Source organism: Lissotriton vulgaris, chromosome 3_1 (assembly GCF_964263255.1).
Source record: "Lissotriton vulgaris chromosome 3_1, aLisVul1.2, whole genome shotgun sequence".
Lineage (NCBI taxonomy): Eukaryota > Metazoa > Chordata > Amphibia > Caudata > Salamandridae > Lissotriton > Lissotriton vulgaris.
Window position 1 is genome coordinate 1,971,397,846 of NC_141689.1, and position 72,089 is coordinate 1,971,469,934.

The window sequence follows — 72,089 nt, forward strand, 5'->3', positions numbered from 1 at the left end:
CTGATAGAGTAGGGGTAAAAATTACTTTTCCCACTCCAGTGAGTACAACATGAGGGAAAGCGTTGGATAACGTAGGGGTAAAAATACCTATTCCCACTCCAATGAGTACAACAGTAGGGAAAGCGTTGGATAGCGGGAGGGTAACATTTACTATTCCCACTCCAGAGAGTGCAACAGTAGGGAATGCGTTGGATAGCTTAGGAGTAAAATTTACTATTCCCACTCCAGAGAGTGCAACAGTAGGGAAAGTGTTGGATAGCGTAGGAGTAAAAATTACTATTCCCACTCCAGTGAGTGTAACAGTAGGGAAAGCATTGGATAGCGTAGGGGTAAAAATTACTATTCCCACTCCAGTGAGTGCAACAGTAGGGAAAGCGTTGGATAGCGTAGGGGTGAAAATTACTATTCCCACTCCAGTGAGTGCAACAGTAGGGAAAGCGTTGGATAGCATAGAGGTACAAATTACTATTCCCACTCCAGTGAGTGCAACAGTAGGGAAAGCGTTGGATAGCGTAGGAGTAAAAAATACTATATCCCACTCCAGTGAGTGCAACAGTAGGGAAAGTGTTGGATAGCTTAGGGGTAAAAGTTACTATTCCCACTCCAGTGAGTGCAACAGTAGGGAAACTGTTGGATAGCATAGGGGTAAAAATTACTATTCCCACTCCAGTGACTGCAACAGTAGGGAAAGCGTTGGATAGCATAGGAGTAAAAATTACTATTCCCACTCCAGTGAGTGCAACAGTAGGGAAAGCATTGGATAGAGTAGGAGTAAAAATTACTATTCCCACTCCAGTGATTGCAACAGTAGGGAAAGTGTTGGATAGCGTAGGAGTAAAAATTACTATTCCCACTCCAGTGAGTGCAACATGAGGGAAAGCATTGGATAACGTAGGGGTAAAAATTACTACTCCCACTCCAGTGAGTGCAACAGTAGGAAAAGCGTTGGATAGCGTAGGAGTAAAATATACTATTCCCACTCCAGTGAGTGCAACAGTAGGGAAAGCATTGGATAGCAGAGGGGTAAAAATTACTATTCCCACGCCCGTGAGTGCAACAGTAGGGAAAGCGTTGGATAGCGTAGGGGTAAAAATTACTTTTCTCACTCCAGTAAGTGCAACATGAGGGAAAGCGTTGGATAACGTAGGGGTAAAAATTACTATTCCTACTCCAGGGAGTGCAACAGTAGGGAAAGTGTTGGATAGCGTAGGAGTAAAAATTACTATTCCCACTCCAGTGAGTGCAACATTAGGGAAAGCATTGGATAGCGTAGGGGTAAAATTACTATTCCCACTCCAGTGCGTGCAACAGTAGGGAAAGCGTTGGATAGCATAGGGGTAAAATTACTATTTCCACTCCAGTGAGTGCAACAGTAGGGAAACCGTTGGATAGCATAGGAGTAAAAATTACTATTCCCACTCCAGTGAGTGCAACAGTAGGGAAAGCATTTGATGGCGTAGGGTTAAAAATTACTATTCCCACTCCAGTGATTGCAACAGTAGGGAAAGCGTTGGATAGCGTAGGAGTAAAAATTACTATTCCCACTCCAGTGAGTGCAACATGAGGAAAAGCGTTGGATAACGTAGGGGTAAAAATTACTATTCCCACTCCAGTGAGTGCAACAGTAGGGAGAGCGTTGGATAGTGTAGGGGTAAAAATTACTATTCCCACTCCAGTGAGTGCAACAGTAGGGAAAGCGTTGGATAGCGTAGGGGTAAAAGTTTACTATTACCACTCCAGTGAGTGCAACAGTAGGGAAAGCGTTGGATAGCGTAGGGGTAAAAATTACTATTCCCACTTCAGAGAGTGCAACAGTAGGGAAAACGTTGGATAGCAGGAGGGTAAAATTTACTATTCCCACTCCAGAGAGTGCAACAGTAGGGAAAGTGTTGGATAGCGTAGGAGTAAAATTTACTATTACCACTCCAGTGAGTGCAACAGTAGGGAAAGCGTTGGATAGCGTAGGGGTAAAAATTACTATTCCCACTCAAGTGAGTGCAACAGTAGGGAGAGCGTTGGATAGTGTAGGGGTAAAAATTACTATTCCCACTCCAGTGAGTGCAACAGTAGGGACAGCGTTGGATAGCGTAGGGGTAAAAATTACTATTCCCACTCCAGAGAGTGCAACAGTAGGGAAAGCATTGGATAGCTTAGGAGTAAAATGTACTATTCCCACTCCAGAGAGTCCAACAGTATGGAAAGTGTTGGATAGCGTAGGAGTAAAAATTACTATTCCCACTCCAGAGAGTGCAACAGTAGGGAAAGCGTTGGATAGCTTAGGAGTAAAATGTACTATTCCCACTCCAGAGAGTGCAACAGTAGGGAAAGCGTTGGATAGCGTAGGGGTAAAAATTTCTATTCCGACTCCAGTGAGTGCAACAGTAGGGAAAGCGTTGGATAGCATAGGGGTAAAAATGACTATTTCCACTCCAGTGAGTGCAACAATAGGGAAAGAGTTGGATAGCGTAGGAGTAAAAATTACTATTTCCACTCCAGTGAGTGCAGCAGTAGGGAAATTTTGGACAGCGTAGGAGTAAAAATTACTATTCCCACTCCAGTGAGTGCAACAGTAGGGAAAGCGGTGGATAGCGTAGGGGTAAAAATTACTATTCCCACTCCAGTGAGTGCAACAGTAGGGAAAGTGTTGGATAGTGTAAGAGTAAAATTTACTATTCCCACTCCAGTGAGTGCAACAGTAGGGAAAGCCTTGGATAGCGTAGGGGTAAAAATTACTATTCCCACTCCAGTGAGTGAAAAAGTAGGGAAAGCTTTGGATAGAGTAGGGGTAAAAATTACTATTACCACTCCAGTGAGTGCAACATGAGGGAAAGCGTTGGATAACGTAGGGGTAAAAATTACTATTCCCACTCCAGTGAGTACAACAGTAGGGAAAGCGTTGGATAGCGGGAGGGTAAAATGTACTATTCCCACTCCAGAGAGTGCAACAGTAGGGAATGCGTTGGATAGCTTAGGAGTAAAGCTTACTATTCCCACTCCAGAGAGTGCAACTGTAGGGAAAGTGTTGGATAGCGTAGGAGTAAAAATTACTATTCCCACTCGTGTGAGTGTAACAGTAGGGAAAGCGTAGGATAGCGTAGGGGTAAAAATTACTATTCCCACTCCAGTGAGTGCAACAGTAGGGAAAGCTTTGGATAGCGTAGAGGTAAAATGACTATTGCCACTCCAGTGAATGCAACAGTAGGGAAAGCGTTGGATAGCTTAGGGGTAAACATTACTATTCCCACTCCAGAGAGTGCAACAGTAGGGAAAGCGTTGGATAGCGTAGGAGTAAAAATTACTATTCCCACTCCAGTGAGTGCAACAGTAGGGAAAGTGTTGGATAGCATAGGGGTAAAAATTAATATTCCCATTCCAGTGAGTACAACAGTAGGGAAAATGTTTGATACCATAGGAGTAAAAATTACTGTTCCCACGCCAGTGAGTACAACAGTAGGGAAAGTGTTGGATAGCGTAGGGCTAAAAATTAGTATTCCCACTCCAGTGAGTGCCACATTGGTGAAAGTGTTGGATAGCGTAGGAGTAAAAATTACTATTCCCACTCCAGTGAGTGCAACAGTAGGGAAAGCATTGGATAGGGTAAGGGTAAAAATGACTATTCCGACTCCAGTGATTGCAACAGTAGGGATAGCGTTGGATAGCGTAGGAGTAACAATGACTATTCCCACTCCAGTGAGTGCAACATGAGGGAAAGCGTTGGATAACGTAGGGGTAAAAATTACTATTCCCACTCCAGTGAGTGCAACAGTAGGGAAAGCGTTGGATAGTGTAGGAGTAAAAAATACTATTGCCACTCCAGTGAGTGCAACAGTAGGGAAAGCATTGGATAGCAGAGGGGTAAAAATTACTATTCCCACTCCTGTGAGTGCAACAGTAGGGAAATCGTTGGATAGCGTAGGGGTAAAAATTACTATTCCCACTCCAGTGAGTGCAACATGAGGGAAAGCGTTGGATAACTTATGGTAAAAAATACTATTCCCACTCCAGTGAGTGCAACAGTAGGGAAAGTGTTTGATAGCGTAGGAGTAAAAATTACTATTCCCACGCCAGTGAGTGCAACAGTAGGGAAAGTGTTGGATAGCATAGGGGTAAAAATTACTATTCCCACTCCAGTGAGTGCAACAGTAGGGAAAGCGTTGTATAGCGTAAGAGTAAAAATTACTATTCCCACTCCAGTGAGTGCAACATTAGGGAAAGCGTTGGATAGCGTAGGGGTAAAAATGACTATTCCCACTCCAGTGAGTGCAACAGTAGGGAAAGCGTTGGATAGCATAGGGGTAAAAATTACTATTTCCACTCCAGTGAGTGCAACAGTAGGGAAAGCGTTGGATAGCGTAGGAGTAAAAATTACTATTCCCACTCCAGTGAGTGCAACAGTAGGGAAAGCATTTGATGGCGTAGGGTTAAAAATTACTATTCCCACTCCAGTGATTGCACCAGTAGGGAAAGCGTTGGATAGCTTAGGAGTAAAATTTACTATTCCCACTCCAGAGAGTGCAACAGTACGGAAAGCGTTGGATAGCGTAGGGGTAAAAATGGCTATTGCCACTCCAGTGATTGCACCAGTAGGGAAAGCGTTGGATAGCTTAGGAGTAAAATTTACTATTCCCACTCCAGAGAGTGCAACAGTACGGAAAGCGTTGGATAGCGTAGGGGTAAAAATTACTATTCCCACTCCAGTGAGTGCAACAGTAGGGACATTTTGGATAGCGTAGGAGTAAAAATTACTATTCCCACTCCAGTGAGTGCAACAGTAGGGAAAGCCTTGGATAGCGTAGGGGTAACAATTACTATTCCCACTCCAGTGAACGCAACAGTAGGGAAAGCATTGGATAGAGTAGGGGTAAAAATTACTTTTCCTACTCCAGTGAGTGCAACATGAGGGAAAGCGTTGGATAACGTAGGGGCAAAAATTACTATTCCCACTCCAGTGAGTAAAACAGTAGGGAAAGCGTTGGATAGCGGGGGGGTAACATTTACTATTCCCACTCCAGAGATTGCAACAGTAGGGAATGCGTTGGATAGCTTAGGAGTAACATTTACTATTTCCACTCCAGAGAGTGCAACAGTAGGGAAAGTGTTGGATAGTGTAGGAGTAAAAATTACTATTCCCACTCCAGTGAGTGTAACAGTAGGGAAAGCGTTGGATAGCGTAGGGGTAAAAATTACTATTCCCACTCCAGTGAGTGCAACAGTAGGGAAAGCGTTGGATAGCATAGGGGTGAAAATTACTATTCCCACTCCAGTGAGTGCAACAGTAGGGAAAGCGTTGGATAGCGTAGGAGTAAAAAATACTATTCCCACTCCAGTGACTGCAACAGTAGGGAAAGTGTTTGATAGCGTAGGAGTAAAAATTACTATTCCCACGCCAGTGAGTGCAACAGTAGGGAAAGTGTTGGATAGCATAGGGGTAAAAATTACTATTCCCACTCCAGTGAGTGCAACAGTAGGGAAAGCGGTGTATAGCGTAGGAGTAAAAATTACTATTCCCACTCCAGTGAGTGCAACAGTAGGGAAAGCATTGGATAGGGTAGGGGTAAAAATTACTATTCCCACTCCAGTGATTGCAACAGTAGGGAAAGCGTTGGATAGCGTATGAGTAAAAATTACAATTCCCACTCCAGTGAGTGCAACATGAGGGAAAGCGTTGGATAACGTAGGGGTAAAAATTACTATTCCCACTCCAGTGAGTGCAACAGTAGGGAAAGCGTTGGATAGCGTAATAGTTAAAAATACTATTCCCACTCCAGTGAGTGCAACTGTAGGGAAAGCATTGGATAGCAGAGGGGTAAAAATTACTATTCCCACTCCCGTGAGTGCAACAGTAGGGAAAGCGTTGGATAGCGTAGGGGTAAAAATTACTATTCCCACTCCAGTGAGTGCAACATGAGGGAAAGAGTTGGATAGCTTAGGAGTAAAATTTACTATTCCCACTCCAGAGAGTCCAACAGTATGGAAAGTGTTGGATAGCGTAGGAGTAAAAATTACTATTCCCACTCCAGAGAGTGCAACTGTAGGGAAAGCGTTGGATAGCTTAGGAGTAAAATGTACTATTCCTCCTCCAGAGAGTGCAACAGTAGGGAAAGCGTTGGATAGCGTAGGGGTAAAAATTTCTATTCCGACTCCAGTGAGTGCAACAGTAGGGAAAGCGTTGGATAGCATAGGGGTAAAAATGACTATTTCCACTCCAGTGAGTGCAACAATAGGGAAAGAGTTGGATAGCGTAGGAGTAAAAATTACTATTTCCACTCCAGTGAGTGCAGCAGTAGGGAAATTATGGACAGCGTAGGAGTAAAAATTACTATTCCCACTCCAGTGAGTGCAACAGTAGGGAAAGCGGTGGATAGCGTAGGGGTAAAAATTACTATTCCCACTCCAGTGAGTGCAACAGTAGGGAAAGTGTTGGATAGTGTAAGAGTAAAATTTACTATTCCCACTCCAGTGAGTGCAACAGTAGGGAAAGCCTTGGATAGCGTAGGGGTAAAAATTACTATTCCCACTCCAGTGAGTGCAAAAGTAGGGAAAGCTTTGGATAGAGTAGGGGTAAAAATTACTATTACCATTCCAGTGAGTGCAACATGAGGGAAAGCGTTGGATAACGTAGGGGTAAAAATTACTATTCCCACTCCAGTGAGTACAACAGTAGGGAAAGCGTTGGATAGCGGGAGGGTAAAATGTACTATTCCCACTCCAGAGAGTGCAACAGTAGGGAATGCGTTGGATAGCTTAGGAGTAAAGCTTACTATTCCCACTCCAGAGAGTGCAACTGTAGGGAAAGTGTTGGATAGCGTAGGAGTACAAATTACTATTCCCACTCCTGTGAGTGTAACAGTAGGGAAAGCGTAGGATAGCGTAGGGGTAAAAATTACTATTCCCACTCCAGTGAGTGCAACAGTAGGGAAAGCTTTGGATAGCGTAGAGGTAAAATGACTATTGCCACTCCAGTGAATGCAACAGTAGGGAAAGCGTTGGATAGCTTAGGGGTAAAAATTACTATTCCCACTCCAGAGAGTGCAACAGTAGGGAAAGCGTTGGATAGCGTAGGAGTAAAAATTACTATTCCCACTCCAGTGAGTGCAACAGTAGGGAAAGTGTTGGATAGCATAGGGGTAAAAATTAATATTCCCATTCCAGTGAGTACAACAGTAGGGAAAGTGTTTGATACCATAGGAGTAAAAATTACTGTTCCCACGCCAGTGAGTACAACAGTAAGGAAAGTGTTGGATAGCGTAGGGCTAAAAATTAGTATGCCCACTCCAGTGAGTGCCACATTGGTGAAAGTGTTGGATAGCGTAGGAGTAAAAATTACTATTCCCACTCCAGTGAGTGCAACAGTAGGGAAAGCATTGGATATGGTAAGGGTAAAAATTACTATTCCGACTCCAGTGATTGCAACAGTAGGGATAGCGTTGGATAGCGTAGGAGTAACATTGACTATTCCCACTCCAGTGAGTGCAACATGAGGGAAAGCGTTGGATAACGTAGGGGTAAAAATTACTATTCCCACTCCAGTGAGTGCAACAGTAGGGAAAGCGTTGGATAGTGTAGGAGTAAAAAATACTATTGCCACTCCAGTGAGTGCAACAGTAGGGAAAGCATTGGATAGCAGAGGGGTAAAAATTACTATTCCCACTCCTGTGAGTGCAACAGTAGGGAAATCATTGGATAGCGTAGGGGTAAAAATTACTATTCCCACTCCAGTGAGTGCAACATGAGGGAAAGCGTTGGATAACTTATGGTAAAAATTACTATTCCCACTCCAGTGAGTGCAACATGAGGGAAAGCGTTGGATAACGTAGGGGTAAAAATTACTATTCGCACTCCAGAGAGTGCAACAGTAGGGAAAGCGTTGGATAGCTTAGGAGTAAAATTTACTATTCCCACTCCAGAGAGTGCAACAGTAGGGACAGCGTTGGATAGCGTAGGGGTAAAAACTTACTATTCCCACTCCAGTGAGTGCAACAGTAGGGAAAGCGTTGGATAGCATAGGGGTAAAAATGACTATTGCCACTCCAGTGAGTGCAGCAATAGGGAAAGAGTTGGATAGCTTAGGAGTAAAACAGTTCCCTACAGTTTTTTTAAAAACACTCACTAACGCGCCAGCGAAGCGCCAGGGCACTTACCCTCACAGAGAGCGAGCAGCGGAACCAGCGCTGACTCGTTGCACAACTACCAGCAAAATCGCCATTCTCGGCGAGGACCGAGGCCACACCCCCTGAAGGCCACGCCCCCCTGTCGCTGTATATAAGCGCTGAGTTCTAGCGCCTAATCAGAGACATCGCGCACTCCTGAGGCGGAAGCCGGGAGACTTTTAAACCTGTAAATTGTCACCATTTCCTTGTTGTTGTTTTTTTAAAAACACTCACTAACGCGCCAGCGAAGCGCCAGGGCACTTACCCTCACAGAGAACGAGCAGCGGAACCAGCGCTGACTCTTTGCACAACTACCAGCAAAATCGCCATTCTCGGCGAGGACCGAGGCCACGCCCCCTGAAGGCCACGCCCCCCTGTCGCTGTATATAAGCGCTGAGTTCTAGCGCCTAATCAGAGACATCGCGCACTCCTGAGGCGGAAGCCGGGAGACTTTTAAACCTGTAAATTGTCACCATTTCCTTGTTGTTGTTTTTTTAAAAACACTCACTAACGCGCCAGCGAAGCGCCAGGGCACTTACCCTCACAGAGAGCGAGCAGCGGAACCAGCGCTGACTCGTTGCACAACTACCAGCAAAATCGCCATTCTCGGCGAGGACCGAGGCCACGCCCCCTGAAGGCCACGCCCCCCTGTCGCTGTATATAAGCGCTGAGTTCTAGCGCCTAATCAGAGACATCGCGCACTCCTGAGGCGGAAGCCGGGAGACTTTTAAACCTGTAAATTGTCACCATTTCCTTGTTGTTGTTTTTTTAAAAACACTCACTAACGCGCCAGCGAAGCGCCAGGGCACTTACCCTCACAGAGAGCGAGCAGCGGAACCAGCGCTGACTCGTTGCACAACTACCAGCAAAATCGCCATTCTCGGCGAGGACCGAGGCCACGCCCCCTGAAGGCCACGCCCCCCTGTCGCTGTATATAAGCGCTGAGTTCTAGCGCCTAATCAGAGACATCGCGCACTCCTGAGGCGGAAGCCGGGAGACTTTTAAACCTGTAAATTGTCACCATTTCCTTGTTGTTGTTTTTTTTAAAACACTCACTAACGCGCCAGCGAAGCGCCAGGGCATTTACCCTCACAGAGAGCGAGCAGCGGAACCAGCGCTGACTCGTTGCACAACTACCAGCAAAATCGCCATTCTCGGCGAGGACTGAGGCCACGCCCCCTGAAGGCCACGCCCCCCTGTCGCTGTATATAAGCGCTGAGTTCTAGCGCCTAATCAGAGACATCGCGCACTCCTGAGGCGGAAGCCGGGAGACTTTTAAATCTGTAAATTGTCACCATTTCCTTGTTGTTGTTTTTTTAAAAACACTCACTAACGCGCCAGCGAAGCGCCAGGGCACTTACCCTCACAGAGAGCGAGCAGCGGAACCAGCGCTGACTCGTTGCACAACTACCAGCAAAATCGCCATTCTCGGCGAGGACCGAGGCCACGCCCCCTGAAGGCCACGCCCCCCTTTCCCCTATAATATGTGCTACCACCGGAAGCGCAGCGGACGAGCGCAGCGGGAGCGCCGTTTGCGCGCCGAAGGCGCACCTAAGGCAAGCCCGTCTGCGCCCGTCATCGCCAGACCATCGCCTCTCGCCAGTCCCCCTGGTCCGTCTAGGCCCTGTCCACGCATACGTTATGACGGTAAGGAACTCCTACATCTAAACCGGTACCAAAAATGTTCCAACGCCACGGGCATTCTTGGTCTCACGCATCTCCACTGCAACCGCTGCCACTTCTCTACCAACACCCCTACTAGGGTGCGGAGTAACCCCCCTAATACAACTAACCCGCCACTGACGATACTCCAACTCAATTGTAGATCCCTCGTTAAACATCACCCAGAGGTGAATACGCTTCTCCAGGAGGAAAATCCTGACGTATTGTTTCTATGCGTAACATGGCTCCGAGACGGCATTACTACCATCCCTAACCTATCGCTCCCAGATGAGTACCACCTAGTTACCATTAACCGTGAATCTCGCGGCAGCGGCATCGCAATTATCTACAAAAAACACCTGACTTGCTCTTTCATCAAGGAACCCCTCCAAGACTGCGAATGCGCCCAATTTAAAATTAGCGTGACCCCTCAATTTACGCTATCCGGCCTATATATTTATCGCCCTCCAGGCCAGGCCACTAGATTTATTAATGCCCTCCTCGAAACGGCCACTGTGCTCACCACTAAATCCGCTAATTTCACCATCCTAGGTGATTTAAACCTGCACTTTGATGCTGCTGGCGATCACACCATTACTAATCTTCTTGCAGACCTCTCGGCACTGCAACTTAACCCCCTTGTCCATGCTCCCACTCACATAGCTGGACACACCCTAGACCCGATCTTTTCCAACATACAAGAGGTAGTTACAGAAACTCCCACCCCTATGGGATGGACGGATCACCACCTTATTACACTGAGTGTTCCGGCACCTCAACGTCAGATTAAAACTGAATCCTTACAGCGTCTAAAAAGACCCTGGCACAAACTCTCCCCCCTCGCCTTACATGAAACTCTTGGAGAGTTCCAATACGATGCTAACCAGGATATAGACGCGACCTATACCTCGTTTACCAAATGGATCAGCAATGGCCTCGACACTCTTATTCCGGCTAAACTGACTAAAGGTCGCAACACACCCTCCAACCCGTGGTACGACGACACCCTTAGGGCTATGCGCAAGGAGTGTAAAAAAGCTGAACGCCGATGGAGGAAACACTATGACAACCAGGATAAGGCAAAATATCTATCTAGCCTTAAAACCTACCATAAAGCTATCAGATCTTCCCGTGCTTCTTTTTATTCCAACAAAATTAACTCCAATGCGAACCCATCTAAAATCATATTCAAATTAGTGAAAGAGCTCCAAAACCCTAGGGCGCCCCCACCAAAAATTTCTTCCCACGAGCAATGTGAGCAGCTCGCATCATATTTCATTGAAAAAGTCCAGAAAATTTATGCGACCTTCCCACAGATCGCTCCTCTCTGTGGAGTCCCTAAGACCACAGCCCCTCACATCTTACCTCTGTCCCAAATTTCTGCCATCACTGCAGCAGACCTGCTCAGACTAGGAAAGAAAGTGAAGTCTGGCTCCCCAGCTGACCCCATGAGTCCTTCTCATTTCCTGGACTCGATGGACTTTTTTCTATCCCCCTTGCTGAAAATTCTCAACCTTTCCTTCTCTACAGGATCTGTGCCCATAGCCTGGAAACAAGCATGGGTTTCACCGATAATCAAGAAACCTTCCCTCGACCCCTCCAAACCAGAAAACTTCCGGCCTATATCCCTTCTTCCCTGGATCTCCAAAATAGCCGAAACACATATTAATAACATCCTTTCGAAACATGTGGAAAGTCACGGAATCTTGGACCCCTCCCAAAACGGCTTCCGTGCAGGTCATAGTACGGAGTCTGCCCTGCTGGCCACTACGGAGCATCTCCGGACGATTTTAGATGCCGGTCATAGTGCTGCGCTGATTCTTCTTGATCTCAGCGCAGCCTTTGACACGGTATCCCATGACATCCTTCTGAAACGTCTGGAGACAACCGGTGTGACTGGCCTCGCTCTTGCATGGTTCCAATCCTTTCTTAAGGATAGATCCTTCAAGGTCTCGGCTCCTCCTTTTCTCTCTAAACCCCACCCCATCGCTCAAGGTGTCCCCCAGGGCTCAGCGTTGAGCCCCTCCCTCTTTAATCTATACGTCCAGCCACTTACGGACGTGGCTAGAGAGTGGGGACTCACGCTGGTCTCTTACGCTGATGACACCCAGCTGGTGGTCACCCTCTCGGAAAGCCCGTCTCTCGCGGCATCCAGGTTTAAAGAGGGTATGACTGCAGTGGCCCGCTGGATGACGGACAACTACCTCCAACTCAATGCCGGAAAAACCGAGGTACTCCTCCTAGGCCGGAACATCAGCCTCTGGAATGAGCACTGGTGGCCGTCATCCCTAGGCGCCACTCCACTCCCCAAAAATTGTGTCAAAAACCTGGGAGTCTGGGTGGATGCCAACCTAAGCTTCCAATCCCACACTAAAAAGGTAGCAGCCACCTGCATAGGCCTTTTAAGGAACCTCAGGCCCATACTTGGGCTCTTCGATTCTAAGGCCCGCCAGCTTATCGTCCAGGCCACCATTTTATCGCGCCTGGACTACGCTAACGTTCTCCTTCTAGGAGCCAACAAAGCGGAAACAGCAAGGTTCCAACGCATTCAAAATGCGGCAGCTAGAACGCTGGTTGGTCTCCCACGCAGATGCTCAGCCAGAGATACCATCCGTAAGCTCCACTGGCTGCCGGTGGAACACCGAGTTAAATTCAAGGCCTTAGTCACAATCTTTAAAATCGTCAAACAAGGAAACCCCCCTCTGCTTCGTAGCCTTGTCCAACCTTACGTTCCTGGTCGTGCTTTGCGCTCTACCAATCAACTCCTCCTCACAATCCCCAGGATTCGACTTTGTCGATCTGGAGGCCGCTCCTTTAGCGTCCTTGGCCCTAAATTATGGAATGATCTCCCCCTCAGCATTCGCTCCATTGATTCCCTCCCAGCCTTCCGTAAGGCAATCAAGACTCACCTCTTCCCCACTCCCTAGTCTCCTCCCCCTCCCCCTCTTTTCCTCTGTCTGCGCGCCTGTCTCTTAGCGCCGGGACACCCCTTTGCCGGGGTAGCTGTTGCGCTTCACCAAATCTAGAAATAGAAATAGAAAATAGAAAAAATTACTATTCCCACTCCAGTGAGTGCAACAGTAGGGAAATTTTGGATAGCGTAGGAGTAAAAATTACTATTCCCACTCCAGTGAGTGCAACAGTAGGGAAAGCCTTGGATAGCGTAGGGGTAAAAATTACTATTCCCACTCCAGTGAACGCAACAGTAGGGAAAGCATTGGATAGAGTAGGGGTAAAAATTACTTTTCCTACTCCAGTGAGTGCAACATGAGGGAAAGCGTTGGATAACGTAGGGGTAAAAATTACTATTCCCACTCCAGTGAGTAAAACAGTAGGGAAAGCGTTGGATAGCGGGGGGGGTAACATTTACTATTCCCACTCCAGAGATTGCAACAGTAGGGAATGCGTTGGATAGCTTAGGAGTAACATTTACTATTTCCACTCCAGAGAGTGCAACAGCAGGGAAAGTGTTGGATAGCGTAGGAGTAAAAATTACTATTCCCACTCCAGTGAGTGTAACAGTAGGGAAAACTTTGGATAGCGTAGGGGTAAAAATTACTATTCCGACTCCAGTGAGTGCAACAGTAGGGAAAGCGTTGGTTAGCGTAGGGGTAAAAATTACTATTCCCACTCCAGTGAGTGCAACAGTAGGGAAAGCGTTGGATAGCATAGGGGTGAAAATTACTATTCCCACTCCAGTGAGTGCAACAGTAGGGAAAGCGTTGGATAGCGTAGGAGTAAAAAATACTATTCCCACTCCAGTGAGTGCAACAGTAGGGAAAGTGTTTGATAGCGTAGGAGTAAAAATTACTATTCCCACGCCAGTGAGTGCAACAGTAGGGAAAGTGTTGGATAGCATAGGGGTAAAAATTACTATTCCCACTCCAGTGAGTGCAACAGTAGGGAAAGCGTTGTATAGCGTAAGAGTAAAAATTACTATTCCCACTCCAGTGAGTGCAACATTAGGGAAAGCGTTGGATAGCGTAGGGGTAAAAATTACTATTCCCACTCCAGTGAGTGCAACAGTAGGGAAAGCGTTGGATAGCATAGGGGTAAAAATTACTATTTCCACTCCAGTGAGTGCAACAGTAGGGAAAGCGTTGGATAGCGTAGGAGTAAAAATTACTATTCCCACTCCAGTGAGTGCAACAGTAGGGAAAGCATTTGATGGCGTAGGGTTAAAAATTACTATTCCCACTCCAGTGATTGCACCAGTAGGGAAAGCGTTGGATAGCTTAGGAGTAACATTTACTATTCCCACTCCAGAGAGTGCAACAGTACGGAAAGCGTTGGATAGCGTAGGGGTAAAAATGGCTATTGCCACTCCAGTGATTGCACCAGTAGGGAAAGCGTTGGATAGCTTAGGAGTAAAATTTACTATTCCCACTCCAGAGAGTGCAACAGTACGGAAAGCGTTGGATAGCGTAGGGGTAAAAATTACTATTCCCACTCCAGTCAGTGCAACAGTAGGGACATTTTGGATAGCGTAGGAGTAAAAATACTATTCCCACTCCAGTGAGTGCAACAGTAGGGAAAGCCTTGGATAGCGTAGGGGTAAAAATTACTATTCCCACTCCAGTGAACGCAACAGTAGGGAAAGCATTGGATAGAGTAGGGGTAAAAATTACTTTTCCTACTCCAGTGAGTGCAACATGAGGGAAAGCGTTGGATAACGTAGGGGCAAAAATTACTATTCCCACTCCAGTGAGTAAAACAGTAGGGAAAGCGTTGGATAGCGGGGGGGTAACATTTACTATTCCCACTCCAGAGATTGCAACAGTAGGGAATGCGTTGGATAGCTTAGGAGTAACATTTACTATTTCCACTCCAGAGAGTGCAACAGTAGGGAAAGTGTTGGATAGTGTAGGAGTAAAAATTACTATTCCCACTCCAGAGAGTGCAACAGTAGGGAAAGCGTTGGATAGCGTAGGAGTAAAAAATACTATTCCCACTCCAGTGACTGCAACAGTAGGGAAAGTGTTTGATAGCGTAGGAGTAAAAATTACTATTCCCACGCCAGTGAGTGCAACAGTAGGGAAAGTGTTGGATAGCATAGGGGTAAAAATTACTATTCCCACTCCAGTGAGTGCAACAGTAGGGAAAGCGGTGTATAGCGTAGGAGTAAAAATTACTATTCCCACTCCAGTGAGTGCAACAGTAGGGAAAGCATTGGATAGGGTAGGGGTAAAAATTACTATTCCCACTCCAGTGATTGCAACAGTAGGGAAAGCGTTGGATAGCGTATGAGTAAAAATTACAATTCCCACTCCAGTGAGTGCAACATGAGGGAAAGCGTTGGATAACGTAGGGGTAAAAATTACTATTCCCACTCCAGTGAGTGCAACAGTAGGGAAAGCGTTGGATAGCGTAATAGTTAAAAATACTATTCCCACTCCAGTGAGTGCAACTGTAGGGAAAGCATTGGATAGCAGAGGGGTAAAAATTACTATTCCCACTCCCGTGAGTGCAACAGTAGGGAAAGCGTTGGATAGCGTAGGGGTAAAAATTACTATTCCCACTCCAGTGAGTGCAACATGAGGGAAAGAGTTGGATAATGTCGGGGTAAAAATTACTATTCCGACTCCAGTGAGTGCAACATGAGGGAAAGTGCTGGATAATGTAGGGGTAAAAATTTCTATTCCCACTCCAGAGAGTGCAACAGTAGGGAAATTGTTGGATAGCGTAGGAGTAAAAGTTATTATTCCCACTCCAGTGAGTGCAACATTAGGGAAAGCGTTGGATAGCGTAGGGGTAAAAATTACTATTCCCACTCCAGTGAGTGCAACAGTAGGGAAAGCGTTGGATAGCATAGGGGTAAAAATTACTATTTCCACTCCAGTGAGTGCAACAGTAGGGAAAGCGTTGGATAGCGTAGGAGTAAAAATTACTATTCCCACTCCAGTGAGTGCAACAGTAGGGAAAGCATTTGATGGCGTAGGGTTAAAAATTACTATTCCCACTCCAGTGATTGCAACAGTAGGGAAAGCGTTGGATAGCGTAGGAGTAAAAATTACTATTCCCACTGCAATGAGTGCAACATGAGGAAAAGCGTTGGATAACGTAGGGGTAAAAATTACTATTCCCACTCCAGTGAGTGCAACAGTAGGGAAAACGTTGGATAGCAGGAGGGTAAAATGTACTATTCCCACTCCAGAGAGTGCAACAGTAGGGAAAGCGTTGGATAGCGTAGGGGTAAAAATTACTATTCCCACTCCAGTGAGTTCAACAGTAGGGATAGCGTTGGATAGCGTAGGGGTATAAATTACTATTCCCACTCCAGTGAGTGCAACAGTAGGGAAAGCGTTGGCTAGCGTAGGAGTAAAAATTACTATTCCCACTCAAGTGAGCACAACAGTAGGGAAAGTGTTGGATAGTGAAGGGTTAAAATTACTATTCCCACTCCAGAGAGTGCAACAGTAGTGAAAGCGTTGGATAGCGTAGGAGTTAAAAGTACTATTCCCACTCCAGTGTGTGCAACAGTAGGGAAAGTAAATACTTCATATATGAATAAAAAAAAAAAAATATTAATACCAATTACAAATTAATTAAAAGTAATTACCAATTGAATATAATATAATAATTAATCAATAAAATATACAAATAAAAATTAATTAAAAATAATTACCTATTATTACAATTTAATTACCAATTAACAATTAATTAATTAACAATTAAAACATTTTTAAAAATTAATTCAAAATCAATACATAAAAAAATGTAATTAATTACAATTAAATTACTTCCCACCCTATTCCCCTATAAACCCACAACCCGCAACTGACAATAAATTAATAAAATTAACATTATTATCAGTTAATCAATTAATTAAAATTAATTACTAATTATAATTAAATTAATTACCAATTACAAATAATTAACAATTAATTCAAGATAAATACCAAAAAATAAATTAAAACATTTAATTAATTAGAATTAAATTATTTCCCATCCTATTCCCCTATAAACCCAGAACCCGCTACAGAAAATAAATTAATAAAATTAACATAATTATCAATTAATCAATTAATAAAAATAATTACCAATTATATTTTAATTAATTACCAATTAAAAATGAATTAACAATTAATTCAAAATAAATACTAACAAAAAATTAAAATATTTAAATAATTATAATTAAATTACTTCCCACCCTATTCCCCTGTAAACCCACAACCCGCTACAGAATTATATTACGCAAAAATTAAATACCATAAAATGAATTACTTAAAATGAATTATAAAATAAATATACACTTTTCACACATATACTAACATAAAAACACTTTAAAAAATTCGATATTATTAAAAAATCGATATTAAGTTACTTACCTCAAATTCGATAGTTTTGTTGACTATATTCTGTCCATTCGATATTTTCTCCATTCTATATTTTGAATTAGATATTACTGCAATTCTATTCGATGTTTTTGTTGACTCTAATCTGTCCATTCGATGTTTTGTCCATTCTATATTTTTAATTCGATATTACTGCAATTCTATATTTTTGACTCGATATTTTGACTGAATTCCCCAGGAGCCCGCACAGCCTGATATTGAGTATCGGCCACATCGTGTGGTTTAATCAGATAAATTGGGATGAATCTTTTTTCTTTCTTGCTGGCAAGAGTGAGAAGAAATACTGTTCTTGTTCCTTTGACACCCAAGACAAGAACAGGCCCAAATTATTTTTTGTCCACAATCTTTTCTGTGACCAGGTCCCCAATCTTTGGGACCCAGGCAGTTCTTGCTAGAACAGCTTTCACTTCTCCAGTGGCTAGGTGTTTTACTTGGATGTTGTTTTGTATTGCCCAGAATTCATTGAGTGCCTATAAAACAGCCAACTGATCATTGATGTCAAATGGTTTTTTATCCGCCACTGTGCTGCCACAGTCGAGGTCAGGTATCCCCATTCTAATACCGAACAGGACTTAATATGGAGTACCGTTCCTCCAGGGAACTTTTGGCATGTTGTTGAGTGCCTTCTGGACCCCAAATAGATGACTGACCCAACTGCCACCCAAGCCTAATAACCTAGCTTTTAAGGATTGCTTTAAGTCCCGGTTTTTTATCTCCACAATCGAATTTCCCTCGAGATGATATGGAGAGGCGTACCGCAATCCAACACCTAAAATTCCTATGGCTTCTTTGTAAGCCCGTGAGCTGGGCAACAGTCAGAATATAATGCGCCAATTGCTTATGTCCCTAGAAGACTCGCATATAATTTATAACAGTTTGGGCATCAGCCGAGCGCTGAGCCAAACCCACAGGAGTTTAGAGCATGAACCCACTGCCACCAGGATGTACCTGTAAGGGGCCACAGTGATCTAAATAGACACATGCGAGGGGTCTGCCTGATATCAGTAACAGTGTTTGTGGTGGACATGCTAGGGTGAAACCTTTTATTTGCTGACAGATGTCACACTTAAGGTCATAGCCCATGGTCTGTTTAGTAAGACCTGGCAATCAATAACATTGCTTCAGTAATAAAACAGTTGCAGCGATACCTGCGTGTGCTTAACCCAGACCCTCTTATGCACCTAGAATTAATCCTAATCTGCGATCCATGTTTGGTATAACTATATCCCCTACTCCTGGAATCTGAGGATATGGAATGTTTTGCGCATCTAACGTGTAGGAGTACTTGAGTGGAAAACCTTTTGACAAGGCTGCGCTGTTGTTGCGTGTAGCATTCACAGCTATCATTATCTGTCCGCCTATTCCCGTACTAGAACAAGTGATTGCAGCAACGCCAGCCGTTCACACTGTCGCCTTGGCGGCTTCATCAGCCAGTTAATTCCCTTCAACAAGTACGCCAACACACCGATGATGCAATGTCTAAACTGTGGCAGGCATTTTTTCAGCTCTGCCACCTGTTCCCAAAGCATCTAGTTCTTTATTGTGCAACCTTTGGAATCTCTAAACCCATTCTTGCCCCAAATGTGAACGTATTAATTGTATGACTGGAACGAGTAAAATGAATTGCACACAATGTGGGGAATTTCCGGTCTGTATTTATTAGTGCCACTATCAGGGCTTTCAGTTCTGCCAGCTGTGCCATGCAATCTCTTAGAGACTGCGTCTGTGTATTGTTAGGATGGAACTTGTTGTCCCGCATACACCCCTTCACAATCGTTCAAGCTGCACTGTATTGCTGTTTACTTCCTATGGCAGGCTGGGCAGATCCGTCAGTGTAAATTATGTAAATGATGATCTAGAGGCATTATTTTATTTGGGAGAGGACATTCTTGTTTGTCCTGCACGAATGCTTGTGTTTTGATGTAGAATCAAATTTGTAGTCTACTTCAGTTGCACTAAGAGAATTAGCTCATTGTATCCATCATGGATGTAATACTTCTTTCGTTTGGAACACTTGCTTTGGTGACAGCCTCTAAGGCCCCCTGCACCTGAACTTGAAATAGCCGGGGAGGAATCATGGAAGGGAAGTTCCTCCCTTATCTTTGACGAACAAATGATTGACTCTGCAAATTAATCAACCAATCCCTACAGTCCTTAACAGGTTATAAGAGACCAATAATGTCACCTCGACTATCCTCATCTCTAAGGTTGTCTTTACACTATGGGCTCGATTCCGATCCGGTAAAAAAATCCCCCTGTACGCATCGTATTCGTAGGCGAATCCGTACGAATCGTAAAAATCCATACGACCTGCGTAGTACGATCCTGTGGCGCATATTCCCGTACGAATATCAGTCATCCGTACGAACAACAGTCGAAGCCCCCGTACGACTCGGCTTCGGAAATGTAACCGTACGATTTGTAAACCTGCCGTACAACCACACAAGTACGATCCAGTTGGGGAACTCTGTACGCGATTCGTACGGGCCAAATTATTCGCGCATGAAGATGGTCCCGTACGGTATCCCATGCCTCACAGCAAGCGTAATCAATACATACCAAACGTGTAGCCCTTGCGCAAGCCTACGCGACCGCGCTCCCCCCACCCCCAAACGGCCCGTACAACTCGCACGCACGCACAAGTACCGCACGCACACCCCCCAACAAGCGAACCCGAGCCCCCGACCCGCCAACGGCCCGTACAACTCGTTCGCAAAGCCAAGTACCGCACGCACACCCCCCCAACAAGCGTACCCGAGCCCCCGACCCGCCAACGGCCCGTACAACTCGCACGCACGCACAAGTACAGCACGCACACCCCCCCAACAAGCGTACCCGAGCCCCCGACCCGCCAACGGCCCGTACAACTCGCACGCACGCACAAGTACCGCACGCACACCCCCCCAACAAGCTAACCGAGCCCCCGACTCGCCAACGGCTCGTACAACTCGATCGCAAAGCCAAGTACCGCACGCACACCCCCCCCAACAAGCGAACCCGAGCCCCCGACCCGCCAACGGCCCGTACAACTCGATCGCAAAGCCAAGTACCGCACGCACACCCCCCCACCAAGCGTACCCGAGCCCCCGACCCGCCAACGGCCCGTACAACTCGCACGCACGCACAAGTACAGCACGCACACCCCCCCAACAAGCGTACCCGAGCCCCCGACCCGCCAACGGCCCGTACAACTCGCACGCACGCACAAGTACCGCACGCACACCCCCCCAACAAGCTAACCGAGGCCCCCCCCCGCCAACGGCCCGTACAACTCGCACGCAGGCACAAGTACCGCACGCACACCCCCCCCCCAACAAGCGAACCCGAGCCCCCGACCCGCCAACGGCTCGTACAACTCGATCGCAAAGCCAAGTACCGCACACACACCCCCCCAACAAGCGTACCCGAGCCCCCGACCCGCCAACGGCCCGTACAACTCGCACGCACGCACAAGTACAGCACGCACACCCCCCCAACAAGCGTACCCGAGCCCCCGACCCGCCAACGGCCCGTACAACTCGCACGCACGCACAAGTACCGCACGCACACCCCCCCAACAAGCTAACCGAGCCCCCGACCCGCCAACGGCCCGTACAACTCGATCGCAAAGCCAAGTACCGCACGCACACCCCCCCAACAAGCTAACCGAGCCCCCGACCCGCCAACGGCCCGTACAACTCGCACGCACGCACAAGTACAGCACGCACACCCCCCCAACAACCGTACGCGAGCCCCCGACCCGCCAACGGCCCGTACAACTCGATCGCAAAGCCAAGTACTGCACGCACACCCCCCCAACAAGCGTACCCGAGCCCCCGACCCGCCAACGGCCCGTACAACTCGCACGCACGCACAAGTACCGCACGCACACCCCCCCAACAACCGTACGCGAGCCCCCGACCCGCCAACGGCCCGTACAACTCGATCGCAAAGCCAAGTACTGCACGCACACCCCCCCAACAAGCGTACCCGAGCCCCCGACCCGCCAACGGCCCGTACAACTCGCACGCACGCACAAGTACCGCACGCACACCCCCCCAACAAGCTAACCGAGGCCCCCCCCGCCAACGGCCCGTACAACTCGCACGCACGCACAAGTACCGCACGCACACCCCCCCCCAACAAGCGAACCCGAGCCCCCGACCCGCCAACGGCCCGTACAACTCGATCGCATGCCCAAGTACCACACGCACACAACGCCAAAACCCAAAACAGCACAACAACACCAAACATGTCTCCTGTGTACACACCATTGAGTAAGAATGAACAGGTCACAGCTAAACAGAGGTCAACACTGACACCCACCCCATATATGACACACCCAACCAATTCAAAATAAGCCACACCCACATCTTCACCTACAAAAGGCTCCACACATACAACCCATCATCCTTTGCAACATACCCATTATAGCAAAGAAACTGAGAGCACACCAACAATTGCAGCCACATACCTTCACACATACACCCTATCACATCTACACCCACACCACCCCTTCACAATCACAACCACACACCCTCATCCATACACACCATCACCCCCTCAACCACATACACCCCACACCATGACCACACCCAAGAATCCAAAGTTCACCAACCCGGAGATGGAGATCCTTACCGATGAAATCATCAGAGTCGAGCCACAGCTGTTTGGCACATTGGTCAGACAGACCAGCATGGCAGAAAAAACTCGCCTGTGGGAGAGGATCATAGACCGGGTAAATGCTGTTGCACCCATCAGGCGCACCAGGGCGGATTGCCAGGCCAGGTGGTACGATCTGCGGAGGATGGTCAGGAGGAAGATGGACCAGGAGTACGCCGCTGCAAACCACACTGGAGGTGGTGGTCCCCGCAGACCTCCTGTATACCATCCCTGGGAGCAAAAAGTCATGGAGCTGCTGGCACCGGTGGGAGTACACGGAATACCAGGAGCCGTTGAGTCTGGTGAGTGTGCAAGAAAAACATGTGACAGGGGTGGACTTACAACAGTGCCCAGCAGCATGGGGTGGGTGGCCATGAGTCCCAGCATGACTAAACAACATGGGGATTGATGCAAGGGGGAGGCACAAAGGGTGGAAGGTGGAGGGTAGGAGGCTACTCCCATGTCATATGTCCCAGGGACACACCCAAGCACCATGCCCAATGTACAGGGATAGGGAAAAATCACACTACATAGTATATTACAGTAGCTCAACTATTTCATGTGGTGGACACACCTTGCGCAATAAACACACCACGCAGTGTCAGCGTAAAAGGCCATTTCAATACACCAGAACTGCAAATCTGAACATAACAGTAACAGCAACATAATAATAACAACAAACCCCCACTCACACTGCCCCATCATTCGTTTCACTCGTCCCGCTTCATCACCAAGCCCTTGAGCCACCAACCACGCTTCATTCTTGCCCCCCAATGACTCGTCATCCAGCCCCACTCATTGCGTCGTGCCATTCACGCTTCTATGCGCCCTACGAACTCACCCCCCCCAAGGGATGGGTGTGCCCGCTCTTGCCCCCCTTGTCCCTTCAAATACTGACAACCAGTGAACCCCCTGTAGGGTGGTTCACTGCCCCCCCCCTCAAGGCTGCCCATCCACCACACACACACCATTCACTCCCTGCTACACCAGATACCCACATTCCACAACTTGCTCCACACATCTCTCATATCCATCATGTAGTACGCATTGCCCAGCTGGGGCAAGTGCACCCCGTCATCCCTGAAAACTAACCGCTCCTCCAGTCGTATCCCGCCATGCGCAATAACCTCAATGTCCTTGTATGCACAGTACAGTCTCACAGCCCTATTGAGCTTCCTCCGAGCCTTCTCTATGGCTCCATGCTTCACAGCCCCTCTCCACACTTTTCTGGGGACCAACTCCGTCCAGGCAATGCAGGTCCCCGCAAGCCTCTACTTCAAAACCTTCTGGTCCCGCTGCATGAGTTGTAACAATGGCAATGCAGACAGTTGCACCAGGTCGTTCTCCCCCAGAAGAATGATCAACAAATCCGGCCATCCCCTCTGTGGGACCACTTTTTGCAAGCCCGGGTAGTAGTGCGACCCATCGCATTCCACTTCGGCCCCACCATTGTACCTCGTGCAAGTGTCCTCTCAGTCCCAGGTTGCGCCCGTAAACCTGCAGCTCCGCATATTTGGATGCCCAATGCACGAAGGAGTGGCCAACAATCCAAGTCACTGTCCTACTGCCCGGTCCACCCACGCAACCTACAAAGAAAAAAATGTCAGAACAAGAAAAACAGTCCAAAACAACCAACATCCTGCCTGGGACCATCCTACTTCCTCACATACCTCTCACAACAGCGCAACTCCCATCGCCCAATCCTCCTAATCCTATCCCTGGACCAACCCAACCTTGCCGCCGCAGTTGCAGCCCCAATCCGGAAAGAGTGGGTCCCAAATGCAGCCTCATCCATGCCCAAACGCCTCAAGCCCTTAGGCAACACCGCCAACAAGTGGCCCGCCGTCACTCTTGCGCCAGATGCATGACAAACAATCTCCACACAACGCACCCCCCCCTGTCCCCTGTAAAGTTCGCCATTCCAACACTGGGCAAACCGCCACGCCAGACTCTTTCAACCACACCCACTTGCCTCTGCCCAATGGAACCGTCTTGGAGCATCGCAGCCAAATACCCATGCGCCCCTCATCCACACGAACCTCCTCAAACAACCTCCCAGCCCCACCTCTCGTACCCAAAAGCTCAGACACCCGGAACGCCCCGAAAAACATCCACACCATGCACATACGGAAACGACCCAGCTCACCCAGGTCACAACTGCTTTCCAGCAACACCCCCACCAGCCTGACCAACAACTCAAACGTCACCGCCTCTCAGCCTACCCCCACCCACCCCACTTTCCCTGCCCCAACCCTGCAACATTCTGGCCAGAATCACATCCTTAGTTGGGTCAAAGCCCAGGAACAAAACACAGTAGAACTATATCCCTGCCAACTTTCCAGATATCGTAGCCGCAGTCAAACCCTGATCCATGCAAGCCAACACGTAACTCCTCTGCCCCTGTACCACAGTTGACTCCCCACTCACTACCCCATCCACCGTCCAGCCCATGAAAGTGCTAAATTCAGACCATGCCAAATGATACGTCCTCCTTGTGGTCGCAGCCAGTGATCCTTCCATCAGCCCAATCATCCTCACTCCCCCAAGGCCCAGATGCCGGCCGGCAGCTCGGTCTTGCACGTATCCGCACACGGTGCCAGGTGTCGAAAACGCTGCCACAGCGAACGAGACAAAGCATCGGCAATGTCATTTTTCGGCCCAGGGACATGGTTAGCCCGAAACACCACATTCAACTGCAGACACACCAACATGAACATCCACAACTGTCGCAGCACCCTCAGGTCCCTTGCCCTCTGATGATTCACCAGCCCCACCACCGTCATATTGTGGAGGAGCACTGACCTATCACGAAATTCCTCCCCCCACACCGCCAGTGCCACCAGCAAAGGGAAGAATTCCAAGAAGGCAATGCTCCTGCCCTGTTTGATCCAGGAGGCCGGCCAGCTCTTGGGCTTCGTCTATTCCATACAGACAGTGACACACAGGGGACTATATGTAGTCAGGATGGTGAGGCAAGAGCTGGGACCAGCCATCTTCTCGGCCAGATCTCAAATTCTCGGCCCAACTGTGCTCCCTGGGACCCTGGTAGGCCACCCGAAAGCCCTCAGTGAAACCCCAGACGAGCCGCGCCGCAGCCTCCTGATCCGGGTAGCACGAGAGCCACGGGGCCATCGCCTCCACCCTAACCGGTGTAGGCGCCCTTTGGTCCAGGTTGGCCCCTCCCCCTGGTGTTCACCCATTGCTCCGAGGGGGTGGCGAGTGTGAGGCACAGCGTAAGGGCATGCTTCCCGCAGCTATTGTAGCACTTGTGCTTGAATTTACAGGGAAACCTGGAACAATACCCCCTATTGTAAATCCAACAGGCCCCCATGGAATAACCCCCTTGCTTGGACTGCTGCCCCAAGACAATGGTGCTGGGCACTGTTCCACCCCCCGCCCCGCCTTGTGCGGGACGTGGCGGAAAAGACTGACACACCACCGGTAGGCCGCTGGCCGTGTGAGTGGACGCCGTGGAGTGCGACAACGCCATCCACTGCATCCAAAGCTCCTGATCCACCTCCCCCCCAACACATCTCGGCATTCGCGCTAAGCCTTGCTCCAACACCTCATCATAGCTTAAACAAGCAAAACCTCCAAACTGCATCTGTGCCTTGCGAATGATATCCATGTACTCTAAAAGTGCAATCGCCCTTTCCAAATACCTCTGGCAATAAACACTGGCATAGATCAAGAAAGCTGACGTCCAAATCTCCATCGTCACCGGCACCCTAGGGCACCTCGTCAGCTCCCACTCCTCCTCTTTAGACCCCTCCATAGCCTGTACCTCCCTATGGAGCTACTTTAACACATCGACAAACTCATGTTTGCAGATCCGCTCCTTGAGTTTCTCCAATAAATGCAACCCCAGAGGCATCGCCAGCCCCATATATGGGAGCCTCTCAGGCACCTTCACTCCCTTCTCATCCTTACCATCCCCTTTGTCCGTCTGCACCCCCAAAGTCACTTACTTACCATCCACCTCCTTACCATCCCCGGGTGGATTGCCCGATGGCCTCACCGCCTCCCGCACTGAACCGTCCCCCACACCCACCGACCTGCAAGTCCTCTTCCAACCTTCCCCCCCCCCCGCGGGGCCTCCTCCCAAGATGCCCACCAGGCACCCTCACCTGTGAGTGCCGAGGCCCGCTCCCGGGGCCGTCCTCTGGACTCAGTCACCTGGACTGGCGTCGATCCGGCCTTTGTCTTTGTTGCCGTTTTGACCTGTAACACACCAAGGTTGCCGTTGGCCGCTGCACCGCCTACGCCTTCCAAGTCATCCCGCACCTCCCATTCTTCCAGCTCATCACTCTTGGCACCATAATCCAACTCAAGCACCGGTTCCATATCCACACCCACATTGTCCACCTCCTTCAGCTCACATTTCACACCTTTCTGCACACCTCCCCGCCCACACACTCCAGATCCGCCACGTGTTGCAGGTGCCCGAGCACTCGGTGGGGGGACAGCTGCTGCAGACTGCCCTACTGCTTCTGTCTTGCGTCTTGGAGCCGTCTTGCGCCCCGCCAGGCACCCGAGGGCTCTGCCGACAGCCGCCGGCTAGGATCCCCGCACACCCCTCAGGTCGCTCAAACCTGAGCGGGCCCCAGCACCATCGGGCCTCAAAGCCGTCCTGGCCGTCCATACACCTGCCATACCCCCCCCTGGGGGGGGTGGACCTGCACTGCCTACCTGGCCCTGACCCTCTTAGACTCCTCCTCCCTCTCCGCTTCCCTTTCCTCCTCAGAGGTCGGGGTGGGAGGGCCCTCAACCTCATGGCCCCACACAGCCCCCACCCTGGCCCGTGTCTCCTCGGCCCACCTGACCTCCAGAATCTGCTCAAACATCCTCTCTCCCCGGGCCCTATCCTCCCAGGAAGCGGCACCCCAGATCCGAGGGGAGGGTGCGGGCAGTAGCTAAACAAATCAGCCCCCTGGGGGAAGAAACCCACCTGCGGAAAACCAGGAACCCAACCAGGCCCGGCAATGGGAACCAGAGTGGGGGTCCCACTCCGGCCACCCAGGTTCCCCACCACCCCCTGCCTCGCCATGGCCGCCGTGCCAGCCCTAGAGCCGGTGGACAGGTCAATGTGGACCTCCTCTTCCAGCCCTGCAGACTCTTGCAAGGCGTCCCCAAGCACATCCTCCCCTGGATCATTGAGAGCCGGCTGCCCGGAAAACCCAGGGCCCACCCCCCCCGGTGTTCCCGCCTGCTCCAGGGCAGGCCCAGACAGGCTGTCTGCCTGCCCCTCACCCTGCGTCGCGCCGACCGGCACCAGCAGAGGCCCTTGGGGCGGAAGCGCGGGGGGCGCGGCCCTCACGGCCGCCCCCGAGGCCACAGGCAAAAACTCAAGCAGAGGGAAGGCCCGCGGGGGACGGCTCCTGCGTTTCCAGCCTCGCGCCGGGTCCTTGGGCACTCCGCCCCCCCTCTGTTCATCAATCCGGGCCCGCAGCGTCCTGCTCATCATCCTGGCAGGCCACCACCGCAGCTTAAACCCCGGCCGAGGCAGCGCGCGAGCCCCTGGTGGCCCCCACCCAGGCCTGGACCAAAACCCCTGGCTGGATAAGGTCTTTCCCACCGGCCCTTGCGAGCAACAGCAAGGCCTCCCGGACCTGTATTGCGGATACCCCCGACAGCTCGCCAAAAACCATGCTACAGGCTTGAATAAAAAAATACCCAGCTGGCGTGAAACAGCTCGGGAAAAACTCCTACCCAAACCTGACACTACGGTCACTCCAAGAATAACTAGCCCTAAACTAACCAACTCCTGATCTCCCTCCCGATGGTGCCATGCGCAGAAAGAGGAAGTTCCCTTCCTCCCCTGCGCCTAAATACCCACCCCCGGACTCCTCCCCATCCCCTACCTGGCCAATCCCCTGCGCTAAAGACCCCGGGGGAAGACTAGTCTGCGACTCTGCTTCCCCCGGGGCCCGGCATTCCAGAGAAGCAACATTTTGTGGCACAGTAAGGCAGTGCAGCGAGCAAGCATGCACAAACAACCTGGCTCCATCCCTGTCTTCCTCTCTCTCCCACTACCACTGTTGCCCACTCCCTCTGTTGCAATCTCCCTCGGTTGCCCTCTCCCTCGGTCGCCCCCTCCCCCTGTTGCCCCCTCCCCCTGTTGCACTCCCTCCCTCCCTCAGTCTGCCTCCATCCCTCTGTCTACCTGCCTCAGTCACCTCACCTCAGCCCCCTGGGCACACAGACAGTTGCACCCAAGCACTGCACAGGCATTCAAAACACCATAGACATGAATGTCCAGGGACAGCAGTCATCTACTAATAGCCTGCAACACACCCACCTTTTGCAGTGGACAATGTACTGTGTCAGGACACACATTTGAGAATGGTCTGTAGTACACAATGGGCACAGGTGTAGGCACCACAAGTCTCTCATGTGATCAGTGCAAACACAAACACCAGGACAAGGTCACACATCCTGTGCATGAACCCAAAATCACAAATATGGCCGCATGCAACATCAGGGGCCAGCCAAATTTTTAACAAAGGTGGCTTGCTAATCACACCAAAACTACTGACATGGCCTGTCATACACACCCCTTACAGAAACTCATCACCTGGGGACAAGCATCGGAGTGCAACAATGTCACAATTGTCATGTATCACAACTAAACACTCACTCATATGAATATGCATACAAGTAAGACATGCACATTGAAGAAGCTACAGTCCATTGTGCCTTCCAAACAATACTTGCCCCATCTCATGACTGATGTGGATGCACGTAAGTAACAACATGGACATGGGTATTGACAAGGTGATGCGTCTCAGAGAAGTGACACGTTCAATAGCAATGATCGATAAGTGTGTGTACAGGTCCAGGGGTGTTGGCATTGTGTGGCCATCACGGAACAGCAAAATACATCCAATGTAGTTGATGTCATGCTAATTTATGATGCCCTGTCTCTTACATCAACATGCTGCATCTAAACTCTGTGCATGCTTGACGCAGGCATAAGGATTTTCACCATATCCTGGATGTTGCGTCAACCTGAGCAATGCTTAACATGTGTTGGGCCGGCAATACAAGACACAGCAATGGCTGTGTCAGTGATTGACAAGAGATTGGAAGAATGAAAAATACCCCTGAGTACATGTAAAATTACTACCACTACATGCACAACTGAACAATGACAACAATGACAACAATGGAAAGCATGTGGAACAGTGATGCAGATAATGGATAAATAACCAATATATCACTTGATAGTGCCTTAACAGTGTCTCTCTCTCCCACACACAGGGCAACGTGTGGAGCCTAACCCACCCCAGGGGGGAGAAGGATCCCAGTCCCAGGCTCAGCCGGACACAGACCCCACCGACAGCCAGCCCACTCAACGCACTGTGGATGACCCCAACCAACCTGGCACCTCTGGATCCCAAACACCTGCAGCAACTGTACCAGAAACTTCTCTGCCAACCACCGGAACCATTCCCAACACATCACAGCAGACAGGTCAGAGCCTTGCACATGATCCATCAGAGGGCCTGTCTGAAGATGAGGGACACCCTTTGTCGGGCGCCCCTGAGGTGGCTGACAACCTCCACTCTGCCAGCACTCGGGGGGCCCGTCGACCGGATGTGCCCACAAGTGCAGGCGGTGCACATGTGGGTCAGGGTGGTGGCAGAGGTGCAAGGCGGAGGCGGGAATCTGGACAGCCAGCTGCAGGGACCGGTATGGCTGAACTCACTAACATCCTGGAGGCATACCGGCGGGACACCAGGGAGGTAGGCCAGCTTGCGGAGGTCCTCAACCAGGTGAAAGAACAGCAGGCAGAGCAAATAGCCAGGCAAGACCAACATTATGGACGGGTGGAGGAAAGTCTGGCTCAGCTCTTGACGGTGCATCGGGAAATGAACCACTCGCTACGTCAGATAGCTGCCAACATGCAGCACCCTCCCTGTGTCACAAGGCCATCAACATCACGGCAAAGTGTGACACCAGCCGCAGGGAGGGGGGAGGCGGAGGAGGAGGAACTCTCTGACGTAGCTTCCCATGCATCGTCCAGGCCTGCACCTGAGGGCCCCCCAAGGAAGGTTGGTCGTCCACGTCTAAGACGTTGAGGGGGCGTGGCCCATGCACGACTCCCAGGACACAGGACCTGGCATATTGCCCCTGGGTGCAACAGTTTCCCCTATGCAACTCTCCCACATGGACTTGCTGGTCACAGTCTACCCGATGATGCCACGCACTGTGGCCTGGACTCTGATGAGAGTAACTGTAAGGCAACTCATCTCCCCACCACTGGACTTTGGATTCAACACCTTTATGTACTGCACCTATTCACGTTTCCAGCACAAGATCACCAAATAAATACACTGAACCACATACGCATTTGTCAAATTATCTTTGAACCACAGCATAAAATGTTAGGTGTGTGCAAATGTATACAATACAAGGGTATGCAGCAAACAGCAGCAATCCACACACTTGCATCAGATTCCGTGTGAGGACACACATCGGTCAGAAATCACTAACAACTACATACATGGATGGCAAAACACAACTGTGTGGGATACTAAATTCTGGAGGGGGTTTCGGATGCCAAACTGCTATCACAGCCAGGCCCCAGAGAGTCACATTGAGGTGTACAGATCATTGTGACAAAAGTAGTTGTCCACGTAGGGAGTACCTACAATTGTGTCCTAGGGTTATGTGAACTATCATCAACATGATGCAGTACTGTGGATGTAATGAATGGCGCAAAGGACAAGGGTGGCAGGACAGACTGTGGGCAATGGGCTGTTGCTCTCTACACAAGCACACCTGAGTAGGTGACCTACCCCTATGTAGCTACAAGTACTAGACTCCTGTCACGGGAGCAACGCATACAGAACAACTACCCACGTCGGACACATACCTACACCAGACTGGGTAAATCACACCACACCCAAGAGATGTGGTCATGGTGTGTGTCCCCTGTGGCAACTTGACTGACTGTGACAGCTATGTCGAAGTGATGTGACCAGGTTGTGTACTGCCACGTGACTGTTAGCAAGATGATTTTTCCTGCAGTGGTGTTGACAAGGTAACAATGTACACTATTGTGCCTATGGAAGGTGTGTGTGTGCTGTGCACCGCACATGACCTGGTGGTACGTAGACCCAATGTAATGTGAATCTGCATAGTTGTGGCAGTATGTGCTTAACACACAGACACATAAGCTGCAGTGGCTGAGTCTGAAGCATTGTGACACCAGGAGGGTGATTGTCTGGTGTCATTGATTGATTGATTGATTGATTGATTGTGTTGTCTGTGTGTAGGGTGGCAGGAGCATGCTCTACAAAAGGATGGAAGGAGGGTAATCCTGTGGGTGTCTGTGTACCTGGATTGTGTGTGCTGCATCGTGCCTGTGCATGCAGCAGCAATGAGTGAAGACATGACGGCAGGAGGGCTGTGACAACTTGCCAAATGGGCACATACCGCAAGGGCATTTGCAAGCCACAGACTTAAATGTGAATGTGAAGGCAGGAGTGTCTGACTCACTCGGGGTCAATGCAAATAAAATGGCACAGTAATGACCAAAGATCACAGTCACTCTATCAGGGCCCTTACATACATGTGGGGCACAGGACACACAGCGTCAGCAGGTGTATACTACAGCTAGGGTGTGGAAAGCTGAACAGCTGCTACAAAGCCATCGACCTTACACAAAATATAGTATTACAGCCTTCCCATACACCATGCATGTGCCCGCTGGACACGTCAACACAACAAGCATAAGCATACTACATGCCAAATACTACTCATGCACATTAGAAGGACTTGTCCGTTGACATGAAGGCGGCAGAATCTCAAATATGAACACACGTCATGCACAACATGAGTTAATTATATTGTGAGCCCATGGAGCACTGTCAAACATACATGTGCATTGGCAAGGACTCAAATTTACACTATTAATGATGTCACCTGTAATGCAGCAGTAATATTGGGTAGAAGCCTGTCAAGGACTGGCTGTACCTTTCTACATCAGTGTGGTGTGATGCTCAAAGGGTTCCACCTCCAAATAGCCCCTTGGTCTGAGTACAAATGACAGACACAAAAGGGTGATCAGGCGACGGAAGGAGAGGGTGGGAACTGCTGGGAGGGAGACCTGAAACAGAGGCAAATAACCATTATGAGTACATTCCATTGTCACTGCTAATACAAAGACCTCATGTGATACACTACCAGTCACACCTGTGAAGTAAAATGACTGGAGACAACATTACATTAGTCCTCATGCTATCACATCAGATCCAATCCAATGACAGGGACACATAAAACCTAGGACAGTCTGTGATCCATTAGAGTATTGTGAAACGCTCACAAGTGAGCAACCATGCTATGTGACCTATGTTGGTAGAAATACATTCACTGGCTCAGATGCGGTGGAACTCACAAACAAATGAAAACAGTTGGCAATACTACTTACGCAGACTGTAATATCTGTTATTGACCATGTGTACCCACAAGGGCCATGTAGGCAATATTTACTTCACCCACAACAGCTGTAAGAATCACATATGATGAGCAAGCTAATGGCCTACATGCAATGAAGGTTGTTGGACTTGGCCCGTCTGGCAGGTCCGCCCCTGAATTTTTTGTGGTATATCTAACCTGGGGATGGTGATTCCCCCTCTGAGTGCGTGTAAAGAGAGAGCTACCTACCCTTCCATAGGAATACATGGGGAATGGATGAGTCCTCGGTAGTTCCCGATGCGTAGGTTGTGCAGGGTCAAGTCTGGTATGTATGAACTCGTGACATTGAGTGCTGTGCAACTGTATATGTGGCATGAGTGTGTCTATTGTTGAAGTCCCTATTTTAGAAGTTGGCATATTTGTGAAAAGTGTGCCTGGCGTATGATTGGCTGAGGCAGGCTGGTGAGCCTGGCTCCCAGGATCTGGGAGGATCTGCCCCGGTGGTGAATGGAGCGTTTAGCATGCTGATGTGAGGGGAGGAGTGACCCTGGGTCTGCTTGTGGATTGACTGTCTGGTTTGAGTGTCATGAATGAGGCTGGGTTTTCCCCAGACAATGCTGGCTCCACCCTCTGGGGTGCGGCTGATGTTCCGAGCCTGGCCAGTGTAAAGTATCCCCCCATAACCAGTTACAGCTGGTTCTCTCCCTGCCTGCCCCTTCAGACCAGGAATGTGTGTATGAAAAGGGTGCTGTGACACTCTGGACTTGTTCTTGTTCTTCACTTGAATCTACCAGGGGCTGCCGCTGCTTGGGCTCAGGGTTGGCTTGCCTCCCTGGGCCCTGCCCTACTCCTGGACTACTGATGACCTTTTTCCCTCTAGGGGCTGCTGAGCTCCACCTGAGGTCCTGGACTCTGTTTGGACTGCTGCTCTTCCTCCAGCATTTACTTCTGACCCCCCAGCGCTTGAGGAGCGCTGTTCTTCCTACTTAGCGCCTGGAAGCGCTGCTTTCTGCCCTCGAGCGCCTGGAGCTCTTCATGGAGTTTACCCGCGCTGGGAGTGCTCTACCTACCCTGCAGAGCGCCGTCATCCTGTCCTATTGCCTGGGGGTACTATTTCTTCCAGCCGGTGCCACCCGGCCTTTTGCCCTGTTCTTTGGGGTGTTCTATTCCCCCAGCGAGTGTCCACCTCACTAACTGCCCTACTCCCTTGAGGGAACCTAGCCCTCGCCAGTTTCCCCGAGGTCACCGGCCCAGGTTCCTTCGTGTTGTCTAGCCCGGGCCGTGCTGGGATTGGCCGCTGACCCGGGTCTAGCTGCTGACGTCTCCCCGGGCCACGCTGGGATTGGACGGCGGCCCCAGGAGCATAGGAGGCGTCAAGGAGAGAGCGAGCGAATGCAGGGAGCCGCAGGAGCATACTCCGCGCCCCTGGTATCCCCCCAGGAGACTGCCGCATCCCCCCTGGGGCCCCAAGAGCAAGAGGGAGCCCCGGAGAGCGAGGAGAGACCAGCGCGTCTGCCAGCCGACCGGTGAGTGCTGCAGGAGGGGAGGCGGGGCGTCGGGGCGCATTGCCGGTGCCCGCCCCTCACCTCCAGCGCAAGCCCACATGCGCTTAGAGGCCCGCAGGGCCCCCAGTGACGCCGGGGCCCCCGAGGGGGGCCCAGCCTGCCCACAGTTCCTTTACCAAGCCCCGAGAGGGACTCCTCCGCTCATCATGAGCCCCGAGAGGCACCACCATTGCCCCCCTGTTCCCTCGAGCCGGCGAGGCTCCACCCGGCATCTTTGCTCTGGAGCCCTGGAGGCTCCCTCATGGAGTCATCCTCCCCCGAGCCTGCAAGGCTACATCAAAGCCCCTCAGCGGCCCAGCACTTCGTGGACCGCTGCCACGTTAACGTGTGCCCCGGGCCCCTTGCAGCCCACTCTGAACATCGAGACTCTAAGGCGCCCTTGCCCCAGGTAGGCCATCTGGCCTATGGGGTGCTACTGACTAATATCAAAGTGATGCCTGAGAATTATTATGTGTTGCCCTGCTGATGGGGGCCTCTGTTGTGTTATGTACCTTGTCCCTTCCCTCCTGAATACCCGATGTCCCATGTGCGTGATCCCTGGTCAGAGTGAGTTCTACTGCTAGTTCTAGGAAGCTCCCAGTGGATATGTGTTCTAATGCCAGTTCTATCATGTGCATCCCCCTGGCAGGGTCCCCTTGGCCCTGCCCTGTACCTTCTTCCGTGTAACCCCGGCCTGTGCCTCAGGCCACTTGTACCATGTGTGTTCCTATGTGTCCTTCTTAATACAAAGACTATTTTCATATATACTTGGTGTGGAGTCCTTTTGTGGGAGGCCCTGGATGTTGTTGTTGGTGGGCGCGTGCGCAAATGCTTCACACATGTCCTCCGAGACAGGCCTGACTGCCCACACCTCGTTACCTGGAGGGTGAGCAGGGGTCGACTTTACATAGGAGTGCCGGTCTCTGACTGGCTGTGGCGCAAGCCCTGGCCGGCGGGGGGTCCCATTTCCTACAAAGGCACTCTGTGGCCAGTCTTATGCTCTATCAACATAGCATTACTAAGCTAAACATGAGATGCTGTTAGAAGAAATATCAACTTGAAGTCAAGTTGAACCAAACAACAATATGATACCCTACCATTGGACATGAATGCTGACCGGAACTCGAGAATCATGTGCATGACCACATTCCACTGGTGCAACACAATAATTAAGAGATGCTTCATCCCAACATTGTCATGTCTCAAGCAAAACATACATGACATCATGTGATTCAAAACAGAAGTGCTACTCACTGTGAAGGCTGGTGGAGCTGGATTTTCCACCTGCACGGAGGTAACGACATGACAGTGACATGAAATAGTGCTACAAGGGGCAATGCATCCATGTCCACAGATTCACACGACATTTCTCAGGACATGTGGAACATACAGTGGGCAACACCTGCACGACATGGTGGAATGGCAACCAAACTGTCCCAGAAGGTGGAGGCAAGGATCCAGTCACATTCTAATGCACACGGTGATGCTGCAATCCCCCACAGAGTCTGTGTTTGAGAGCTCTGACACAATGTCAAACCATGGTATGTGCTATGTTGCAGTGGCAATGTCTACACACATTGATGCATCCACCAGAATATACAACTACAACAGATGACTGTCAGATGGGGTGACTATCCAGTCATGGGATTGGGCATACATGTAATAAGTAACAAATTGTTGATGCATGTATTCATGGTCGCACTACATGCACATGAACATGTACCACACGTTTCTACACATACCAACGCTAAACAGCCTCGTATGAGTCCTTACCCAAAATGACTTCTCCACATGTCCATGCATGCTCCGTTGATTAGGCTGACGTTGCAATCATCTTCAGCAATAGCAGGGTGACCACAATGACCCAAACGGACAACAGGCGGGGTGAGCTGTGGATGAGAGTGGCACACAAGGGGTCAAATTCTGTACAATGTCATTCAGATAATGTCCTTTACCATATCCAGTTGTTGTAGTACACCTGTACATTCCAAGTATACACATAGCACGTATGTGTGTTGCATTACATCTGCACCTGTGTGACACAGCACTACAGACATCAAAGTGACATTGCATACAGTCTGCTGCATTCACATCATGCTACCCATGCAACTCTCTCATACATGTATTACATATAACCTGCTATGACTCACCATTATGAGAAGAAGTTGCGGATGAGGTGAGCCCGGATATCATCTTCTACCTCCTCATCACTGGTATCCTGGCCAAGGCCTTCATCCTCTACGGGCGGATGTTCCAGCTCATCAGGGTCAAGGTAGAGCGGCACGGCCTTCTCCACTGCCATGTTGTGAAGCATGCAGCACACAGTGAAGATGTCACACACCTTGCGTGGGCTGTATTGGAGGGCTCCGCCTGTCCTGTCCAAGCACCTGAACCGGCTCTTCAGGACTCCAAATGTCCGCTCTATCACCCGCCTGGTCTTCCCATGAGCATTGTTGTACCGCTGGTCTGCAGCTGTCCTGGGGTTGCGTAGTGGAGTCATGAGCCACGGCATGTTTGGATATCCAGCGTCTCCTGCAAATCCACATCATGGAAATGAGTGTGTAATATGATTCTGATCAAGAAGGTGTGACATACTGACATACATAGCTGACAAATATACTCACCAACAAGACATGCCCGGTGGTTGTGCAGCTGCAGCATCATCTGTGGCACCCTGCTACGCCTCATGATGAAAGCATCGTGGCACGATCCTGGAAAACGTGCAGATACATGCGAGATAATCATGTTGGCAAGACACACCACCAGGGCATTTATTGAGTGGTAGTGTTTCCTGTTGCGATACGCCTGCTCCTGAGCCTGTGGTGGCACCAAACTAACATGTGTACCATCAATTGCACCAATAACATGTGGCATGCGTCCCAGGGCATAGAATTCCCCCTTGACATCTGTCAACTGTTCTGGAGTAGGGAATGTGATGAATTCATCTAGGTGGAGCAACATCGCTGCCAAAACATCTGTCAATACACGGCTGAACATGGTCTGAGACATCCCTCGCACATCAGCTATGGTCAATTGAAACGTACCTGTGGCAAAGAAATGGAGGGCTGCCATCACCTTTACCTTGGGTGTCAGCGCCGTTGGATACCTGTGTCGTGGTTGCAGGTGAGCCTCCAGTCTGTCCGTCAGGTCCTTGATCAGCTGTCTGGTGAAGCGATAACGACGGATGCAATTGCGTTCCCTCATGGCTTCCAAGTCAGGTAACGGCCGTTCCAGAGGGGGTGCCCTGCAAAACACATATGTTAGGAAATGTGTCCAACTGTCTGACTAAGACAATAACAATGTACATGGCACAAGCAACACTGCTTCAACAAATCTAGACAAGTGTGAGTGTGGTGTGGGAGACACACTGTTGTAACATGTTCAAACTCCCAGCCACTCCTCCGTGAACAGTACAAGACCTGTGGTCTGTGGAATGGATATGACATGCATACAAAATATCTGATGGGAAGGTCTTATTGAGCATGACAATGTATCATGTCAGTGACACACAGCATGTGAATGTCAGTAGGAGGTTGTCTGCAAATCCAGACAGCTTACAGCAATACACACACCACATGTGGCATCTTTTGCACAGTTCTGACATAGTCATGTTGCGGTGTGATATTTCCCTAACTATTACCTGAACATCATCATCCTGCATAAATGTTTGATTAGTCACAAATGGTCTGTGATGCCATCACACATATGAGCGCTTCATTAATACAAGTGGCATGGTGTGCGTACATTAGAAACCCTGTAATCACGTGAAGGACACAATGTGGATGCTCCAACAGAAGATGTACAGAAATTTATGAACTGGTTACTTACCTTTCGTAACAATATTTCATAATGGAACAGTAGTAAGTAGCATGTTCCTGACTTTGAATACATACCAATCTTCAGACAATTTTGCCTCCCTGGATGCCATCTATGTGAGTCGGGGATATTGAGCCATCACTGGATGTAATACGGTGTTGCTGACTGGCATGCTACAAGTGCTTGGCCAAGTATTGCCCGTACCTACAACGCACACTCTGCCAGCAGTTACACAACCATGTCCCACAGACAGTGTGGGAAGCAGACAAAGAGGCATGTGATGTAGTAAGACCTCAGTCCCAGACTCAGGGAGGATGATGACATCTGTCCGTACTGCTCAGACCTCTTGGATACCCTCTACAGCAGAGATAGGGGGAATGTGGTATGTGATTTGGCGGGCAGGTTGCCCATGCTCTCTGGGGTGGGGTGGGAGGACAGGGCACATGGCCGGTCCAGGGAGGGGTGTGGTCGTCTGACAACGTGCCTATCTACAGCCAAACATGCCGCATGCCTGTATATGCAGAACAATATAGATACAGTACATTCCTCAGGATAGGCCTGCAGACGCTCAGCAGAGCGTGACTGCACTTGAAGGACCTCCGTGAGGAGGTTGGTCCTCACCGCAGCAACAGGGAAATGATTGGGCAAGGCTATGGCCGCACACATAAACATTACACTGTCCGTTAGCCGGTCATCCATGAACAGGTTTGGAGTAGACATCACCAGTGTCTGGCTAGGTGTCCAGACCACTTGCATGCCCCAGTCCACCTGTCCTGTCACCTTGGGACCGACACTCATGTGTCAGTGGGTCTTCACGAACCTCCCAACACTCTTTGACACACATTTCATGTTAATTAGGCCTGTCATGAGCTGTGGCCGGCTCGTAGGAGTTGAACCCCCCCCCTGCAGCATTAATGGCGGTATGCTGCCGCACAGTTCCCACGCCAGTGCCGTACAGGGTGTGGTATTGGGGACACCACCCCCCGAGAACGCCGCAAAGGCTGGCACCTGGGGGACAGTTGCCAGTGAGGTTGTGAGTTGAACCAGCGAGGACCAGGATCAACATTCAGATCCTTTCTGTCACAGCGGGTCTGGCACAAATGCGCCGCCTGCATCAGGGACGAAGTGAGTGATGGCGTCACGGGCAAATCACCAGACGCGCAAGTGCCCCCAGACAGGTCTGCTGGGCCAGAATCCCCCGCTTTGGCCTTTGTTGGTGTGAGGGACATCATGGACATGAGGACCACAGGTCGTGGTGCAGGCTACAACGTCTGCAAAATTGACAGAGCCGCGTGGCCGGTGTCACCCAAATCCCATGCAGCATTGCACGTGCATTGTGTAGATTTTAAAGTGTGATGACATCTCTTTCACATACATGGGTTACCTGACGACTTGGCCCTGGAGGACTGATGTCAAATCCAGGGGCAATGATGTCTCAACACCCACGCCCAGGCACTCCTCCTACGTCCAGACCATGAGCCATTGTGCTGCAGGGACAACTGCTGGAATCTGAGCGGCATGTGTGACCAATCACACCTGCATTCATATGTCTGGTCCCAGCAGTCGGAGCAGCTCTACTTGTCTTGCTTGCCGTGAACACTGTGGAGACACCGACGGTGAGGGTCAGTCACCTACATGAGAGGGTTGCAATCCTCACAGGCTTTGTAATGGACATCCCTATTGGCACCGTCCTGAGTCAGACAATCCAAGTGAAATGGTCAGAAGTGATCGTACTATGATCTGGTTTCAAAAGTGAGTTAGGTTACACTTATACAGGACCAGCACAGGTGTTGTAAATACAGGGGACCTGACGTGAGCACGCTGAAGTCACGTATGAGTACCCAGACAACGTCATCACGGCACACACAACGCCAACAACACACGGTGGGCCGCAGGACATGCCTACCAACACACAAGTGTACTACTGAGTGGAAATTGGCATGTCCAGGATGACACGTGGGGATATTCTAAGGTGAGTACGATGATACTGTCCTGAACATTTCATATGCAAACAGCTGCCACAATATAACATATGGCACACACATGACGTGGTGACTCTGCGTCATGCTGTGCGTCTATTACACCTCTGTCACAGTGGGCATGTTGCTGTCATCATGTGCCAGTTCCCTGTACTGATTGGTGTGGCAGTCCAGTGTTCATGTGCATCGCAATATGTTGTAGACGTTACGTCGGTGCAAAGTGTTGTATGCATGTGATGCACATGTGCTGAAGGAGTAATGACAAGTCTTGACAGCTCTTCACACATCAACTGAGGCACTAGGCCACAGTCCTTGAACTTCTTCAATGTCTGACACACTTGGGGCATGCTGATGTGAGGATGGCATGCTGATGTATGCATCCACATTGTCAACATGGGGTAGAATACATCCCTGCTATGTGATTTCCTAGAGTCACTCTCCCAATGGTGACATGAAGGAGGTCAGGAACGCAGCCTACACAAACGTTCACATGAGCATGTCTGACACACTGTACATACGCCTCGTTTCCCTACAGCTTTTCAGCCCTACGCGAGCAGAGCGCACCCCAATGGTACGTGCGTGTGTACGCCTCGTTTCCCTACAGCTTTTCAGCCCTACGCGAGCAAGGCGTACCCCAATGGTACGTGCGTGTGTACGCCTCGTTTCCCTACAGCTTTTCAGCCCTACGCGAGCAGAGCGTACCCCAATGGTACGTGCGTGTGTAGCCTCGTTTCCCTATAGCTTTTCAGCCCTACGCGAGCAGAGCGTACCCCAAAGGTACGTGCGTGTGTACGCCTCGTTTCCCTATAGCTTTTCAGCCCTACGCGAGCAGAGCGTACCCCAAAGGTACGTGCGTGTGTACGCCTCGTTTCCCTATAGCTTTTCAGCCCTACGCGAGCAGAGCGTACCCCAAAGGTACGTGCGTGTGTACGCCTCGTTTCCCTACAGCTTTTCAGCCCTACGCGAGCAGAGCGTACCCCAATGGTACGTGCGTGTGTACGCCTCGTTTCCCTACAGCTTTTCAGCCCTACGCGAGCAGAGCGTACCCCAATGGTACGTGCGTGTGTACGCCTCGTTTCCCTATAGCTTTTCAGCCCTACGCGAGCAGAGCGTACCCCAATGGTACGTGCGTGTGTACGCCTCGTTTCCCTATAGCTTTTCAGCCCTACGCGAGCAGAGCGTACCCCAAAGGTACGTGAGTGTGTACGCCTCGTTTCCCTATAGCTTTTCAGCCCTACGCGAGCAGAGCGTACCCCAATGGTACGTGCGTGTGTACGCCTCGTTTCCCTACAGCTTTTCAGCCCTACGCGAGCAAGGCGTACCCCAATGGTACGTGCGTGTGTACGCCTTGAATGGGTTGCATCAGCAAGGGCAATGTCACCTTACTTGTGTGGGTATTTGATTAAGTACATAGGGGACATCTAGGGGAACAGTGGACAGATCAAAATGCAACCAGGTTGTCATGGATACTGCATTTTTTGAACCTCCTACAGGTGTTCTAGAAAATTCAGTTGGGCAAAAGTATACAATGTTGCAAAAGTTGTTGTTCAGCTCAGGCTCAGTTTTCAAACCATGCATATGTGTGTCATGTCCTTCTGTGTGAAGTGATTGGATGGAACGTAGGATGCTAACTATGGTGGCCTATCAGACACTACTCCTTGGACTCACAGCCCCTCTGCAGCACAGATATAAGGCAGCATGTGGCTGTGGTAGGGCACTTGCCTGCACAACATTGGTGTGGTAACCACAGCTGCTGTCTCTGAATCCTCTGGACCCTGATTGGCTTAGCATGGAGAGGGCACCTGCATTCACTGATGGTGAGAACAAGGCGCTGCTGGATGCCCTCCTCCCTAACTACAGCAAGCTGTATGGGAGACCAGAGGATCAGGTGAGTGATGTGTGCAATACCTTGGAGTGTGCACCTGTTTTGTGTGTGACATTATAGCCACTGTGTATGTATAGTGTCTACATGCAATGTTGTTGGGAGTGAGTGGCAGGGGGTACAGTGTTGTTACTAGAGGCTTATTTGGTGCAGTGGGGTGTGTGACAGCATGTCACGTGCTGCAGTGCACCCAGACGTAGCATACATTGTTCAGTGGGTGCCATGCTGGGAGAGTGTTTAGCACCCATCATGTCATCTGTAGCCTTTCAATGGCATGTCATGCAGTGGTGTTTGCTCATACGCCACATACTCAGGCCCAACAGTGCTAATGTGTTTATCTTACAATGCCCTGTTATCATCAAGTTTTTTGTGCACATATGTGTGTGTTTGGAACATGGACCAGGTGTACTGATGCTCTTTGACTTTACATTTGTGACAGGTATCTGCCTATGAGAAGGGTGAAATCTGGCTGGACATCGCCAGGGCTGTCAGGAGCGAGGGGTGGCCTCGCAGGAGGCTCCGGAACATCAAAAAGAGGTGGCAGGACATCCGGTGCTGGAGCCGCCGCATTGCCAGAGTTCAACTAAAGCTGGAAGCTCCACGCCGGCATGGCGGCACCCGCCACCTCACCCCCAACATGCTCCGGGTCCTGGAAGTGGTGTTCCCAGACCTCCATAGGCAGTTGCAGGAGGGACAGCAGCAAGTAGTGGGTAGGTTTATGTCTGTATGTTGTGATGTGTGTCACATGCTCCCTGCAGTGCTCAAAGGCATGGTTACACTCCCATAGTTTGAGTGTTGTGGTCCGACAGGCACTCCATGCATTGCCCTCAGAATGTCCCCATTTCTGCTGCTGCTTCTTTACATGCCTTGCCCTAATCCACTTTTGACCTGCGCTTTGGATGATGTTTGTTTTTCACATGTACTCCTATGGTGCAATGTCTATGTATGCATCTTCCTTTGCACATCATCATGTTGGAGGGGGGGGGTCTGTGACACCTGTTGGAACCTTACATGTGGCACCACATGTGCACTGTGTCGGCTGTTCTACATATTTGGGCACTGATCTTGAGTCTAAACATGTGTCTTCTGCACGAGTCAGCCTCAGTGGCCTTTGTCCATGTTACTCGTTAGAGTAGTCATGTGTTGCCTACAGGTGCACAATGTACAAGTGCAATATTTTGGGCTTATGCATACTCACACTGGGCAGTGCGTCTGTGCATAGTGGCCACAGAAGTCAAATGTTCTTTGTAATTACTATTGATGCTCAGTCACACAATGAGGCTTGGGGTGTCAACAGCTGTGATGCCAGTGTGAGGTGATGTTACACTTTGTTCAGGGCCCAGGATGGCATAACATGTCACTTCAGGAAGGACTTTTCACATGTGGCACAAGGTGTAAGGAAATTCAACATGTGCAGGTCTGCGTTTGGGTGGCTGGGTGTCTACATGAGCTGTGATGCTTCATCAGCTATCCTGTTGTCAGGCAGACAATCATGATTGTGTCGCTCATGATAGATTTTTCCATTCACTGTTGCTTGTATCCTACTATGAATTATGCATAGTGTCTCTCGCAATTGGCCACAACTAGACTTATCATTGTGCAGGGTTCAGTCTCCTGTGACTCATGATGCATGCCATGTTCTGAAATGAAGCCTAATGATTTGTAGCTGACATGTCTGATGTGTACAGGTGACTGATATGTTATTATTCTTCTCCTTGCCCACAGCATCATCATCTGAATCTGGAGGGGACACAGGCGCGGACCACGAAGAGGGACACACCGACAGTGCCACCTGCTTTGAGGAGTCGGAGGGAGGCAGTGGCACGGAGGGTGATGATAGTATGCTGGGCGGACGACATGTGACTGACACATCTTACCATGCCGACAACTCCGAGTCAGACTCTCAGGAGGGGGGGGAATATGCTGCAATGGTCTCTCCATCATCTTTGGCTGGCGTCCCCTCCTCCAGTGCCATCTTCACCCTCCCAGTCATTAGTGTCCCTAGGGTCCGTGCTAGCAGCCGTGTCTCCTTTGTTCCCGGCACCGCAGCCCCTGCCCCTGTGTCCCCTGCTGCCCTCAGTGCTGAGACTGTGGACCTACTCCGACAGATTGCAGTAGGTCAGACATCCATACTGACTGTCCTCCATGGACATACACAACTGTTTACACAGTTGGTGTCGTTCATGGAGGGCATGTCGTCAGCCATGTCTGATCTACGTCGGGGTGTGGCAGCCATAGAGTCAACACTGACGGCAGCAATGTACTCCCAGCACCCTCTGTCTCCCCCCCATCCTTCAGACCCATCCACCTCTGCCTCTCCCATATGTACACCACATACACGCAGACGCCACAGGTCACACACACCCAGCACACCCACACGTCAGAAAAAGCTCAAAGCTCCACGCACACAATCTCAAGGGGATGTAGGCACACCCACAGGGAGAGGGGACACAACGCACACACGCATCCACACACCCAGGAGTACAGACTCACAGCCCTCTACCTCCACCCCCAATGTGTCCCCGGGTTCAGGTGGTAGCTTTTCCACACTGGCTGAGGTGTGCAGCCAGGTTTACGTAGCTACTTTCGACGCTGCACCAGCCAGTGTGGATGAATCCACTACACCTGCACCCACTGCCTGTCCTTCCCTCTCCTGTCAATGCGGTGCCGGAGGATTCCACAGATGATGCCCCCATAGTTACCACTGCGGATTAAACGCCATGTGCAGGCAAGTTAGTGTGGGATCACACCCATGGAGGCACATATTGTTGCTCGGACTTTTTTGGACTGGCCATTGGCCTTTAATGAGCAAGGACTCTTATTTGCTTTTCTTTTTTGGAGCAGCTGAATAAAGCATTTATGTTAATTTTCTGAAGTAGAGTTTGTGTGATAAGGTCTGTGACTGCTATGTGCCTGGGAGCTGATGTGATGTTCAAATGTAGGTATGTTAACATGTGTTAATCTCCTGATGGTAATGATGTTCACAATGGTATGTTGTTTTGTAACAGCTGGGCACTGGTGGGGGTGTTAGCCACACACACACTCTGATGCTGGGCACTGGGGGGCACTGGTGGGGGTGTTAGCCACACACACACTCTGATGCTGGGCACTGGGGGGCACTGGTGGGGGTGTTAGCCACACACACACTCTGATGCTGGGCACTGGGGGGCACTGGTGGGGGTGTTAGCCACACACACACTCTGATGCTGGGCACTGGGGGGCACTGGTTGCCACTGGTGGGGGGGTGTTAGCTACACACACACTCTGATGCTGGGCACTGGGGGGCACTGGTGGGGGTGTTAGCCACACACACACTCTGATGCTGGGCACTGGGGGGCACTGGTGGGGGTGTTAGCCACACACACACTCTGATGCTGGGCACTGGGGGGCACTGGTTGCCACTGGTGGGGGTGTGTTAGCTACACACACACTCTGATGCTGGGCACTGGGGGGCACTGGTGGGGGTGTTAGCCACACACACACACTCTGATGCTGGGCACTGGGGGGCACTGGTGGGGGTGTTAGCCACACACACACTCTGATGCTGGGCACTGGGGGGCACTGGTTGCCACTGGTGGGGGGGTGTTAGCTACACACACACTGTTATGCTGGGCACTGGGGGGCACTGGTGGGGGTGTTAGCCACACACACACTCTGATGCTGGGCACTGGTGGGGGGGTGTTAGCCACACACTCTGATACTGGGGGGTGTTCTGCTCACCACTTACACTTACAATCACATTGCAGGCGTTTGTGCCACACGTCTATTGCACTGGTGTAGTGCGGTGACGTACAGTCCCCCCTGGTCGATGACGTAGGTACGGCCGGTCTCCGTATTGCACAGGTGTAGTGCGGTGAGCTGCCGTACCCCGTGGTCGATGACGTAGGAGCGGCGTATTGCGCTGGTGTTGTGCGGTGACGTACCGTACCCCCGGTCGATGACGTAGGTACGGCCGGTCTCCGTATTGCACTGGTGTAGTGCGGTGACCTGCCGTACCCCGTGGTCGATGACGTAGGAGCGGCGTATTGCGCTGGTGTTGTGCGGTGACGTACCGTACCCCCGGTCGATGACGTAGGTACGGCCGGTCTCCGTATTGCACTGGTGTAGTGCGGTGAGCTGCCGTACCGCGTGGTCGATGACGTAGGAGCGGCGTATTGCGCTGGTGTTGTGCGGTGACGTACCGTACCCCCGGTCGATGACGTAGGTACGGCCGGTCTCCGTCTTGCACTGATGTAGTGCGGTGACCTGCAGTACCCCGTGGTGATGACGTAGGAGCGGCGTATTGCGCTGGTGTAGTGCGGGAGTGTGTGGCGCTACATGGGCAGACATTATAATCGTGTAGTGGAGATGTGCGCGTGTAGCAAGATGTACAGGTATGTAGTACCTCCTTGTACACACCTTCTGCGTCGTCGTCGGTTTCTCATTACGAGGTGGTGGGCGTACAGGATAGGGATTACACGGACGATGGCGTCCATGTCCTGCTTGTCGCGTACCGGGGTGCGGCTTGTGCCGGAGTCTGGTTTTACGGTAGTTTTGAGCTGTCGTAGAAAAAGAGCCGTACGGAGTGTGTGGATCACGGATCGTACTTTGTGGTTCGGGAGACGCCGTTTATGTACGTACGGACGTAACGTCGAGCGTCAGCCGACTGATATTCGTACGGACTTTCGATTCGTACGGCATTTTTTACGAGACGTACGGAGTGACGCATTAAGTTGTGATTGTACCTGCAAATTCGTACGGGGACGCCTACGGGTTCGATTCGTACGGGGAACAACGCTCCGTACGACTATTTGGAGTGCATTTTACCGGATCGGAATCGAGCCCCATGACTCCATGGAAACAAATAGTGGGGACTTAAGGCAAGAGGAGGAAGATGGTTCAGCCTTTGACGAAAGTATGAAGGGAGTAGAAAGACATGAAGCGTATGATGATCACATTACAGGGTCCAAGTGCAGTAATGACTGTAATCAATCCCTACAGCTTAACTTAGAATCTTCTGCAACTCCAGCCTCTTCAATACTGGAGTTGATGTTAATGCTGCAAAAAGTACTCCAGGGGATCCTGGAAGTTACAATGCTAAACCATGAAATTAAAAAAAAACTCCTTTCTAAAATTCAGGGGAAACTACCATGAATCAGGGGCCAAATGCCTTTAATGTTAAGACCTGTTCCTGACCCCGAGCCTATTACCCTGACTATGGGGGGGGGAGAAGGTCGGTAATATAGAACCCCCAATTGCCAACTATGAAGTATACATCTCGAGATGGCCGATGTTGGTAAAAAGAACGGGCGGTTATACTAGACATGGCTTACTAAGATAGGGTAGACCTATAAGAAAAGGCTCACAAACAAAGGGTATAGTCAGAGTGGTGGGAAAAGGGAGAGTGATGGAGGAATCGTCAGGATTAGCTGAACAAGTGCCAAAATCAAAACCCCTTAAAACCATGAGAGAGAGAGTAGAATACGAATAGGAAGCACTGAGAAGCCAGTAAAGAAGCAAGCGAAAAAGGGTATTTTTAGTAGTAAACAAAATTACAAGGAGAAGTCAACAAGATGCATAAAACATGTACCATGTAATGTAACTAGAATACCTGCTACTACTGCTACCCTTAAAGAGAAGCATCATTTGGGCAATATATCAGAGGATGGGGCTAGAATTAATACACAACAGGCTCACAGGGGGCCAATACCAATAGGAATGTAAAATTTTAATGTAAATTGATACTTGTATAGCGCACTACTCACCCGCAAGGGTCTCAAGGCGCTTTAACTAATACCGCTGTGGAACCCATCCTGGCTTTCCCTGTGAGGCGTCCACTCCTGGGCACCCCCAAGGTGGAGGCCAGGCATCCTTAGCGTTGTGGGGGCCGTTGTGGAGATTAAGTAAGCTATTGCCCAGAGTTGGAGGCGAGAATTATCAGGTCCGTGGAATTTTTGAGCCCAAGACCCACCGAGGCGGGGAGTTGAACCCTGGTCCCGTGCTAGACGTCTGCCTCAGGGTCTGCCACTCTAACCATTGAGCCACACTTCTTTATTGAGCCACACTTCTCCAATGGAGGATAAAGGGAACCGGCGGCTGTATTTTGAACAAGTGAAAATGGGAAGGGGCAGGAAAATAATGAAGAAGAGATCGTATCTAAATAGGTCCCTTCTCCTTAATTCATTTGCTCATTGCCCCAACTTGAAAGGAATAGGCTCAAAGGACCTCCGACAGGTGGGTTTTCATTCAACGTTTGATGGGAAAGAGCTTACCAGGGTACAAGTGTACTCTGATTTGGTAAAAATTGCCGTAGAGAGGGCAGAGATGGCAGCACCGAGACACCCACGGGTATTTGTTGCGCTCTACAAATTGCCTAAATAAATAAATAAAATAATAAAGATACTAAAAGCAGGGATTTGGCTAGTGCCTAATGAAGAAGTAGGGGCAGAATATAATGTTCAGGAAGAAAAACCCTTCTTAAAGTACCATGCAGGGCTTGGAAAGAGGCAAGCGAGACTACTAGAAAGAGATGAAGGTTTAGGCTTGGGAAACCTTAATATAGTAATAAATAATTCTGCTCTGCAGGATTCTTGGAAGAATTGGAGCCTTAGTACTAGTCCCTTAGGGCCTTCCCAGCGTTACTTAGAGGAATCCAATGGGTATGGGCCCCTTAGCAACGTAGAATAGGTAATGGGGCTGCCACATGGCTTAAAAATGGTCTCCTGGAATATAAATGGACTAGGAAATCAAATAAAGTATGAACGAATAAAAGAACTGGCAAAAAATAAGGAGATCATTTGTATCCAAGAGACCTGGCTATGTGGTGGGACCTCGGTAGTGGATGGGTTCCGTCAAGTCTATCGCCCGGCAGTAAAATCTAGGTCCGGCCGCCCCGCAGGTGGCTTACTGAAATTATTATCCACAAAACTAGTGAAAAATTTATTCCAGCTCACTGTAACATGCAAATGGCTGCTTTTTTGTAGAATAACCATAATTGCTGCTGGTAATAAGAAGAAAAATGTGTTGGTTTTAAATGTATACATGCAATGGGGTTCTCAGGAAGAATATGGTGTTGAAATGGGATATTTTAAGAATGATTTAGATTTATTGTGTGAAAAGTATGATTCAGATTTGATTTTGTTGGTAGGAGATTTAAACCATAAACTTAACCCAAAGCGGCTAGATTTCATGTATTTGGAAATTTTGGAGTTCTATGATATAATTCAAGCAAAGTTTCCTGAAAGTCTTTGTTCAATGCATGATGCAAGATTGGGAAATTACCTAGCGACAAAAAGCCTTTTTTGTTTGAACGGTAGGTTACCCCAAGACTGCCCGGCAAAGAAAACTTTCAAACAAGGGACACAAAATTACCCAATAGATTATGTTTTTATGCCTGCATGAAATTTTAACTAAATAAAGGGCTTCGGGGTTAACCATATAGAAGGCAGTGATCACAATAATCTAGAATTGGAGCTGGTATATTCCCATCAGATTGTCTGTGAGAAAGTAATTATACAACAGATGGATTACCCAAGGCGCATTTCAACAGGGTTAACCGTAAAATATATAGAAAGGTTAACCAGACTCCAACAAAACGTCGTTCAGGATGTGTGGATGGACTAAACCTGGCCTGGTACATTGAAAAATTAAATCAAGTGGTACTAAGTATCAAGGTTGAACTTAGAACAGATGCAAGGGCCACTAAGAGCAAACATGATGCACTGGGCCAGGGTCAGACTAATTTGCATATAGCCAAGTTCTGAGCTGGGATGGTGTAGTGAGCTAAAAAACGGTGATGGATCAAGCCCTGATCTTTGGACTGGGTAAGAGCTGTCTGCTTAATTCAGACACTCTGTTCATCACCACCCCCTTTTCTGAATCATGGTGCTTTGTCTGAAGCATGTTTAGTGATTGCATTGGAGACTTCCACCACCGTAAAGTTAATCACCTCTGACTGCTTGTTACAGGGTGAGTTAGTGACAAATCATGATCTTCAGAGAGACCCTCCATGGAATACAGGGCCCGATAGTGACCTTCCCAGACTTCCACCGCAATATTGGGTTCAGTGGCTGTTTTCTGCTAGCTGCTGCCATTATTTACAATGGACCAGAATTTATGAAAGTCTTTAGCAGCTAGCCCTAGTGTAAGACTGGCCCACTTATCATAGTCCCATTATTCCTTTGCACACTTTGTTATCTTTTTATAGTGTGCCCTCCTTTCTTTAATTGCAGTTCTGTTATTATCTTTTATAGCCTGCAACAAATCCGTTTAAGCCTTCCTGCAAGTTGTGTTGTACCAAGAGCAATGAGGGGCCCTGCTTCCCTTCTTAGGAGCCTGTGGATTGAGTACTTCTGCCAATTTAGTTACTAGGCCCTCATGGAGAGACTCCATCTCAATAGAGTAATCCGAGGGCACAGGTGGGTTGGATAGAGCAGCAACCTCCATTAAGGATGGAATCGCCAAGCTGTAAAGTTGAGCAATTTATTCTGGGTACTCCATTAATTTGTGCCATCTAACTCTTCGCCTGTCATTTGATAGTGTAAGGTTACCAGGATTAGCCCCGGAAGATAATGCACCACTCTTAGTAGTGTTAGGCAGACCCAGTTCCAGTATTAGGGCATTATGGTCGCTATCAATTCTAGTGGGAACATTAAAATCAATTACCTTCAGCCATAGCCTTGTCTAAACCAGAATGTAATCAAGGTGAGATGTATGACCAGGTTTGTTATACGTAAATTTAGCTGGCGTGTCAGAGGGGTTGCAACCGTTGCATGCTCGTAGGGTGTGAGTTAGAGTAAGTGTCAAGATCTGTGTGGCTACCGGTGTCCATGCCCTGGGTAGTGGAGCCTGGATAGGGGGAATGGACCAATGCTCGTCTTCTGCCGCTAAGACCACTTCACTCAAACCCACAAGAGGCTTGTATTGGCAATTAAGATCCCCCCAACATAGGTACGGCTTGGGAGTGTAGAGATAAAGTAGGACAGGTCCTCGATAGTGTTGGACTCTTTGGCTATGCTAACAGGGTGGGAATAAACATTAATCAATGCTAACTTAAAAGCATTGGACAGGACAAGGACTACACACTGAATGTCTTTAGAACAGGTGTTTAGTGTCTTTGCTGTGCAGCCCAGATGAGTGCCGATCCAAATGGTCAGTCCCCAGACTGCCGGGATAAAGAACAAAGCAAATCCTGCCCGACATTGCTCCGTCCGGGCCTAGGTCTCTTGGAAGAGGCACACATCACATCCATCCATGAAAGATCCCCATTCAGGGCAAGTCAGCTTTTTGGTCAGGCCTGCCAAGTTCCAAGATTGGATTGTGAGTTTCTCCACCCTTGCACCTACGTCCAGACTTTTAGGTATCTCAACACTTGTCTTCCCAGTTGGACCCACATTAATTAGTATGGGGTGGTGGAAGGTCTACCGGGACTAGTAAGGGAGGCAATGGATGGCCTTCAGAGTCTGGGTCTAGTACGGGGGGTGGTAGTAGGCCTACCGGGACTAGTAAATGGGGCAATGGATGGCCTTTGGGGTCTGAGTCCAGTACGGGCTCATTATACCTATCAGTAGGAGGTGGGCTACTACTTAAGATGACTGGGAACGGAATGCCCACCTTACTGTGTAGAACACTCCCTCCCCCTGCAGAGCTGTATAACTTATTGATCACAGCGTCCGCCTCCCCGCTCTATCTCACAATCTGCCCTATTTATATCCCCAGATGTAGGCTGCAATTTCCCACTATTCAGTCAATCCACCAAATCCAGGCAGCTATATCTATTTTGCAGGTTAACGTCCAGAGGAAATTGGGGTTCAGGGAGCCTGCCCCGTCTGTGATCCCCAGCTACCCGACTGCCTGCAACATTCCTGGGTTGTTTATTGCCCAGGCCAATGCATAGTCGACCTGGGGGATAAAAATGTGACAGGGGATATGACTGAATAGCTGACATTAAGAAAGGGGATGGCTACGCACCCAGGATATATAGACTAATTAACCTACTTGATATTGGTGAAAAGATCTTCGCTAAAATAATATTACGTAGGTTAAAAACTTGGGCAGAAGAGTGATCAATCATCCCAGTTGAACAAGGTGGATTTAAAGATGGCCATTCCACAATAGATCATTGTTTAGCCCTATGGGCCCTGGCCGGAAATCGATGGGAAGTTGCATTGTTTCTTTGTCGATTTTCGGGCAGCCTTTTACTCTGTGGACCGTAATAGACTCTGGGAAGACATGATAAAATACAGAATCCCGGATGGTTTATTGATGATCTTAAAAGAGTTACATAGAAGGAACTGGGCCCAGGTTATTAGAAACATGCATGGGCCATTAGCTCATAAGATAACTGTGGGGAATGGCCTTAGACAGGGGTGCGGCTTGGCACCCCTGTTATTTTCAATTTTCTGAGCAGATCTCCCTGCAGTATTAGAAGTTGAAAGAAGCACACGCCCAAGAATGAGTGGTCACAAAGTGCCCTGTCTCCTATACGCTGATGATCTAATGATCCTTGATCAAACAGAAATAGGACTCCAAAGGAAATTAAATGTTTTTAAACATTATTGTGATGGAAAATTCTTGACAGTAAATATTGAAAAAACAAAGGTTTTATGTTTTGGGAAGAGCCATAAGAATTTTAATTGGTTTTTAGGCCAAGAAAAATTGGAGGCAGTTAAAGAATATAGCTACTTAGGCCTCTGGTTTGATAGTGTGCAAAGTGGCACATCCACCTGGAGGCTCAAAAAGCAAAAGCTTTTTCGTCCGTATGTGGGCTAAAAACGTATAACAAAGAATATGGCGATATGTCACACAGACCAATGTTAAAGGTATTTGAAGCAATGATCCCACCACAAGTATTGTATGGGGCTGAGGTTCTTAACCTGAGTGGTAAATATGGGTGGGATCAGGAAGAAGGAAAATAATTAAAAATATTAATGTCTTTACCAAGCTGCACAATGATTCAAGCAATCAGAACAGAGCTAGGGTTAACATCTTGGATTGTGCAGTCCCAAATGGCCCTGTTTAGATTTTGAAAGTGTCAGGACCCAGGAGATGTACAGAAGGTCTCACAATGGTGCAGAGAGGAGATTCAAACAAGTAGCTTCAGTTGGGCAGAGGATGTGAGGAGAATCGTCCAGAAAGTAGCAGTGAGACTCTCTCAGCTCTCCTTGGTGGTCGATTTTACAAAGAGAACTCTTAGGGAACAAGGGCAGTCTTACTCAAGGTCACATGACCTTGAATATATGTTAGAGAAAATTATCGGTCCATTGGGTAAAAAGCTCATGGGCAAATGAAGCTTGGTTTCCGTTTCTGGATATTTTGCCCAACCAAGGGTGAAGACATGAAATCTTAAGGACCCGAGTTGGGATTAACCCTTTGAAGATAGTCGGAAAAATAAAGGCTGCATTGATTGGCTTGGATGGTAATTGTAATTGTGGCTAGGACTAAGAAATCACATTGTGCACATATTGCCTGATTGCACATTTGTCCTTGCCATACGGAAATTGTTTTTATGCCCAATATTTTTATCACATAAGATAAATTTGCATGCCCAAGCGGTTTGTTTACTTACAGATGTGTCCACGTTGGAAATCGCAATAGGATTGGGAAAATTCCTGAAGGCCACAAAAGAATTTGTAAGAAGGAAACCGAAGGAGGGGCATTGATCTTATATGTTTTTAGGGCTCTCCCACTAATGTGAATTTTCTGTAGGAATTTAGAGATCCTTGTAAATTGTGTTTAATGAATTGTATGTTTCCGAGGGTGCCACCTTCTTTTAACATGTAAAGTATTTTAATTATTTATTATGTTGTAGAACTTAGATTGTCTACATTATCTGGATCCCGATTGTGTTGTGTATTGTTTAAAAGACTATGGTCTAAATAAACAAAGTTTTCTCTCTCTCTCTCTAGACACCTTGAATTTTATTTTACCCCATCAATGAATTCACATAAACCCAGTATAAAGCGATTTTATCTTTCTTGAAATGCCAATATCACAATCAGCTATGGTTTAGGCTCTAAAGTTGCAGTAGGGGCTTAGTTCCAGTTATGTGACTATGACTGAGAATTGTTATAAGCCGACATTGAGAAAAGAATCGTATTTTATGCATGTGTGCCATAGAAAGGTGTCAGGAAAAGCGCCCCACTGTTTTATGTGCCTCCCAGTGCACTGAGGCACCACAGCCGTAACATGCAACAGCATGTTGGCAATCAGGCTTCGGTCAATGGTGTGCACCGCTGTGCTGCGCATTCAGAACAGTAGTTTGCTTCATTTTCGTTGTATCAGTATTGGAGAGAGCAAGCCTCATTTAGTGCACTAGCTACGCGCGAGCATCATTAGCAAAGAGCTGACATGTAGCATACGCAGCCCTGATGGTTTCCTTTCGCACTGCTAATATTCTATCCGTTCTTTGCACAAAACACAGACAAAACTACAAAGAATATGCTCATTTGAAATTGTGAGATGTTGACTTGCTTTCTTCTCCTTTAGGACTGTTGCCAGTCAGTGTGAGATGATTACAGAGATATATCTAAAATGAAGGTCTCGGCGAGGCAGGTTTGATGCACGACGCGAGCCACACGAGCATCTGTTCAAAGCCAATTTACAGAGAAAGGAGGCCTAAAAACAGCAACGCGCAGCACATCCACCACGAGAAGTGAGAATCTCAGTTCCCATGGCAACCGAGGCAGAGCATTTAAAGGCCGGTACACCTCTGTCTGTTCTGGAAAAACACGCTTAATATTTGCAAGCACCTTTTACAGGACAGAGACTGCGCTGTGAATTTAGCATTCTTTTCGCTTTATAGAGAAAAGCGAATGCGCCGGCGATATGATTTAAGAAGGGTACAGAGGAACACCGTGTAACACTTTTGTGCTTTAAAAGAATAGGGATGCGATGGCAGCACGTGATAACATATGTGCTCTCCTCAGAAATCCGTGATAACATTGTGTGTGATAAATGTTTCGTGCGCAAGAGTGGCTCGGACATAAAACCCACACAAACTGTCTTCCACAATATTGAGGGATACCGGCTGCACTCAAGTATACAAAATAAAGCAACCAACAATGCCCCCACCTACCCCAATGACCGCAGACCTGTCTAGTTTGCTCATGCATCCTGGAGTAATGGAAATTAACTGCCCCCGTTCCGGTCCGAAAGTTCAGGAGTTCAACTGAGGTGCGCAAAAACATCATTGAACGCAAATACCAATTTACAAACACAGGGTTGATGGAATTTTGCCCTTGCAAATGGTGTAAGCAACTTGGTTACTTCTTGTGGAAGGTGGAAGCGGCCTCGTGCTTAATTTGTAAACAAATAAGTGCCAGGGCTCTCATCAGGAGGCTCTGCAGCTTGCAGCACCCATTGTCCCTGCAATTTAGACAGTGATAGTTAGTACGCAACTACTAACCATCACACTCCTACAAGTGTGATATAATCATTTCAGACTATTCAAGGCCCCCCAAAGCTATAGGAATAGCTTGGTCGGCAGGAAATAGTAATTTTTAATGTAAATTGAATTCATAACTAACTGTTGTTGTGGTCAAGCACCACTCAGACAACAACCACAATCCTTGTCTGGGTGAACGATAAAAGCCACTAAATTAACCTGTGCTTAACCCTCTGGTAGCTGGACACAAAACAGTCAGGCTTAATTTCAGTAGCGGTCGGTGGTGGGAGTGCTGCCGGGCGGTGACGTGGGGCGGGGGATGGGCAGGGTGGGGGGTAGTAAACTACGGAATACAGCCAAATACAGGTAAGGAAACATATAAATAAATAAAACGAATTTTGTTGCGCCCACTGCATCGCCAAATGTGATGCAGTGCGCGCAACAAAATTTGTTTTCTTTATTTATATGTTTACTTACCTGTATTTGGCCGTATTCCGTGGTTTACTCTACCCCACTCTGCCCCCCCCCCCCCGCCCCACATCACCGCCTGGCAGCACACCCTCCACCGACCACTACTGCTTAATTTAGAGGCAATGTCTAATGAATATATGCAGCCCACAATCAGAGTGAAAAAAGCAACAGAAGAAAAATCCCACAGCAATTTTGGAAAAAACAAGTACATTAAAAAAAATAAAATGATGCCAGAACTACACAAATTCAATGAGTAGAGATTCATGTTTAATAAGCTTTATTAAATGATAAGAAATGCCACAAAAAAGCCAGCAGTAACAGAGTGAATACAGTCAGCAAAAAGATACGTAGAACAGCTAGCAATGTGAAGCAAAGAAAAAAAAGCGCTATTTACGTTTTAAGATAGCAACAAGGAGTAAGGGAAGAAAGGAGGGGAGAGGAAGGGAATGCTCTTACAGCTGAAGAACGAGTTATAATGTATAACATTAAAAAACTTAAAAAAACAACCTCATAACAATTGAAAAAAACAGCTTACTGATAAGAAGTTAGAGAAGAAAAGAACAGAGAAATGTAAACATTCACGGAGGTTTAACATTTTCAGAACAAATATGGGAACTTTTTGTTTTAGCAATCTAATCTAAATATAATGTTAGTGGCAGACAGAATAAATCTCTATTAACAAATGGTTTACCGGAGGAGGCAAATGCAATATCTAATCAATGGTAATGACACAAATTATTCCGCTAGTGCTGAACAGAAAGTTTTGTTGAGTCTTTCCAATTAAGTGCAATTTGTTGGAAGGCTAGAGCCAGCATAAGGTCAAATAAACCATGATTATGTGTAGGCAGATCCAGAGATTCTAATAAACCCCCTGTGAAAAGACTCACTTTAGAAAGGGGAGTGTGTTTATTAAATATATGAGAAATGTAGGACTAAACCTTCCCCCCCAAAAAGAGGTAACATTAGAGCAGTAAAAAAGAAGATGCATCAAATCAGCTGCTAAGGAACCGCAGCTCCAAAAGTTCATATCAGGTGTGTGAGAAAAGATAGCTATGGACTTAGGTGTAAAATGTAATCTTTGATACAGAAAGAACATAGATTGAGTAACAGAGGCAGATCTAGAAAGTTTAAGTGATCAGCACCAAAACTTGTCCTAGAAACCGATGCTCCATACACAGCCCAAGTCCACTTCCCAGGCAAGTTCCACTTTACTCTTAGCATGAGCAGGATCAGGAGATAAGGCATGTTTATAAGTTGTGGAATCTTAAGGAAGAGTTGTAAGAATTTTAAGGAGAATCTTTTCTTCAGAGGAGGAAAGATTTAAAGTTAGTGAATAAAAAATGTTTAGAATGATTGCCATTAACATGGAGAATTTATGCCAGAAAGAACAGGACATTTAAAAATAGTTTGAAATTGAGGGAAAGAACAAGGGGTTGTGCCATCAAATAGGTAATTGATCCAAATTGTTTCCAGCTGTCTCCAGGATTTCCAAAAGAGAGGTCTATTATTAACGGCAATGAGGCAAATATGCCATATCGGTGAACCTAAAAAGGATTCTCTTTAATTAATCTTAGATTGGGTTAGTGGTTTCAACAAGGAGCACATGTGTTTGAACAAGGGGAGAGTAGTTTGAACAGTTTTAGATGAAAAGGCCAGTACCTCATTTGTAGAAAAGGGTGCAATCAAGGAGTGTTCAATAGAAAGCCATAGAGGTGTAAAGGGGAAGGATTCTGAAAGTAGCAATTTAGAAGCTTGACGGAGGCAAAAGAATTTATGGAAAATTCAGAAAACAAGAAAATTAACACCCCCATTAGATTTTGGTTTCCGGAGATGTGATAAGCATAATCTAGATTTTTTATTTCTTCAAAGAAATTTGGAAAGAAGAGAGTCTATTTTCTTAAATTAGAAAGACGGAATAAGAATAGGAAGCATGGAAAAATATATAATAGAATAGAAGTAATGATCATTTTAATGGAATCAAGGCGTCCCCACCACAAGAGAAATAAAGGGTTCCAAGAGGAAAGGAGTTTGTCAATACGAGATAGAGCTTCTAACATATAATTAATTTGACTGAAGCTGCTATGGAATTATTGAACCATATTCCTAAATATTTAATTTTAGTTCTGGTCCACAAAAAACCAGTAGAAGAGAAGATATGCTAAACACAAAATTTAGTGAGAAGGAGGATTTCTGTTTTATCCGAGTTAATATTAAAGCCTGAAACAATTGAGAATGAAAAGATTTCTTGCATTAAGGGAGGAATAGATGTTTCAGGGCTGGAAATAAAAAGTAATATATTGTCCACATAGGCAGAGAGTTTCAAATGATGATCAGGATAGGGGAATCCAGAGATAGAGTCCTTATTACAAAAAGGAGATAAAAAAGGGCTCAAGAGCTAGGATGAAAAGAAGTGGAGAAAGAGGGCATCCTTGGAGAACTCCATGCTGTAAAGGAAAATAAGTAGATGTACGACCATTGACCAATACAGACGCCCTAGGAGCAGAATATAGCAGGAAAATAAGAGAAATTATTTTGGGACTGAAGCCATGCTCATTAAGGGTTTTAAATAAAAAGGACCAGTCAACCCTTTCAAATGTTTTTCTGCATCAATGGAGATTGCAGCTAAGGAGGAAGAAAGATAAGGTATCTTGCTTAAAACATTACGGAATAATTGAGAATTATCCTAGGTTAATCTACCCTTAACAAAGCCACATTGTTCTTTACCAATCAAGTGAGGCATGAGGGGTTCCAACCTTAAAGCAATCAGCGTAGCAAATACCTTATAATCCACATTAAGCAGGGATATAGGGCAATAATTTTTACAAAACATAGGGTCACAACCCTCTTTATGAATCAAAACAGATTGTGGCTTCCTGAAAAGTACCATCCATTTTGCCAGATAGAAAGAAAGATTAAAAGAGATGTAGACGTTTAGGAAGTATTATATTAGAAACATGTAAATAGAATTCAACCGGAAAACCGTCTGGGCCAGGAGTTTTACCTTTTTTTTATAACTTTTAAGGCACTGGAAATTTCTTCAAGTGAAAGGTCAGCTTCAAGGGCAGAAAAGTTGAGATGAAGGGGCAGGAATGTTATTGAGATAAGAATAAATAGGGGAGATTATGGGAGGGGATTCTGGAGAATATAAATCTTTGCAGGATATCATGAATTCATCCAGGATATATTGATCTTTATTAATAAGCTTTCCCACTGAAGAGTATATGGAGTCAATTAAAGTTCAATCTTTCCAAAATTTGAGATAATGAGCAAGAAGCTTACTGTGTGAAGGTGGTTCTGACCATCTGAGCCGCCCGGATTTTTCACTTTTTGAACACGTAATTGTTGAGAATTTACTGTGGGAGAGCCTCATAAGTTGGGACTCACCCACAGTAAACTCATGAAGAAAGAAATTGCATTTGGATTTTACTGGTATCCCCCTGATGAGAGTAGGCCGCAGCGCTGTAGCCGGAGTGATATGCACTGGGCTGGTTACATGCTGACACGTGTGTACATGCGTGTACACATGTGTAGGGACATACCTGGTGTGCACAGCCCAGGAGCAGTTACAGATAGAATGGTGTGGCAGGAATGATGCAGAGTTGGGTGGTGACATGGAATAGGCTTTATACTATGGGAAGACACATGTAAGTGAAGGTCAGTGTGCTTTACTGTATTTACTGAAGAAAAACTCCATTATTCTTCTATGAAGTTGGGGACCACATGGGGTAGTTTTACTTCTCTAGGGCCCACAAATTCCAGACACACACCAAAGTACACTGTAAGTTGTGTGAAAAAAAGTATTATGCTAAGTTCAAAGCCATATCTTTACTGCTTATGGGTCATCCAGAAATGTCATATTCCTCTGATGCAGCTCATAACCAGAGCCTGGCTGGGTGTGACCCTGCCAAGCTGGATTAATGACCTTCCTCCCCAAACTGTAGCATCAGAGGCCTAGCCCTTCACTGCAAGCATTCCAAAAGTGAAGGACTCCTCTCCGAGAGGGAGAGATGGTGAGTGGAGCTGCAGGTTATCCATCATCAACTGTCATCTGGTTCCAGGCACATAGCTACATTGGAGAGCAAAGGGGGAAGGGGGTTTTTCAGAGACCATGTGGCATGAAGCTCCTGGATGACTCCATTTTGAACTATCCCAAAGGCCTGTGCAGTAGGAGGGAGCAGGGGCCGAGAGGTGATGTGTTACTCTAGGACAGGGCAGCACAGCCTTCCTGCCAGCCCCTCCAAATTATTTTAAAAGGTCTTGGACAGGAAGAGGAGCTCTCTCTGGGGTGTGGTCTACTGAGGAAGACTGGTGCTGGAGCCTGGCGCCATGGACAGTTGGACGGAAGAGCCCCTTGACTTTCCCAGGACCCTGGATTGCACCAAAAGGGGAGTCAGGACCAGTGAACCGAAGCCTGGGCCTCTGCACAAGGAGAATATAGGCCAATGAGGAGAGCCAGGTGAAAGGCTGATGCAGGGAGCAAGTTACGATAGCTCCCTGCTGAGTACGCCTTATTGGAGGCCAGGTGGGCAAAGGAAAGTGCTCCCAGTGGCAGGGGTGGGCCACCAGGAGCAGGAAGAGGCCAAGCTGGTGAGAATCGGTCTCCTGGGGGCTGAGATATGCCCCCGGAAGTTAGGCAACCTTTGACCTCTAGCCTGACTGACAATGAAGCGTGTGGGGCTCCACTGCCGGTCTTGACTGGGCCCCGGGATAGGTCAGGTCCCTGTGGTTGAGCCCACAAGAAGTTAAGTCGGGGAGCGCCATCGTGCGGGGTGCCATGAGCCCACCCTCGGTACAAAAGGGGGGGGTGGTGATGGACGGAGCATCTGAATCAATCAAATACTCACACCCAGTCAAAAGATCTGGGTTTAATCCATCACCGTTCTTTAGCCCACTCTGCCACCCCAGTTCAGACATGGCTATATGCAAATCAGTCTGACCCTGTGCCTCATGGGAACAGTCCAGCCCGAACTGCCAAGCCATGTCTTCCCTGGACCGGAAACAAGCTTCCGAGGACTGGTTTCTGGCATTCCAGCCGTCTTCAGCCCGGCTTGCTTGAATCCAGTGGCAAAGTGAGCAAGGGACTCACGTCTGAGCATACCCTGCCACACTTATGGCGGCCAAAAGCGGTACAAAAGGGGGTGGTGATGGAGCCCACCCTGGCCACCGACGAAAATGGGGACAGGGGAGCACTGTCGTGCCCCCTGGGAATGGTAAAAGGGGCCTGGGACCCCCAACTTCGGGCCTGCCAAAGCTCCATTGCACCCCCATGAAGAAGCTAAGACGGGGAGTGCCGTTGCGTTCCCCGCAATGGTGTCCTGGGGCCCCAACTCCGGGCCATGAATCCCAGAAGCCAAGTCAGGGAGTGCTGTAGCCGCACTCCCCAGCTGCAGGAGAAAGGCAGGGGGGAGTGCCATTGCACTCCCCCGAGGTCTGGCAGGGCCAACGGCAGCCTCCTTGTCTTCCCACAAGAGCAGGCAAATCAGAACAGATGTGCCGGCTCCCATGGCAGCACACAATGGGGCTAGCCATTCAAGGAACCACCTGCGGTGGGCTCCCAGAGTGGCTCTCCAATGAGTCAGCAATGCAGGGTGCCCAGGTGGATCCCGGCCCCCAAGGAGAAGCGACGGGAGCTTCCAGGGGTGGGCTCTCCGAGCTGCAATCTACATACCTGAAGAGAAGGGGTCTGGGTGGGACCGGGCCCACAACAAGGGGCTAATGCGGCGCAGGGCTGCCATCCCAGACATCACAGCTCTCCCCAGAGCAGCATGAGAGCCGCTCCTCTGAAATGCACGAGATGGAGGAAGAGTGCCCCATAAGGTTTGCAGAGCCTGGACAGGCTTGCAGGAAAAAAATGCCAGTTTCTCGAGTGTGGTTGCCCCAGGAGAAAGGGGTCACCGCCAGGTGTATACTGAGGTGCAGGAGCAACGCAGTCTCCCTAGCATGCAGATGTGAAGTACCTCCCTAAGTTTCTAGACATCAAAGAAACAACCCCTCAAGGGCTCAGCCATGCGTCAACAGCATCCTGTGGCTGGAACTTTTGTTCTTAAGCTGGAGGTGTGTTAGGGACTGCACCAAGGTGTGAAGGGCTGAGCTGGGGATGTCTGAAGAAGGGAATTCCCTGGAGGCGAAGAGGCGCAATTGCACGAGAAGTGCATTTACCTAATGTTATTTCTTTTGAAGGACTTAAAGACACATGAGTATTTTGAAGTTATAAGCAAAGTGGGTTTATGTTGATCGACATTCCTGCTAGGGTGTCTGGCTGTATATGTTTAATCCTGTGATTATAGCGGTGATGCCTTTTAGGGGCTGCGATTTAATTTAATTTAATTTAAAGGAGCTTGTATAGCGCCTGGTGATGCCTCCCGGCGTGTCCCCGCGCTGTGAAGAGAGTGTGCGAAGGAGTAGAGGAAAACCCATCACCAAGTAAAGAGGCAAGTTTTTAGTTTCTTCCTAAACAGGATTTCATTAGTCTCCATCCTGATGTCCGCAGGAAGAAGGTTCCATTTCCTGGCCGCCAAAGTCCGGAAGGATTTGCCTCCCATTCTGGCTTTTTTGGGGCGTGTGGTTCTGAGCAGACCCATACCTTTAGATCTAAGCGACCTGCTCGGTTCATAGACAGTAGCCAAATCCGACATGTAGGCCGGTGCTCTGTGATGAATCATTTTATGGCACCACAGCATAGCTTTAAAGTCAATCCTCTTCCTGATGGGCAGCCAATGGAGGGCTACAAGAGAGGGGCGAGATGGAGCTCGCCGAGGGAGCCTTAAGACCAGGCGAGCTGCCGAATTTTGTAACACCTGAAGCTTTTTAATATTTTTCTCAGATGTACCCATGAGCAGCACGTTTCCGTAATCAATACGGGACGTTATCAGTGCTTGCGTCATGGTACGCCTGGAATTAATAGGTAACAGGTCAAGGGTACGGTTCAGAGTTTTCATTACCCCAAAGCATTTGCCCACCGTTTTTCTTATGTGGCTGTCAAAGGACAATTTATTGTCCACCCACACACCCAAGTTCTTCGCCTCTCGGGATGGGGAGGGCAAAGGACCAAGGCAGCTGGGCCACCACTCATTCGTCCATTTAGCCTCATTGCCTCCCATGATGAGGACCTCTGTCTTAGTCCCGTTAAGTTTCAGACAGTGGTCGTTCATCCAAGTGGCAAGTTTAGTCATGCAGGCATTGAAATTATCAGCTTCCTTGGAAGGGGCTTGGGTCAGAGAAATAAGGAGCTGCGTGTCGTCGGCGTAGGAGACAAGCTCCACGCCGAACGATTGCACTACCTCTGCCAGTGGGGCCATATATAGATTAAACAGGGTAGGGCTCAGGGCAGAGCCCTGAGGCACCCCCTGCTCAAGCCTCACCCTATCGGAGAGAAAGCTCCCCCTTTGGACTTGAAAGCTTCTGTTGATCAAGAAAGCCTTCAGCCATCCCAGTGCCTTATTGGTGACTCCAGCTTTATTTAGACACTGTAGCAGGATGGAGTGTGCTACAGTGTCAAAAGCGGCACTGAGATCAAGCATGATGAGGGCCATTGTCTTTCCCTCATCTGCTCCCTCACGTAGGGTTTCTGTGGCCCTCAAGAGGGCTGTCTCCGTTGAGAACCCTGATCTAAAACCCGACTGGGATTTATGGAAAGCATTATGGGTCTCCAGATGTTCCATCAGTTGGGTGTTAGCGATTTTCTCTGCCAACTTGGCAACATACGGTAGAAGGGATATGGGTCGTAAATTATCCATTACGTCCACACTGATGTTGGGCTTTTTCTTAATAGGTAGCACTATAGCCTGTTTCCATTCCTCCGGGAGACAAGAGGTTAAAAAGGAAGTTAGTAACAGGTGCCTCAAGTGAGGTTCCAGAACTGAGAAAGCTTCAGCTAATATTTTAGGAGGAGCCGGGTCTCTGGGCGATCCTGACTTGATCTTGTTACACATCTTAGACAGCATCTCATAGGAAGGGACTTCAAAAGATTTGAGACAGACCGGTGTGTTTACACTTTGCTCATTTTCAATGAAATCTGCGGCCGGGGCTCCCTGTTTAGAGAAACTGGTATAGATCTTACTTATTTTACCAGCAAAGTACTGAGCTATGTTATTACATGATTCCACTGAGTCATTTTGGATAGAGGAGGACATCTCCACTATGGATATCTCCTTATATATTTGGAATAATTCCCTAGAGGAGTTGCCAGCTTCCGTGATACGAATGTGATAGTGCTCAGCTTTTGCCAGGCGGACGGCTTTGTTATATTCTTTCTGTGCAGTTTTATACTGTATTTTTATATCTGCACTGAAATTATAACGCCAGGCTCTCTCAAGTTTCTTGCAGGCCGTTTTCATGGTCTGTAGATCTTGTCCGAACCAAGGAGCACTTTTCTGAGACCTTCTAGCATTGGACATGGTGCGACTAGGGGCTGTGATGTCCAGAGCCTTTGTGACAATATTGTTTAAGCTTTCATTGGCAGCCTCACAGTCAGCTCCTTTCGGAGGTCCTTCATCCTGGACAATTTGAGTGAAGGAGTCTAAGGAAAAGCTTTTCCATTTCCTGCGTTTATATCGCAGAAATTGCTGCCGAAAAAGCTCAGTTTTTTCAAGTTGGACTGAGATGGGAATGATATAATGATCCGACCAGGGTATGGGTATGGGATCTGTAGTATGCACTCCCAGCCAGTTACCAAAGACGGGGTCTAATAGATGCCCTAGTTGGTGTGAGGGTTCTTTATTTTTGAGGTCAACTTGAACCGATTGCAGTTCCATACGTATGTCAGCTGCATCTTTATCTAAAGGATCATCAAAGTGAGCATTAAGGTCACCCAGAACTAACAGTTTAGATTTCCTTAGAGCAAGATGGGTGACCACCTCCATGAGGGTGGAAGTGAAATCATATAATCTACCCGGTGGGCGATATATCAAAATGCCTGATATCGAGTGATTAGGACCAGTGTTGATACTAAAGATGCCAGCTTCACTATGATCAACCTGTGTGTGTGCAAGGGAGCAGACGAGAGGTGCTTTAGTAATAATGGCAATGCCACCACCTCTACCGTCCTTTCTATCTAACCTGGATATAGAATATCCGTTAGGTAACGCCTGAATGATGTCCGGATCCGAATATTCATCCAGCCAGGTTTCCGTTAAGAAAAGGATGTCAAGATTCAGGTCGTCAATCAAGTGGTAGATTTCCATCGCATGCTTACGCAGCGATCTACAATTCAGTAGAGCTGCCTTAATGATAGGCCCGGAGCTAGTATCTGGGACTTGGGGGCGGGGATCGAAGCATTTTGTGAGTGACTGGGCCATCATGGTGTGCTTGCAGGTAGCATACGTGTCGGGTTGTAATGCTAGTAAAGCATGTCTATCATACCTTATAGAGGTTAGTGTCAGGCTGCCAGGGTCTGTGGCCCCTTGCCCCGTCCGGCCGCGGACGGGCGCAGACGGGCTGGACTTTGGCTCGACTTCGGCGCGCTTCCGGCGCGCCCGCTGCACGCGTCCGCTGCGCGGACGCTGTCCTAAGCACATTTATCCTAAAGGGGGGAGGGGTCGCTAGAGCGCTGAGCTCAGCTCCCAGAGCCCGGATGTACAAGGCTCCTCCTCGCCCTCCGCATCAATCGTCCATGATTGGACGCGGCGGACCGGGGCGGGAGAGGGAGAGTTAGTATGCAGGAAAGTAAATACACAAAGAATTCACCCGCACTGAGCGTTTTAAAAATAAGAGCCTAAGTGCTATTTAAAAACATTCGCCGTTACAACAGCGCGCACAGTGTGTCCCACATAAACTACAATTGATAGCGCAAGGTGAAGGGGGCTGCCTCTGCCACCGGCAACACACTACTCCACAGCGAGCGCGGAATCCCAGCTGTTTTAAATACCCTCGTTAGTTTCAGCGTCGCTAGAGCGCTGAGCTCAGCTCCCAGAGCCCGGATGTACAAGGCTCCTCCTCGCCCTCCGCATCAATCGTCCATGATTGGACGCGGCGGACTGGGGCGGGAGAGGGAGAGTTAGTATGCAGGAAAGTAAATACACAAAGAATTCACCCGCACCGAGCATATTAAAAATAAGAGCCTAAGTGCTATTTAAAAACATTCGCCGTTACAACAGCGCGCACAGTGTGTCCCACATAAACTAGAATTGATAGCGCAAGGTGAAGGGGGCTGCCTCTGCCACCGGCAACACACTACTCCACAGCGAGCGCGGAATCCCAGCTGTTTTAAATACCCTCGTTAGTTTCAGCGTCGCTAGAGCGCTGAGCTCAGCTCCCAGAGCCCGGATGTACAAGGCTCCTCCTCGCCCTCCGCATCAATCGTCCATGATTGGACGCGGCGGACCGGGGCGGGAGAGGGAGAGTTAGTATGCAGGAAAGTAAATACACAAAGAATTCACCCGCACTGAGCGTTTTAAAAATAAGAGCCTAAGTGCTATTTAAAAACATTCGCCGTTACAACAGCGCGCACAGTGTGTCCCACATAAACTACAATTGATAGCGCAAGGTGAAGGGGGCTGCCTCTGCCACCGGCAACACACTACTCCACCGATTGCAATGCATCATAATTGTTATCAGCTATGATAAGTACTGTCATGTTATATGCTGCCTAAACATGTATTCTTGCTGCTGTGTTAGGTGAATAATAACCCAGATTGTTAGCCATTATGATGAAAAGGTGCATACTTACTGTATGGTCGTATGCGATGCTCAGTCAGGGTTATGTGTCGCCATGGCAGGTGTGCCCATTTTAAATGCTTGTTGAGATAATGGGGTGGATCGCTACTGGAATGGTGGCAGTAGGCAAGGCCCTCAATCCAGGTTATGTTCACCCACTGCATTAGGGGGGCAAGATGATGTGCATACCTGGGAGTGGTGGTGCTAGACCCCACCCCCCCCCGCAGGAGAGGTGGAAATGTTATGCAATGTCACAAAATATTTTCAACAGCTTATGTATATGTTTGTAAATTGTTGCACATTATTGAGTAGTGTGTGTGTTTAAAAAATGTACTTTTTCTTTTATAAAGCAAAGTGCAGACTGGACAATCAATTATTAAGTGTTATTCCTGCGTACTGGTAAATGGCGATTACTAACCACACCCCCTCCCTTGAGTAAGCCTTAGACTGCTCTGCAGCACGACCCTCTGAGAGTCAAGCACTACAATCTTCCATTACAGTGATGGTCTTAGTGCCTGACCATTCTGTTTTCCCAAATTCATTCTTCAAGAGGCAATCCTTTTTTTTTCACTTTGTCTGAAGATTGAGTGAATAATTGATCTACTGCTAGCCAGAAGTTGGCAGGGGGTACAGACCCACATTATTCTCAAATGCCTCCTTGGTTATCCTCTGAACTCTCTGGTTTCCAGGAATTCTCGATGCTAGCCCGACCTATTGGTCTAGAACGTGGGAGTTGGAAAATCTGGTAGCCTGTTGACTTGCAGGTTGCACCAAAAGCTTACCAGAACTTAACATATATTATGCAAACATGCAAGTGCCTTTGATAACCAGCAAGATGGGGCCTGGCAGCATATAGGTGTGGTCTACATATAAACCAACTTCTGCTTTGTTTAAATTGCCACAAGCGAATATTGCATTAAGGCGTTGTAGCTTAGTATTAGATCTCATCTCATCACCCCCCCATGACTCATTATGCTGGTGTCACTTTTTCACTTTCTAGCTTGCCACATAGAGCGAGTGCGTGCATGTATACAAGAGAGTAAGGCGGTTTGAGGTCTCCTATACACAGGTACTTGCACAGGGTACTATGGTAAGAAAGATGCAAATAGTACCAAGTAGTGTGAAAGTATTGTTAGACATTATTTGTGCAATATCACTGCAAAATTACAACAAAATCATCCCAGTAACAGTGTCACAGGCTGGGATGCATGGAGCACTGAGGGCAGGGCACGACTGGAGACCCAGCTTACTGACATTAATTTGCAAGCCTGTCTCTGCCCCCACAATATCATCTCAGCTTGTCTTGTTTCCTCCACCACTGTGCCACCACAATGAATTGGCATGAAATCCTCACTACCCCACACTGCAAGGCCAGCACAAGAAGGGGGTGCTGCAGCTACCAGATAGATGAGTGAGCTGGGCTGAGTAGTGTCCAGTAAGTGCAGGTGGGGTTGGCTTTGGAGGCTCTGATGATGGAGTGTGGTGGGGGAGCACAGGTGAGCAAACTGCACCAGCTGGTAAGTCAGCCTCTTTAGCTTCAGTCCTGCGGGACCCATGGCGTCACAAGCCTAACGTGCTGATGCTTTCCCTGTAATGCGAAGAGCCAATCAGGCATCAGTGACGGTCACTGCTGAAGCTTTGAATTGGTGATCATGGTGGGCTGTCGTTGCTGTACAGAGAAGGGCAGGTCTTGCATTACCGGTAATCGCTGGCAGTCACTGTTGATGCAAAGCGCAGGTCTCACCAGGCACTCAAACTTCAGAATATTCACCTTTTTTGTGGAGGAGTACACTCTGATGCCAACCAAGAGTCGAGAACCTGTGAATACACCTTTTGGGAATCAGAAAAACACATTCCAGCAGAGGCCAACAGGGCTCAGGTAGGTCCAGTTGCAGGTCCAATTGTAGAAGGCTGTTTCAGGAAGGCCTCTGAAGCGTGTTGTGTCCTTCAACTAAACCTTGTAGTCACTCTGCTTAGCCTGGGATGAAGGCAAGCAGGTGCAGTTTCCTATCTAAAACGACAAGGCAGTCCATCAAGTAGCAGGGCAGCCTGCAGGCAGCAGAGCAGTCATTCTTATGTAACTTTCATAGGTCCAGTAGTGTTTTGATGCGTGGCTCTGGAGGTCCAATATTTATACCTGATGGCAGTGTTTGTGTGGAGTATTTCCCTGTCCTATCCCTACATCTGATTTTAGAGAGTTCTTTCCCTTCACCTGTCAAGGCTCCAAACTGCCTAGGGGTGACAAAAGGCAGGACAGGCCTTTGTGCGTGCAGGAGACAAAGCCCTTTGAAGTGTAGGCGGGCTGGGTACAGCTCCTCCAAGTCATCCTGCCAGGGTGGGCCATACTCTTACTGTTTAGAGGCAATACTCAAACCCCAACAGCAGAGCCATTTACAGTCATGTAACCCAGGACATTAGCCGAAGGCACAAATGGTTGGGGTAAGAAAAAGGCAACTTTCTAAAATGCCATTATCAGAATTGTGACATAAAGTCTAACTTTATCATTAAGAAGGATTTTAAGCTGCAGTTCAGTTGAGTGTTTCTGCCTGCTTCCAATTGAAAGTTAGCCCTTAATAAATATAATAAGGTAACCCAGTGTTAGTCGATCAGAAATATAGGTTTTGCAACATTGAAAAATGACTAAGATGTTTTCACTGCGGGATATTTAAAACTTGAACACTCTTGTCCTACTTTTTAAATACAATAACTCCTGCCCTACGAGCATTTAGGGCCAATGTTAAGGGTGGCTTGTATGTATTGAAAACGAAGGATAAGACCCGGCAAAAGGTTTATTTTTCCAGATATAAATGGCAGTTTAGAAACTGTATCACAATTTGCAGTGGCAAGTTTTAAACTGCTACTTTAGTGGGTGGCACAATGAGTGCTGCTGGCACACTAGTAGCATTTGATTAAAGGCCCTGGATACATTTAGTACCATTAACAAAGGACTTACAAGTAAGTTACATGAGCCAATTAGGTGTAGTTCAATTTCACCATGTATGAAGGGTAGAGCCCACAAAAAACAATTCAGCAAAAACAGGAGGGGTGAAAGCAAAAGGTTTAGGGGAATATCATGTCTAGCTTGTCAGGTCTAACAAATTGCATTTGTGAGAATGGAATTCAAAAGAGTATAGTTGAACGTTTGCAATTGTACGTTAAATGTTAATTGTGGGGGTTCCATGTAGTTCCTATTTGAAAATGTTGGTAAACAGGTACACTCATCCACAGTTTGATATTTTTATAACCCTTGCAGCCAGTTTCCTGCTCCTCTAAAACATGTTGCAAACTAAATTTACCCAAAGATTGGAATAAGTTTATTCTCGGTATCTTTGTATGTATGTTTGTATTGGTATTTGTAAAGTATGAACCTAGCTCAAGAGTAACAGAGAGCTGAACAGAGAGCATGGCTCCAGGGAAGACACAATCTTTGGGGGAAGGTCCAAGGTAGACTGTTGCATCAGAAGTAGTACTCCTTGATGAGGTCTGTATTTAGTTTGTTCATTAATTATGGAAGGTAGTCCTGCATTCGGGGCAAAAATAGGCGGTAGAAGGACTCCGTGACCCTATCTAGCATAAATGGGGTCTCCAGGCTGCGTGTATGGACTGGGTCCAGCGGCAGACATGGGCACAAGGCAAGGAAGGTACCTACCTCTCCTGGGAATGTATCGCCTTGACTATAGAAGACAGAATAGAATTTGTGAAATTACCTCTCTTTGTCGGTTTCAGAGGTAACCCACATACGATCCTCATTTTTGAGCTTGTAGATATGGGCTCGAGAGATTCGGGTACAAATTCGGATGGCCAAAAGGGAGCCAACTTTGTTCCCTTCTTTGTAATATTTTTGTTTCAGTGTGAGAAGTGAGAACTCCGCTTTGTTCATCCTCATCACCCTTACTCGCAGTAAAGCTAGCTGCTTCTTGTGCCGTCTCAAGGGGGCACCGTGGTCCAGGCACTCAAGGGCCATCATGTCCCTGGTTAGCCCAGTTTCCAACAGCCGGGCCTCCCGGGTACAGGCGATTATGATTGAAGTGATAGTGCCGCAAATGGTCACCTTAAAGGCGTCCCCCTAGGTATGCCTATCAGTGTTGGTGAGGGCATTAGCCTCAAAGTAGGATTGGATCTCTTGCCGGATCTCTGTGATATTGACCGTATCTCATAAGATATGAGGGATGAGCTGTCAACACGGTGCAGAGCGGGGTGTCCTCCCAACACCCGTCAGGGTCATTTCAAGGTGCACATGGTCCGAGATAGATATGTCAGAAATGCTTGCCAAGTCAAGGGACTGGACAAGGGAGTGTGATAAAAAAATAGTCTATACATGAATACAAATGGTGGACATGGGAGTAAAAGGTGTAGTATTGTGCGTCAGGGGACTTGTAACGCCATGCATCTACCAAGCCCAAAGCAGTAATGTCCCTTTTCAATGCTGCCGACATACCCGCGCCTGAAAGTTGCACTTCAATCCCTCTCAGGATCCCTCACCAAGTTGAAGTCTCCCCGAATGAGCAACCACTCATCTTCTAGTGGGGCTAGGTCCTTAAAGAGGTTTCTAAGGTAGAAATCCTGAGATTGACTAGGGGTGTAGATATTAATCTAGGTGAGAGATATGTTGGTAATCTGGGATTTAATTTTAAGGTAGCGTCTCTCCCTGTCCTGTGCCACTGGTGCCCCTTATAAGTTAAGACCCGTCTTGAGAAGAATGGCCATCCCTGCCATCCTTAATGTAGAGGACACCCATTATTGAGTGGGGTATTTGGGATTCGCTTTATACGGTGCATGTCTGAGCATAAGAGGTGTGTTTCTTGCAGGAAGGTAATATTTGGGTCTTGCAGCAAGAGATATCGCTAGACCTGTCTGTACTTGTTGCGGGTGTAGAGACCTTTCATATTAAGTAACAGAAATCTAGTCTGTGCCATGATCATTCGTGAGGGGCATAACGATGTGCAGTGAGCCAATCTCCGTCTAACCATGGAGAGGCCAGCTGCCCCATGTGTAGGAATGGGGGAAGGAATGCAGTGCGCTTAATCCCAGTCGCTCAGTAGCCTGCAAAAAAACATGCCCCCATGGCAAGGAAAGGTAGCAAAAAGGGGGGCTATATCAACCATCAAAGCCCGGGGCCTCAGGGTCAAAGTAGAGGATAAAGAAAAGAATAAAACAACAATAACAAGTGCAAAAAGGCCAACGGGGCCACAGAGAGCCATTCAAGTCCCAGAATGGTCCATTGGTGGAACCTAGGTCCATTCTGAGGAAGTCACTCCCCATGAAGACATGTTGAGTGGGGGCCGAAGAAATCTTCTTTGCAGGTCCCGACCTCCAGTCCCTGCAGCTGGCCATCACAATAGCTCTCCAGGTATTGGGAGTGTGGTAAATCAGTTCTGTGAATGGATAGCTTCAAGAATGAGAGGCGAGGGTAACGAATAGCCCTTGGGGCAGGCCTGGTCCTAATCAGGGGGTCCGTCCTGCTCTGATGCCTGTTCTGTCGCACATAAGTATCATGCCACGTACATCTCTTGTCTGCGTGTGGTAGCAAGGAGGCCTCCATGGAAGGTGCCCGGGATTGGCCAGTACACACCAATGAGTTGCCTACGTAATCAAGGTATGTGTGGGAGGGACACCACTGAGGCCGAAGGAGAGTGAGTGGGGGATTGAGCGTCATCCATGGAGCATAGGTGCTGTATGATGTTCTGCTTAGCTTGGAGAGTCGACATTCCCTTGGCCCGAGACTTGTGTCTTGATCACGGGACAGTTGTCCACACTGAATGTACAGGGTCTCTGGGCCGTGCATGGTGCAGGTCCGGGCTGGTAGGGCGATAGTCCGTCGTGATGTGGAGCAGCTGGTGGGCTTACTGCAATGATCAAATTGATCTGTGTTTCCCTTCCCATGTAAAAATCAGGGCAAAGGGATGGCCCCATTGGTATTTAATGTTAAGTTCTTGCAGTTTGTCAGTGACTGGTTTAAATTCCCTGCAGCGTCGAAGTGTCACCGCTTAGAAATCCTGGAAGATCTGAATGTGGTGGCCAATGTAGGTCAGCTCTGCCTTGTTCCTGGCTGAGCATAGGATTGCTTCTTTCTCTGTAAAGAAGTGCACCAGAGTGAGGATGTCTGGCACGAGAACCAGGCCACCCCATGGAGCCGCCACCCTGACAGCCT